The sequence below is a fragment of the Chenopodium album genome, chromosome 11 (genome assembly GCF_948465745.1).
Source record: "Chenopodium album chromosome 11, dcCheAlbu1.1, whole genome shotgun sequence".
NCBI lineage: Eukaryota > Viridiplantae > Streptophyta > Magnoliopsida > Caryophyllales > Amaranthaceae > Chenopodium > Chenopodium album.
In genome coordinates, this window is record NC_137844.1 from 43110624 (window position 1) to 43182712 (window position 72089).

The window sequence follows — 72089 nt, forward strand, 5'->3', positions numbered from 1 at the left end:
ATACTTTAAGAGATTTAAAAATCGTCATAAGTATACTTCTCATTATGGCTATCGGAACCTATTTCCTCGACCATGAGTATTGTGAGTTCTCTTGTTTGAGTACTAGTCCGTTTTGATAGTAGTCAAACATCTGCCGTAAAAGGGGATTATAACGACAACACTCGGGCAGCTAGGTCCTCTTAGTAAGAGAATTTACATTACAAGACTGGGAATGTTCCCCTACTAAAAATAGGGAAGATGTCTTTGTTGTTTACAAGGCCTCTCGAAGAGCGAGACTGTGAAAATGCATGGCCGTGCTCGGATGGATTTTAGAAATCATCTGTTTATTGATAGTCGGACTCGGATATCGAGAAACACTTCAGGACGTAATAAGGATGAAAAATAAATCTTACCTTATAGTTCATGAAGAGACATTAAGTGACATAGGAAAAAGGCTATACACTAAAAGCACACTTGTCTGAAAGGACAAGTGGGAGATTGATAGGAATGGTGTCCTTCGAACAAGTTTATTATTCCAATAGAGGGTTCGAAATTATTAGAAAGCTAATTATTCAGTGAGGTCAAGTGATCAGAATGCCTAGGTGGAGGCCGCTTCCGATCAGTAATATTAATGAGTAATTAATATTACAGCTTAATCTTGACTGAACCCTTCGGGTCACACCCAAGCAACTAACGAACCGACACGACGAATTAATTTGGAAGGAATTAATAAGTCGCTTGAGTAATTAATATTTAGACGTCGGAAATTCGAGCTTGGAGCGTCGGAAGTCGAGTCGAAATAATAAAAGGACGAGACGGTAAAATCACTAATTAATCAACTAAAATACCTCTAGGATCGGAATGCCCCGAGCAAACCAAAGCCTAGGGGCATTTGGTATAGCCAAGGTGGCTAGCAAGCACACCAAGGCTAGCATAGTGCTAGCCGCGCTAGTCGGGCCGAGGCAGCAGCCGCAAGCCAAGGCCAACAGCTAGCTAGGCTGAGGCTGTAGCCGCAAGCCGCGCCAAGGTAGCAGCTAGCTGGGCCGAGGCAGCAGCCCAGCCTGCTGCTTTGGTGCCCAATTTGGGGTGCCACGTGGTAGCCACCCATTGGTGGTTTGGGTGTGTAGGTGGCCAGCTATTAAGGAGGTGCTTGGGGATCAAGTTTGGTCCCCTCCCCTCCTTGTGGTCCTTACCTAACTCTTCTCCTAAATGTGCCACTTATTGATTAATTAGTTGTTTGATATTTAATTTTATTTTGGATTTAAAATAAAGAAAGAATATTGATTTTACCAACTCTTCCACATTGATGGGAGAGAGGATTTCACTCATGATTTTCCCTATAAATACCCAAGTTAGGGTATGGGAAAAATCACTTGAGTAAGGTGTTAGAAAAGGCATCTCCATTGAGAAAACCTTTAAGCACATATAATTACTCGAGTATTTTGGTCGGGCTTAGCTAACCTCTAAGCAATAGACCTAGTCGGGGTCGAGTTGCGGGTGGATACCGTTGGAGGTTTTCGCCCGTGTGAGACTTAAAGCTTTCTCAAGTAAGAGCTCGGGATACGAGCGAAGCACGCGTCAAAGGTAATTAATCTTTCCTTAATTCTTGTTAATTAAGTTAATTATGTCTTTTGATTATATTAATTGTGAGTATGATCTTGGCTGGGGTTTTCTTCCGCGATGAGTTGGACTCATTAAAACCCAACAAATTTTACAGTAAAATCCGCCACATGGCTTGCCCATAATCTTGATTTTGATGATAAATGGGAACATCGTTGGATATGGAAATTAGATATCCCTCCTAAGCTCCAAATTTTCTTGTGGCAAATTCTTCATAACAGTTTAAGCATTCGTGATACCCTTCACAACAGAAACGTAATTCCTTTTAGTGAATGTGGTCTATGTAATGTTCATAGTGAAACAGTGAACTTTCTCTTGCTCTCTTGTATACATTCTAGAGATGTTTGGAACCATACTTAATTAAGAATTGGTTGGATTGCATGGTTCCCTACAGTGATTTAGTTGAAGCACTTTTATGCTTAAATAAACACAAACTAACTATTAGGAAATTTATCTTCCTTATTTGGAGTATTTGGATAGAGCGTAATTCTATAATTTTCCGCCAAGAACTCTTTGATACTCCTAGAATTTACCACCGAGCGCAATTTGCGTTTAATTAGTCGCACTACAAACACTATCATGGTTGCTTGGGAGGCGCCACCAACAAATTTCTACAAACTCAATTTTGACGGTTCAGTACTGTAGACACCCAAATGTGTCTCCCCAAAACCAAAGCCAGTGATGAATAACTTTTGCGTCGAATGATAATCGAATGAGGTGAAAGTGTGAAAGGTCAAGTGTTGCGGTTGGTTTTTATTAAATTCTTTCTTTCTGTTTTCGAAAAACAACTCTATTTTATGAAAACAGCAAATCCAGTTTAGTTTGGTCCACTACAAGGGTCCAATAATAGTGTAGTTGTATGGGGCTTGCAAAGAGCTTTCCAACGATATATTATAAGCCCAATTCCGATGAATAATGAGGAAGTTATGGCCAAAATACTAAACTGGGCCCGGTTTAATCTTTACATGTGGCCCTATGATCTAGGGGAGGGCCCAATATTAATTATTATTCCTAAAGTTATTAGAATTAATTATAGTCTTCTAGAATTCTTTAGAAGGTTCTCTTTAATCCTAATAGAATTAGAATTAATAATTAGATTTTGGTAAAGTTTTACTTGGAATAAAATATTATTTTATGAAAGATACGATTTTAGTTTTCATACGGACTTTGCAAATCGATTTTGATTCATATGTGGACTCCGTGTTGAAAGCGCGTAGAAATCCAGGCTGTCGCCAGACGACAGACCTTGTCGCCAAGCGACAAGGTCGGTTTTGCAGCGACATAGTGGAGTTTTATTCCTTATCAAATTCTACTTATTTCTGGACTGTTTTCTTATAAATAGGGTCCTAAAACCTCCGTTTTCAAATCAACAATCTACAATCGATCATCATCAATTCACAATCATCTATTCTCTCTAAACTCTCTCTAGCTTTTCTCAAAAAAAATTCCGCATTCACGAGATCTAGACACACCTAGCCAAGTTTGAAGTTGTCTTCGCCCTAGATGTGAAAGGTTATAATTTCTGAGGGTTTGGTCCCTAATCTCTATTTCAATTATTTAATTTGATTGTTTGATTTTATATTTTCCTTGAAGTTACTAACGCGTGTATTTTGTTATTAGAAAGAGATACGAGGCATCAAAGTATGTAGTCTTATTGCTTTATTCTTGTAGAAAGCATGTTTAAATTTGTTTAATTCCTAGTATCATGTTAGGATGTTATTATTGCCTTTTAGTATCATGTTTAGGGTGCCTTTTACTCTTTTCTAATATCATGTTAGTATCATGTTATGTTTAAAGCTTTGATCTTTATTGTTTAGTGACATGCTAGGGTTTGTTATTAATCTTGTTAGTATCATGCCTAGGATCTTGCTATTATTATGCTTTAACATTAACATGAACATGGTTATAATTGTTATGATTATAATTATGATTTATGATTATCATGTTGCTTGATGCTTATTTATTGTCATTGCTTGATCACACCTTTTATGCATGTTTAAAGGGAATTTATACTTGTAATCACGCTTAATAAGATAATTAATAATCTTGTTTAGGCTAATATGATTATAATTCAAGTGATCAAGTGATCACTAATAGTATTTTTATTTGTGCATTAAATTCAACCAACATAGATAAACAGGTGTAGGGTTAATCTGTTGATTGCATGTTAGTCAGAAAACGCACATGAATACGAGAAGAATGAAGTAGAGGCCTATTTAGGAGGTTCAATCTCTTTTAGGTTGGATTTGTACCTTCATCCCCGAACCCTATTTGGTTTAAGACCTTTTGGAGTTGACGATCTCCTGGATCGTTAAGGGGTGTAATCTTCGCCTTGTGAACGGTTTACAAGTTCCTAAAACTTGTTGGCGACTCTTTTGCTCTAGCTTCCTTCCCTTTGGACGCCACCATGCTTAAGTGTATGATCACAGTGGGGTTCAAGCTTGGGGTTAATGCTTAAAATATTCCCTACAGTTTTTGGCAACTCCACTGGGGAGGATTTCTATTTTAATTCCTGAAATTTATTTTGGCAATGATTTAGAATGAGCGGATGAGACTCGAAAAGTTCTAAGTATTTCATGTGCGTAATTTTGATTAGCATTATTGTCAAATGCATAAAAAAAGGTCCTCATTGGATAGACCATCCGAAATGAGTCAAAAACATAGGATTTTTACACGTAGGAAACTTGAGAAATATCTTTCACAACTAGAATTGAAATAATACTGCGAAATCTGGAAAACTCTAAGAACGTAGATACCTGCTGAGGCGTGTAGGAACTAGCGTCTAGAAAACAGGGCTTGTCGCCTGTAAAGTGCTTCTGTCGCCTGGCGACAGTTCTGTCACTTGGCGACATGGGTACTTTTACGGCAACAGTCCCTGTAGTCTGGCGCCAAGTTCTTCCAATACCGAGCCAGAACTCTACCTTCTTGTTTTAACCATTTCTAGCACTGTTGGCTCGATTCTACTTCCTGATTGAGTTTTTCTCACTTTTCTGAAACTCATATGTGTTCTACATATGGACATAACCCTCTAGGGGTTTACGCTCCATCTACCCAATCGAACGCTCCTGGCAACGACGGGTACATCCGAGTTTGTGAATCCACCAAACCGTGGAAGCAAGTTTTTAACTTGCGGGGTCCCATCCACTCGCGCCAACCCTTCCAAAGGTAAGGCTTCCGCGCGGTGCATCTGGACTCATAACCATGGACCCTCTTTGACTAACCCATATCCTGAACTTTAGAGAACTAGAGCCATGGTTAGGTTGCAAACTCATTGCATCATATCGTGACTATTTGAACTACTTGTGCATACCTTATATGTGCTAACCGTTTGTTTGACTTGTGTTTAAGTCTAAATAAACCAATTAATGACTAAAAAGGACTTTGTCTAATTAATGAATTAATTAATTAATTTGACTAATTAAAGACTAATAAAGTAATTAATCTGACTTAGTACGACTTTAGGCATGTCCCCTCAAAGTAAGCTTACTGGAAACAGTCCCAGATTAATGTTCCAGCAATGGCTCAGGAGTTTGGGTTGTGGCGCCATAGTTTACTGCCTGTCGCCTGGCGACAGATTTGTCGTCTGGCAACAAGCTTTAAACTGTGGCGACAGTTCTGTTGTTCCGGCGACAGTCCAGATTCTTACTCGAGTCATCACGACGAGTCTAATTAAATAGTTTGCTAATCAGTTCGATTATTTTATTAATAAACACTACCTTTGTTAAGTCCTTAATTGAGTCTAGTCACATAGTCTAGCCGCATGGTCCTACACAAGAGCCTTAACATGTCACATACACTCACTAGCGTTAGCACACACTTTATATAGTCACCATGACCATGTCTTAGGTTCATGCATGAGTCGGTTTTTTCCGTCATTTGAGTTGGGGGTACATTATATTCCCATTTTTTTCATATCTCTCCATCTACGTCATCTCTCCAATCTCTACATGCTTCCCCATGTCACAATATTCATTCTTCCTACCTTCTTCCATCTATTGCATGTTGAATAGAGTCGAGCCAAATAAATAACAATGAATATCCCTTAATTTCCCTTTCCACAGTACTTGGTCAAGGAGAGAAGGACGATTAATCAAAGACAACACCTTTATTCAAGTTCAACTTTTTGATAAGCCAATCGGTCGAAAAAGGAAAGCTAAGAAGATAATGGCAAGTCAGGAAGAAGTCAACGAACTCAAGGGACAAGTGGCTAACATGGCTGAAATGTTGAAGAATTTGACTCTCCAAATCAATGACCCTATGAGACAACAGCAAATGGAGCTCATCTAGGAAAATTTGAGCAAAGTATCCAATGACTATAGATTCTAGGGTATTAGCTCACAAGGGGTCTCGGTGGACAAGGATCTTCTTCCGCAGAAGTTCAATGCCAACGACATCCCGAAATTCAAGGCAATGGATAACCCTTATTTTCATTTAAGAGCCTTTGAAACTGTAATGAATATTAAGGGAATAGATAAGAAAGCTATTCATTCTGTGTTTTCTCTATCATTAGAAACCGTTTGTCAGCAATGGTACTTTTCTCTTGATAAAAAGAAAACCTCTAGTTGGGAGTCAATTGTAAATGCTTTCATTGATAGATATAAATGCAATATTCAAGTTGAAACTGATCATAGGGAACTTGAAATACTCAAGCAGAAAGAGAATGAAGGCTTTACTTCTTTCTTTAATAAATGGAGGGAAACTTCTGCAAAGATGGTTGAAGTCCCTACTGAAAGAGAATCCGTGAGGATGTTCATCAAAAATTTACAAGAAAAGTATTCAAAGCACTTAAAATACCAACACAACTTGAATACTTTCAAGGCTGTGTATAATATAGGCATTGACATTGAAGATGACCTTCTGAAAGATAATAGTGCGAGAGGAAAGAAGAACGACCATCCTTCTTCTTCCTCTCCCATTAATGAAGTACATGCTACGATCACCTCCAAACCACGAATCCAAAGGTCGAAAAGAGTGTTCACTCCACTTGGTATGAGTTATGAAACAACTTTTGAAAAATTACACCACAAAGGACTAGTCATGCCCATAGGGCCTATCAAAGATCCAGTTCTAGAAGCCAGGCCACCCAAGTGGGATCCTAATAAGCACTACAAATATCACCAAGGAAAGAGTCACGACACTGAGGAGTGTTGGAAACTCAAAGAAGCTATTCAAGATCTGATCGATGACAATAAAACTTCTGAGATTCTAGCCATCGCAGAAGATCAAACATCCTTTGATCCTTCACTCCTCATCACACCTGTAGGTAAGCCCATGATCGAGACAGCATATATAACCTCTCTTGATGAAGTGGCCGTGATTGAGGAGGATGAAAGTATTATCTTAGATAATATCAGGGAAGACTTGTCAAGTCTAAAAGAAGACGTTTGAAAACTGCAAGATGTCATTGCCATGCTCTTGAATGTGGTAGAAGGATTAGCAAATCGGATGATAGTTGTTGAACAAAATGAAGAACTCAATGCTCCTAAGCCACGGACAAAACAGACCATTGAAGAATACACACCAATAGGAATGACTTACAATGAAGCTTTTGAATGTCTCCATGATCAAGGTCTCATTCGCCCCATTGGTCCCAGTCAAGACCCTCTGCCTGAAAAACGGTTTCCCAATCGGGACCCAAAATCTTATTGTCGATACCATAGAGGTTGTGGTCACACCACCGAAGTATGTCTCGCTCTCAAAGATCGTATTCAAGACCTCATTGATTCAAGTTTCCTTCATGTTCCTTCGCGCGACAAGAAGGCCAGGATTAGTAACAATAATAACAGTGGCTGGAAAGGAAAGAGGAACGACAATCCTTCTTCTTCCAAAGCTACCCACTCGAACAACGTTAGCATGCTTAACTTGGATGAGGTCCTTGCCTTAAACAAACAAGAGCAAAAGAGAACCTTTACACCTATTGGCATAAGTTATGACACAACATTAGATCGCCTTCATGCAAAAGGTTTTATAACTCCCATAGGACCGTTTGGGGACCCACCTGTCGAGAAGAGAACGACTAGCTGGAACACCAATGCACATTGCAAATATCATCAAGGTAGGGGTCATACTACCGAGAGCTGTTGGAAGCTAAAGGAAGCTATCCAATACTTGATCGATAATAACAAGCTTCCCATACCTCCAGCCAGCAAGAGGAGCGAGTGATGATAAAGCAAACAATACAAGACAAGAGGCGAGCTTTAACGACAAGATTTCGTGACCTCTTTTTCTATTTTATTTATCCCTTCCCCAATAAGTCTAGCATAGACACCTTCTATTTTTCCTTAGATATACTTTGTAGATTTCTTCTTTTTCCCTTTTAATAAAATGAGCATTTATTTTCTTGCATATGATCATTGCATTGCTTTCCATTTCAAAAAAAAAAAAAAAATTCCATGTCGAACTAAGCACAAGGTATACCAATGATTTGAGGCACCCCTTGTAGCCACATCATATCACCTTTCACCCTTTAAAAAATATGCAATCCTTTTTTGATAAACCACTTTGAGCCTCGTCTAACGATAGACCTGTCATTTTTCAACCCATATCTACCTAACCTTGGGATGGGATGGTGTGCAACTTATGCAATTTTCAAAGAACAAAAGCTTGAGTGATTTTACATAAAACTCAAAAAAAAAAAAAAAAAAAAGCAAAAATGATAAAAGTGCACAAAAGGGCAAGTGTTCCAATGTCATTGACATGAAAATGTCTTTGATATGAACACGTCTCATATTGCGTCTCTTATCGAGTGCCCGGTACCGTGCCTGAGAAACATGAATGCCAAGTGAGTGATAGACCGCATGATCGGGATTGCCCACGCTTATAAAAAGAAATTTGAATTTGAAAAAAATGATAAAGCAAAAAGAAAGAACAAAATATAAAGAGTTAAAACACTCAAGCATAAAAATACAAAGATTCAAAAGCAAGGTTGCACACCTTGGGGGCTTATCTAGGGTCTTGATCCTTTATCCCTTTCTTCTATAACCTTTAGCCTAACCACGTTACAACCCTTAAAAGACCTTTTTGAGGTATACACACTTGTGCGAGGTTTGGCTAGAGCTACGTTCGGCCTGATTCCTAATGGATACGTAGGCAACCTCACAAAGGGGTACGGCCGTAATAAAAATGCATTCATATTTACGTTCATAATTGATCATATCAAGGGATTTCCAATGCTCATCCCTAACCATGTAGAGCTAGACTTGGGGGCTTGATCCCTACATTATTAGCCTACCCAGCCTAAGAGTCACCATCATTTGACTCTTTTCAATATATTTTTCCACACACTTAGCCCTTGCGGCCTAACTTTAGTGTCACTATCACACACATCACAGATACATGACCAAATAATCCTACCTTTAGGAACCCTTTGTCATGAAATCTTAACACAACGCTGAAGCATGCCTTGTCATGTCAAAATCAAGATCAATCATCATTGCATCACAAAGTATGAAGTACTTAGCCTCCGCGCCTAAGCTACCTAAATACTTTCATTATCAAGTCAACTAGGATAGTCTAAGATGTTACGATCCTTGTACTATGAGATACAACGTGGGCGCATACATTTGACTAAGCTCATTCAACATGCACCATCAAAAACTTCTTTCTTTTTTGTGTCTTTATTTTTCGGGAGAAAGTCGGTACCCTCCACAAAAATGACGGAAAATTTTTGCTTTTCACAATACAATGCACACACGGGTCATGAGTCACACGTGTCATTTCACTTCGAGTCGAGTCAACCTCGAGTCAATCATAGCGAGTCAAGTTTATACCTTGAGTCGTGTCAAGACAATGAGTCAAGCGACATTAAACCTTAGGTCAACCTTAAAATAATTAAAGAAATTAGCAAAGTCCTATAGTCAAAGATAAATACAGGAGCATCCCAGTGGCAGCAAGAGTAGAATAGGTAAGACCCTACTCCAGTGCCAGACGACAACATCTAGCGTTTGGCAACAGATTTCAGCGCCTGGCGCTAGATTCCAGCGTCTAGCGACAGAGCCAAATCGCGGCGCCAGAGGCATTGCAACGGCGACAGAACGCTCAACCACTCAGAGCAATTATTTCAACCTCTTTCAGCAATTTCGGGTTCCTTGGTACGCCAGTTAGCCCCTATAAGCAATTTGACATGATTAAGCAGTCGGCTTGGTTACAATCGCAATAAGTGATTGACCTGACGAAAGATCGTCTCACTTAGCTTAAAGCGCCTAAACATTGGCTCATCGCAAGACACCGACATACTGGTTCATAAACAACAAAGGCACCGACATAATGGTTCACAAGCAGCAAAAGCGCCGGCGTACTGGCATAGCGGAAGCAAAGTTCAAAGCGAGCTTTAAAGATCGACAAGCGTTGGTCTTCGGAAGTTTTCTTCGAAATATTATCGCAACAAACATTCATTCAAAGCTCTTTTGTTCAGAGACGCGTGGACATTTCATTCAAAGCTCTTTTGTTCAGAGACGCGTGGACATTTCATTCAAAGCTCTATTGTTCAGAGACGCGTGGACATCTCATTCAAAGCTCTTTTATTCAGAGACGCGTGGACATTTCATTCAAAGCTCTTTTGTTCAGAGACGCGTGGACATTTCATTCAAAGCTCTTTTGTTCAGAGACGCGTGGACATTTCATTCAAAGCTCTATTGTTCAGAGACGCGTGGACATCTCATTCAAAGCTCTTTTATTCAGAGACGCGTGGACATTTCATTCAAAGCTCTTTTGTTCAGAGACGCGTGGACATTTCATTCAAAGCTCTTTTGTTCAGAGACGCGTGGACATTTCATTCAAAGCTCTATTGTTCAGAGACGCGTGGACATTTCATTCAAAGCTCTATTGTTCAGAGACGCGTGGACATTTCATTCAAAGCTCTTTTGTTCAGAGACGCGTGGACATTTCATTCAAAGCTCTATTGTTCAGAGACGCGTGGACATTTCATTCAAAGCTCTTTTGTTCAGAGACGCGTGGACATTTCATTCAAAGCTCTTTTGTTCAGAGACGCGTGGACATTTCATTCAAAGCTCTATTATTCAGAGACGCGTGGACATTTCATTCAAAGCTCTTTTATTCAGAGACGCGTGGACATTTCATTCAAAGCTCTTTTGTTCAGAGACGCGTGGACATTTCATTCAAAGTTCTTTTGTTCAGAGACGCGTGGACATTTCATTCAAAGCTCTATTGTTCAGAGACGCGTGGACATTTCATTCAAAGCTCTTTTGTTCAGAGACGCGTGGACATTTCATTCAAAGCTCTATTGTTCAGAGACGCGTGGACATTTCATTCAAAGCTCTTTTGTTTAGAGACGCGTGGACATTTCATTCAAAGCTCTATTGAGACGCGTGGACATCTCATTCAAAGCTCTTTTATTCAGAGACGCGTGGACATTTCATTCAAAGCTCTTTTGTTCAGAGACGCGTGGACATTTCATTCAAAGCTCTATTGTTCAGAGACGCGTGGACATTTCATTCAAAGCTCTTTTGTTCAGAGACGCATGGACATTTCATTCAAAGCTCTTTTGTTCAGAGACGCGTGGACATTTCATTCAAAGCTCTTTTGTTCAGAGACGCGTGGACATTTCATTCAAAGCTCTTTTGTTTAGAGACGCGTGGACATTTATTTTCAAGCTCTTCTGTTCAGAGACGCGTGGACATTCCTATTCAAGCTCTTTTGCTCAGAGACGCGTGGACATTTCATTCAAAGCTCTATTGTTCAGAGACGCGTGGACATTTCATTCAAAGCTCTTTTGTTCAGAGACGCGTGGACATTTCATTCAAAGCTCTATTGTTCAGAGACGCGTGGACATTTCATTCAAAGCTCTTTTGTTCAGAGATGCATGGACATTTCATTCAAAGCTCTTTTGTTCAGAGACGCGTGGACATTTCATTCAAAGCTCTTTTGTTCAGAGACGCGTGGACATTTCATTCAAAGCTCTTTTGTTTAGAGACGCGTGGACATTTATTTTCAAGCTCTTTTGTTCAGAGACGCGTGGACATTCCTATTCAAGCTCTTTTGCTCAGAGACGCGTGGGCATCCTATTCAAGCTCTTTTGCTCAGAGACGCGTGGGCATCCTATTCAAGCTCTTTTGCTCAGAGACGTGTGGGCATCCTATCAAAGCTCTTTTGCTCAGAGATGCGTGGGCATCCTATCAAAGCTCCATTGTTCAGAGACGAGTGAACATCCCACTAAAAGCTCCATTGTTTAGAGACGAGTGAACATTCCTCAAAAAGAAGCTCTTTTGTTCAGAGACGAGTGAACATCAACGGCAACGAAGCACGACCACAACATCAACAACGGCAGGATGACGTTCTCTAGCTTGTGGAAGGTCGTCAAAACAAAATGCAACAAATCGGTTACTTCAGTGACGTGTGCTCGACGGTGCAAGATACGCGTATCTTAACTCTCTTATCTGTTTAACTAACGCTAGTTCGCAGGTATCGGCGTTAGAAGAATGATTTAGGATCGCAGAACGTTCTGAATCATTCTCCTTCCCTATCGCTACTTTGACTTTCGTTTTCGAAACTTGCGTTTCTCCAAACTCAGTCAAAGTGGGGGCTTCTGTAGACACCCAAATGTGTCTCCCCAAAATCAAACCCAGTGATGAATAACTTTTGCGTCGAATGATAATCGAATGAGGTGAAAGTGTGAAAAGTCAAGTGTTGCGGTTGGTTTTTATTAAATTCTTTCTTTCTGTTTTCGAAAAACAACTCTATTTTATAAAAACAGCCAATCCAGTTTAGTTTGGTCCACGACAAGGGTCCAATAATAGTGTAGTTGGATGGGTCCAATAATAGTGTAGTTGTATGATCACAGTGGGGTTCAAGATTGGGGTTAATGCTTGAAATATTCCCTACAAGTAATCAACAAGTCAGTAGCAGTAGGGGTTCTCATCAGAGACATCAGTGGGACAGTTTTAGGAGCTCGCGCTTTCAACCTCGGCACCACCAAGGTTTTCGTAACAGAGGTCATGGCTCTTCATAAAGGCATTCTTCTAGCTCTTGAACGTGGGATAAAAAATATTATAATTGAAGGTGATAATCTCTTAGTAATCAAGTCTATTAAAGGCATCTGATCAACACCATGGCAAATTGATCATATTGTTAAAGACATTTGTTCTCTTCTTAGCAATTTCAATAACTGGAGCATTTGTCATATCTTTCGGGAGGCAAATCAAGTAGCGGACTGGATAGCAAATGTTGGTCATTAAGTTAGTGATAGTATGGATATAGTTCCTTGTAATAATTCTTCTTTATTTCCCATCCTTTCTTCTAACACATTAGGAATTCCCCTCGCGATGAGGTTTTTCTAATGTTTACTTTTTTCTTACCATTGTAAAAAAAAATAAAAAAAAAACTCTAGTTTTGAACGCTTTTTGTAGAAATTGTTTAATTAGAAATTAATTCCCTAATTGCGTTGGTTTAAAAACTTATTCCCGCGGTATTGTCCACGTAGGATTGGTACCAGCTTCGTAATTTTTTTTTATTTTAAATTCAGTAAAAAACGCCTAACGGTGATAGCGGTTCTGTACAATAGAACCGTTTAGAACTGTTAACACTATTAGCGGTTCTTAGATAATAACCGCTAATAACGTCATTAGCGATTCTTTTATAATTTAATAATATTACACCCACTTATAATATTCTTTGTAATTCATTCTGACATATTATACGGAAAAAAAAATAAAAAAGGAGAGCAATAGATGATCACCCAAACTCCATAACAGCGACCACGAGACTTCATAGCGGCGACCACCAAAAACGACCACCACGGCAGCGGTTCACGGCAACGTCTGTACGACCTCCACGGCAGCGGTTCAACGCCCATAATTTGTCCCAATTGTATCTTTCTACCATCAATTGTGAGAGGTTAGCCCTAATTTTCCATTTTAATTTTTTTTTTCATTCATCATGTATATTGTACTTTAATTCCTAAATTAATTTGATACTAGGTTGGCCACCACGACACATCCCTAATTCTCCTACTGATACATCTACTGCTGCCAATCCTACTACTGCTGCTGCTGCCACTCCTACTCAAACTGCTACTGCCACTTCTTCTGCTGCTACTGCCACTCCTCCTTCTGCTACTGCCACTCCTCCTCAATGCATTCCTCTTCTTCGTCCTCCTACCTCACCACTTACTTCTCTCATATCACCACATACTATGCTTAGCCCATCTTCATTCTCTTTGAATTACGAGTCTTCTCCCCCTTAATCTTGTACTCCCCAACTGCCATTAACCTACCTAAGATGATCACGCACCTCGAGTTCTACTATTTCACAATTATCACCCATTACAGAGGTTAATGAATCTGCATTTGGGTCATCGAAACATCATTTAAAGAAGCAGCGTGGATCCTAGGTGCTAGATAGCTAGAAGCAATTTTTGGTCTTAAATTATATGTAAATAACATTTTGTTAATATATTGATGAACATGTGTTTAGTTTGTGTTGGATGAATGCATATTTGTTGGTTTGTCACAGATTCTTTATAGGCATTATGCCTTTTTATTTTTTTTAGGTTCATATTTTTTTGGAGCACATTTAGAGGTTCATAATTTTTTGGAGCACATTTACTGGTTTAAATAGCAGTTTTGCAGTGGTAGGCTCATAGGTTAAAACCGCTAATGTCGTTTGCGGTTTTACAATAAAAACCGCTAACAATATTTGCGGTTTATAGGTTAACTTTGCCAATGGTGATTGCTATTTAATTATTATAACCGCTAACAGTGATAGCGGTTGCGGTTCTACACTGAATTTTTTTTTTTTTTTAAAAAACGAACCTTGTACCAATCCTACGTGGATAGTACCGTGGGAATAAGTTTTCAAACCGACGCAATTAGGGAATTAGCTTATAATGGTTAAGCCATTTCTATGGAAATCTTTCCTCTAGTTTTATTAAATTTAAAGTGAAAAGAAAATTCAGGTAAATTGCACAAACTGTAAGTTATTTTTATAACACTAAGAGCAAGATTAGCCTTGTCTGGTGTTAAGATTTTAATCCATTGCCACATCAGATTTTATATAAAATTTAATTATTTATTTTATTTTTAATTATGTTAAGACTGTTTAAGACTCAATCAGATTTATTTCTTCACTTATTTTAGATTTCTTTAAAATATTTATTAATTTTTTTTGTATTTTAACATATATATTTCAATATTGTACGTTGTTTATATTTTTTTGTAGGCTTTTAAAGAAGACAAATAAATGATAATAAAATCAATAGGATATTTAGTTTCTATAATACATATATAGAGTAATTTTATTATGACTAGGTACATACATGATAAATATTAAAAACCAACAAACAATTACAAAAAAAATAGGATAGTTAAAATACAAGATAATTTAAATTGATAATTATTGTTAAATCATGATTGGTACGTATTTTTATTTTTTTTGAAACAAGTTAGGCACATAATAATTAAGATAAAATAAAACAAACAATATGATTTTTGTATATAAAAAATTAAAAACAACGTACATATCTAAAAAAAAATTGAAACAACGTACATACATTTTTTTTTAAACAACGTACATAGAATATTTTTTTTTTGAAGAAATGTACATAGATTTTAATGTATTTAAGAAATAAAAAAAAAAGTTTTTTTTTATCAAAACACTGTGTTTTGATGTGTATATAGGGAAAACACTGTGTATAGTGTGTAGAGTTGAGTCTTGAGTTTTCAAGACTCCACTTCATATTTTGTTAGGACTCTACTTCTTACAATGACTTAGGGCTAATCTTGCTCTAATTAAAAAAGAGCCGTAAAAGTTTTCCCAACAAAAGGAAAAAGAAAAGCCGCTTCAGCCTTCAGCATCATTGAGCTTCTTGCAGAAGAAGAAAGGAACTACTGAAGCATAAGCGACTACATTTCGAAGCTTCAAACCCTAACATTTTCCCCCAAATTCAACAGATTCAGGTACAAATTCATCAATTTCATTCCAATTTCTTTTATTCAAGAACTTTTCTGATTAATTTTCTGCAATTTCATCCTTCGCAACAGTTGAAATCCGCAATAAAATGACTCAAGATGTGGAAATGAAGGATACTCAACCCCACTCAAATTCTCTCTCCTCAGTCGATCCACCTACTTTGAAGCGTATTTCCTAATTCCTTCACTCCGATTTTGATTTCTGTTTCGTTGAATTTTGCCCAATTTTTAGGGTTTTGAACTTGATTTGTTGTTGCAGATTTGAAGGAGATTGCGTCGCTATTGGAAACGGGTTCTTATACCAAAGAAGCTCGTCGGATTTCTCGTGGAATCCGCCTTACCTTTGCTGTTCGTCATAAGCTCACGGCCCGTGTGCTGCATTTCTTCCTTGATTACGCTCTTTCTCCCGGTTCCGAGGCCCATGGAAAGATCTCCGCATTTCTTCCCAAGGTAACGTTTATTTGATTGTAATGCAGAATTGAAACAAAGAAGACATAGATTCCCTGTTATATGAATGAGTTGAACTGGGAAGTAATCATTTAGTGTAATATTTTTGTTTTTGATTGGAATTTAGAGTAAAGCTTACAAATGAATAAATACAAGAGAAAAAAGAAATTGGTGAATTCTGGTTTGCACCTAAAATCTCACTTACGTTTTTTTTCTTTTTTTTTTTTTTTTTTTTTGGGTGTTCCACCCGGTTCACCCTTTGGGCTAATATGTATTCGGGGCTCAGTTCTGGGTGGTTAAAATCTCACTCATGTGCGTCTGCACAAAAGGCAGCTCCCGTTGGTACCTCTTGTAATGTGCTTGCCCTTACTAGTTCGATGCTATTTTCTCTGTGAATCGATTCACCAAATGCCTAGGCGTGCCCAAGTGGTGATTTTTAGAATCAAGTATAAGATCCGGTTAGTGCCATTAGGTGTGAGATATTCCTTATTAAAATCAATAGTATTGGGGCTATGTAATTAGCAATCTTCCTTGTAGAGCATGAAAAGCTGCTATTCATGAAATATTACTCTAGGAACATGCAAGATCAAGGAAGAAGTATTAATAACACTTAAAATTCTTTATGATGGTGAGTAGTAGTGTAAATCTGTGACGGAAGCACTGAAGTGGCCTTTACCTTCATGTTGTCAAATTTGGCCTAGAACTGAATAAATAAAAATTTTTGTAGTTGCAAGATCAGTTCATCTTTTGCTCTGGACCTGCAAATGAGCATTTTGTTGCTTTAGAATAAGTAAATGTCGTGTTCAAAGAGGTATGTGGGAATCATGTCTAAGCTCTTAGTTGCCTTTTGATCCCAACTATAAGCTATTAGGGGTGTCCATAATTTGGATAAAAACCGAAATCCAATCCAATCCAAACCGAATTATCAATTCGGATCGGATCGGATTGAGGTTTTTTTGAAAATTCGGATTTTCGGATCGGATTGGATTGATCCTAATCGGATCCAATTAAAACTGGAAACTGAAATTTAGATATCAACATGTATAATATGGACTGCAGTGGTTTATAATTGGGCCTTTAATATCAAGATTTGTGCAAAATATCCATTGCTGAGCCTGAAACATTTGAGATTTTAGACGACTAAGCTTCTGCCTTGATTAAAGAATGCTGGTGGCCTGCCTTTTGTGCTGTTTGCTGCTTTCTTCTTAGGTTGCTGCTGCCTGCTCTCTTTATAAGTTGATGTTGCCTACTGTTTTAAGTTGATGCCTCCTACTGCCTTCTATTGGAAGTTGCTGAAGTCTTGAACAAAAAGTTGCTGCTACTTATTTTGAACAAAAATGCTGCTACTTAATTGTTGTAATGAACTCTTAATGTTGCCTTTTAGTTGTACTACATGTTTTGAACAATTTAATTAGACTTGATGTTAAACAATTTATGTTAATCATGACTACCGTTTTATATTATCGTACTAGTTTATTAGATGTTATAAATCAACGTATTTTAATTCGAATTTTCGGATCGGATCCAAAATAACCGAATTTTAATTCGGATTGGATTGGAAGAGTAATTCGGATCGGATCGGATTGGATTGAAAACCAAATTATAATTCGGATCGGATTGGATTTAGCCTAAATCCAAACCCAAAACCGAATGGACACCCCTATATGCTATATGAGGGTTATATAATCATTCAAGTCACATATATTTATAGACAGCTGATGAGGCCTATTAGGCTATTATAGCATCAAGAATAATGGCATAAACTCAACGAAAATAACTGTTGATGAAAACTTGTTATGAGGGCGTTATCTTACCGACAGGGTGACTAAATCATTGGCAATAAGAAAAATCATTAACTCAAAAGAAAATTTCTTTAGTACATGACAAGAATATGCCTCCCATGCAATAAATCTCTTGCCTGTCACACTCTCCTCTCTCTGTGTTGGCCCTAATGTCTGTGTATAGTCTTGGATTTCTAGGTTATGGTCTCTGGATGATGTAACTCACCCTTTGTTCAGTGATGGTATTAAGGAATTGGGGTGGTGGGAATCTAATATATATTATTTATTTTTACAAAGCAATCCTCTCTTCCTCTTGATAGTGCCTTCCTGCCAAGTACATGTAGACCTGCAAGGTTGGCTAGTACTTGGGTGCTGACAAAGCCTCTCTCCATATTGTTCCTTGCTGAAAATTAAAGCCTTTAATTTTTTCTTCTTCCTCTTCATCAATTGAAGTTCTGTTGTATGAATTGAGGTTGTCTATCCAACTTTATGAGTGGCTGATTTGAAAATCATAAAAGTGAATTTGAAGGCTGTTCATAGATAAGAGAGGTATCCCATGTCTGAAGGCCGAGGCTCAGAGTGGATTCAGTATCCTAAGTTGTATCTCGAGTCTCTTTTGGTCTGCATAATTATGGTTTAGATTGCTGTAGTGGAGGTAGCAGAGCCTTGTTTGATAGGCTGTAATTATCCCACTCCTTTGTCACTTAGTGATAGGGCGGGGGGTAGTAAGCCTTTTAAAGGAGAAGTCTTATCATGCTCTGTAGAAAGCTACAGAAGTACGTGTAATCCAACTTTCTTCATTGAGTACTCTCTTTCAAAGCTCTTTTATTGTGAGGGATCGGATAATAAAGGCATTTGTTTTCATATCGGAGTTGGGTGTGGAGTTTATAGATGTGTAATAAACTTGTTTGGAACAACATTAGTAGTTACTCCTTCCGTCCCCTAATTACATGTATAAGAGAATCTTTCTATTATAGGATTGTGATTTTTGAAAATAATACCCTCATTTCACTTATTAAACTCCTCAATTGTCCTCAAATAATAGTGATGGTGTTTCTTGGTTTATGTACTGGTCATCCCTTTTGGCATTAATTGGTAACAATCACTCTCTCTCTCTCTCTCTCTCTCTCTCTCTCCCCCCCCCCCCCTCCTCTCAAACTTCATCTTCAACCTCTGGTTTTAACTTTTTCTCTCTCTTCGTATCTTGCCTTTCGAATTGGGTTTTTCATAAATAAATCTATTTCTTTGCTTGATTTTGTTCCCTCTATAAAAGTCCTCAAGTAATTTTACCATTTGTTGGTTGTATGAGCTAAGATCTGGCGGAACCCCCATATTGTTCATTTTCTATCTCCTCAAAAAATTCTAGATCTGGTTGTTTATATAGACAACATAGAGTTATCTTCAATTTCGCCACTTTTCTTCAACCTACCATCATCACAAACTCCATGTTCAGACCAAAATCAAAGAAATTTCATCAAAAAATTCCTAAATATACAGATTAAAGAGATAAAATGATTAAATTTCGTTTCTTCTTGCCAAAATCCTTGTTAGGAATCGAAGCATTGATGGTTGAATTAGACACCATGATTGAAGATAAAACTCGAATCTGATTAAAATAAACAAAACCTTACTTTTGAATTTTATTTTTCCTACGAAAAAGAAAATGAAAACATCTGGAAAAATATAGAGTTTTGCCGTTGTTATTTAGAGAAAGAAAGCTTGAGAAATTTAAAGAAAGAAAATGAGGGAAGAGGTTGATTTTGTGGGTTTTGCCATTATATTCTAGGTCTGTGTTTTCAATTGTAAGGGAAAGGAGAGAGAGAAAGACAGAGGGGTTTTTATTTATTATTTTGGTTTTTAATTTTTGCAATAAAGTTGTACCCACATGGACTATTGTACTTTCCAATGATTATGTTATAAGAAATCTCCCATTTTCCTTAGTAACCGTGAAAATTGAGAAATAGGCATGTAAATAGGGGATGGAGGGAGTACTAGGAAAGTGTGACTTCAGGTTCTCTTTTAACCATGCATATTATAGTTCCAATGTTGCTTACAGCTATGTTCCAACATGGAAATCCTAACTTATTTTCATAACATTGGTTATAGGGAGGTGAACAGGAGATGGAAGTTGATACTGCAACATCTGCTGTGCAACCTTCAGGGAAAAGCACTTTACCGGAGCTGGAAATCTTCTGTTACTTGATTGTCTTGTTGTTTCTAATTGATCAGAAAATGCACAATGAGGTGTGCTCTGTTCCAATGAACTATTTTTGTACCTTCATTGTCGTATGTGTTTCAAGCTAACTCTGAAAATGTTCAGGCTAAATCTTGTGCTTCTGCAAGCATTGCTCGTTTGAAATCATTGAAAAGAAGGGTTGCTGATGTGCTGGCATCCAAATTGTATTCTTTCTATTCATTGAGCTATGAGCTCACTGGTGATCTTGCTGAAATCCGTGGGTAGGCTCAGATTTGCTATTTGCCTTAATTTCTTGTATTGAAATTAGATTGATAACCCTAATGTACATAGGCAAACTATAAATATGTTTCATAAAGTTATTGATTTTGTTGTGATTCTGCTTTAGCTCTTTAATCTAATTCTTTTCTTTTCCAGTGAACTCCTCACCTTGCATCGGCTGGCTACATTGCACCATGATGAGCTTGGTCAGGTTTGTGTGCAGTCAATGAGAAGCATAAATATATATAATTATATATACATAATTTGATTTATATGCTGAGAGTTTGAATTACATGTGATTTATCTATGCTGCAGGAAACACTTCTGAACCTGCTGCTTCGCAATTACCTCCATTACAACTTGTATGATCAGGCTGAAAAGCTGAGATCCAAGGCACCTAGTTTTGGGGCTCATTCCAATCAGCAGGTATTCTCTGTTACCTGTAATGCTAGTACTGTCTTCCTATGATTTATTATGCACTAGTGTAGTAAAGCAGTATTTACGCTAAGAAATCTGTAATCCTTGGTTGTTGTTTCACATTTTGTACCTGCTCTTCTAATGCTATGAGAGGTTGATTGGATAATCTCATCTCAAACTGGTAAAAGTGATGTTGGCTGGTGTAAAAGTTATAGAATTTAATTCTCTATTAACATTGTCATTTTCTATCTAATAACTCCAAATGAAGCTGTATTTCTGTTTGAGACTTCCAGAAATTGAAGGCAAAATTGATTGTTTAGAATAAGGAGGGTAGTTTCATGAAGTTGCTTTGAACTCTCTCTGTAAAAGTTGCTTGTAGTTTTGTTACTTTCTAGCATTACTTTTGCTTGGAAAGTTCTTTATATTGTTGGGAGTATCATGCACCTGTCTCTTATGTTTAACACCTGTCAAGTTTTCTTTGAGGACCGCATCTATATTGGGGTTGTACTGTAATATGTTTTACCAATTTTTATTTGGCTCTCTGGTTTTGCTTGTATGCATGGAATGTTTTTACAATGTTATACCTTATTATGTGGTGTAAGCCACTTACTCTTGGTCATTTTGTGGTTCAATTATGGGGGTAATAGGAACTTATAGTTGGAGTAGCTTAAATCCTATTTATGGAGTATTTCTGGTCAAGTATGCACCATTATCTTCTGTTGTTGTCTCCTTTTTCACCGACTACTGCATTTTTCTCTTGTAAGTGCTTATTGTCTAATGATGATTCTGGTCTAAGTTATCAACTTAAATTTTTTGCTGCAGCATTGCCGACATCTCTTCTATGTTGGAAAGATCCAGACAATTCAGTTGGAATATACTGATGCAAAAGAGAGCCTTCTTCAGGCTGCTAGGAAAGCACCTATTGCAGCCCGTGGTTTCAGGATTCAGTGCAACAAATGGGCTGTGATAGTGCGATTACTACTAGGAGAAATACCTGAGAGAACAATGTTTATGCAGAAAGGGATGGAGAAGGCCTTGCGTCCGTACTTTGAGCTTACAAATGTATGTTTAATGAATGTGATCTCATTTGCAGCATGTATTCTCATTGTCTTAAACCTGCAAAGTTCATTTTTAGGCAACTTTATATTTTGTCAATTCTAATTTATTGCTGATGAACTAGTGTTGGTGGTGGCTTTGTAGGCTGTTCGTATTGGTGACTTGGAGCTGTTCAGAGGAGTTACTGAAAAGTTCTCTTCTACTTTTGACAAGGATCGAACTCACAATTTGATTGTCCGTCTGCGCCACAACGTCATTAGGACTGGGTTGAGAAACATTAGCATCTCCTATTCCCGCATCTCTCTTGCAGATGTTGCTAAAAAGCTGAGATTAGATTCTCCCAACCCTGTTGCTGATGCTGAGAGCATTGTGGCCAAGGCTATTCGTGATGGTGCAATAGATGCCACTTTAGATCATGCAAACGGTTGGATGTTATCAAAGGAGACTGGTGATATCTACTCAACAACTGAGCCACAGTCTGCCTTTGATTCTAGAATTGCTTTCTGTCTGAACATGCACAACGAAGCAGTACGGGCTCTACGATACCCACCTAACTCGCACAAGGAAAAGGAAAGTGCCGAGAAGAGAAGGGAAAGGCAGCAGCAGGAACAAGAACTTGCTAAGCACATTGCCGAGGAAGAGGATGATGATTTCTGATGATGCTCACAATCTGTGGTGGCCTTTAGCTTTTCCATATTCTTGTTTATCTCTCAGGGAAAGCCCTTTTAGCTCACCCTTTACTTTGCTGAGATTATCATGATTGAAGTCTAGATGTTATGATTTTCTTGCACTTTAAAAATTTTCAAATATGCTTTTAGTTGCTGCTGCAGCATACTCATGTTTCCAACATTTTTTCAGTTTAGTTTGATAGTTTCTCCATTCATCAGCAATTCTGGATCTGTTATCGCCAAGATTCTTGTGCCTGATCGATCATGTTTAACTGGTATATTACAGTTTTCTTTGCTATTATCATTAGGAAGGCAGTTCCTGTATTTATTACTTGTTCCACTTTTCTTTTGTGGCCGTATTTTATTACTTGCACCATTTCTTTATTTGGAAACCTTTCACAATATTTTACTAATTTCTTCTCTTCTAGTGGATCCTCCAACTATTATACTTTAATATTTCCATATTCTTTTTCCACTTGAATTCCTTCATATTTTATTACTTTTTTATTATTTCTCTTAAAATTTCGCGTATTAAAAAATGGAGCAAGTAATAAAATACAAAAGAAGTATTACTTTTCCTAGTTTTTTCATAGCGGCAAATGTTGAAAAGTGGAAAGTAAAATAGAAGTGTCAACCACTCAACACCCAAAATATCAGTGGGCTAGCAACACAAACATAGATTTGGAGTAAAAAATGTGAGGTCTAACATTCAAAATCGGGTTTTTTGATGCCCATGAGGCTTATTGCATTTTCTTTATTTACTCCCTTTATGTTTAAATAAAGAAAACGTTTTGACTTTTTACACGATTCATCTAATTTGCTTTGACTTTTGTTTGTAATTTATACATAAGAATAAATAAAGTCATGTGAATACTTGTTAGAATCGTCTCAATGAATAATTTATTAATATTCAATTGTTATAACTTTTACTCACTGATAGTTAAAGGTAATTTCAGTTAAAGTTTTGCATTGGCATATAAGCATATAAGAAATGTTTCATTTATTTAAAAATGGAGGGAGTATTAGATATGTATCCCTATTACATGAGTTAAGTCTGAAGTTTGACATACATCTTAATCATCTAAATATCTAATATACTTACTTGTGTCCAACGATTAGTCAGCTAAAAACCTAACGAGATGATTGGAACCCTTTCGATTTTTAATGGAGTATTAATTCCAAATTTGTGGTTTCTTCCCCTTGATAGTTTTTCCTACTGGTTATATTTGTAAGGAAATTTTGTCAGATTACACCTTTTAAGTGTTCTTTGTTGTGAGAAAACACCTTATATATATATATATATATATATATATATATATATATATATATATATATATATATATATATATATATATATATATATATATATATATATATATTTGTGAAAATACACCTAATACTAGAAATTATTTGTAAAATAATACCTGAGGCCCTTTTTCAACCTGTTGACTTGGTTTAACGGCATTGACTACCACGTGGGGGTCACGTGCGCCGGTTTATCCCTCTCCCTTCTAATTTTTTACCCTTTTTTCCCTCCAACTTTTTTTCTCTCTCCTCTCAATTTCTTCCCCAATTAAACCTTGTTCTTTCCTCTGTTCTTCCACCCAAAGTCCATTGCTCCCCTTTGAAGAAGGTGAACTCCAATTTTGAGCTCCAATTTCTGAAAATATACTCAATTGGCATAATTATGAGGCAGGTAAGTAATATTAATTAAGGACTTATTCCATTAATTTTGTTGATTTTGCGAATTATCGTAAGTTAGGGTTTTAAATTGGAATTAGGGTTTTTTTTATTTGGGGATTAATTAATCTTAGCAATGTTCTGTAGGATAGAGGTAGCAGTAATGCCGAGGGGTTAGAAGTGCTTTTGTGGTCTTCCAGTTGCTGTTAGGACTTTGTGGACCCATGAGAATCCAGGGAGGAGGTTCAAAGCTTGCAAATTCTACAACTTTGAGACAACAGAGGTTGCAACTGCTTTGAATGGGTAGATGAAGAAATCTTGGATTGGCAGAGGGATGTTACTAATGTGCTCATTGCTGAAAAGCACAGACTTGCCACTGATTTGAGGTTGGTGCAAGCTAAATTGAATTGTATTGAAAGTTTGAAGAGAAGACTTTCTCAGCAACTTGACAACATTGAGAAGAAGAAGTGGAAGCAGAATGAGGTCATAGCAAGACAGCAAAATGAACAAATTGGTGTAGTTGTTGCTGCTTGTATTGTTGTTTCTGTTGTAGTTAATGTTGTTGTTGTTAAGTTGATTGGTTAGAAGTGGTGTTCTTCAACCACATTATGCAATGTAATGGAATTAAAGCCCTTAAATTGGCTATGTGTACTGGTTTGACCTTTTAATGGTCTATTAATGAAAAGATGCTATTTTGCATAAGTTTGCAAATTTCATTAAGTGTTATCCTAACTGTTATAACCAGAACAATTGAGCAACATTTACAAAAACAAACTAACATCCATACATTAAAGGGTACAATGTCATAAACAACAAATAATAGTTATTGCTATTCACAATAGCATATGTTTCAAAAACACACAAAATAGCATTTTATAAGTTCTTAAAAACAGATGAAAACAGATGCATAAGTAAAGCAGACCCTGTTTATGCTCTTTTTGTCTTCTTGGCAGAGGTGACAACAATAGTTGAAGCTTGTGAAGAGTTCACAACAGCCAAGGAAGATGTTTTCTTTGTCTGTCTTGTTGTTGAAGTTGTTGTAGCTGCCTTAATTTCTTGCCTTTATGCCCTTGTTGAAACACCAGAAATAGATGATGTTGTTGCTGTTGAAGTTGTGCCTGCCTTTCTTTTTCCTGTCTGAGCTCTAGAAGTGGTAGTAGTCGTAGTTGCTACAGATGGACCTGATGCAGGTGCAGAAGTGCTTGCTGGTACTAATGCTGATGTAGGGGCTGCAGGTGTTGCTCTAGGTCTTTTAGGCATCTTCTCATGAGGTGATTGACTTACATTTTGGCACTTGGACTTGTTGTGCCCTAGACCACCATAGTTGGAGCACTTCTTCTGCTTCTTTATTCTTTGCACCAACTGACTCTCCTGATCTTCTCTTGGCTTGATTTTTGACCCTCTTCTTTTTACTTGGCCTACCAGGCATCTTTCTATAAGGAGGGGGTAATGGCTTTGGGTGAGGTTGAGTGTCCCACTGTTTGTAGCCTGGCTTGGCTTTGAAAATAGGGGCATATGTGGCTGCATGTGTGCTTACATGGTAAGCATGGTGTACAAACTCCTCATATTGCAACCTTCTCTTTGCAATACATGCTAGAGCATGGTAATATGGAATCCCTAACAGAGTCCACCTATAACACCCACATACTTTATCTTGCAGATTAACAACAAAAGTATCACCATCATCATCAACTTCAAATTCAAACAAATTAGCCTGGTTCACTCTCATGTTTGACACATTTTTCATTCCATTCTCAATCACTTTGACTACAGAAGGCATAATCATTCCTTCAAAGTTTTTCAAACCCTCCCTCTTTGCACAACATCTTTTCATTACATATCTCCTAATCCACTCCATAAGGGAAATGATGGGTTCGGTTCTAGCTTCTTTCAAAACATTATTAAAGCTTTCACAACAGTTGTTCATAATCATACAAGACTTAGACCTTGTAGTGAAAGCATGCTTTGACCAATTACATACTGGTATTGCCTCCGGATACTTGAAAGCTTCAACATTTATTCTCTTAATTGCAGCCATATGTTGGTCAAAATGATGCTGAAATTTGTAGGAAACCATTCATAAATGCCATATTCAATAAAACCTTTGACATCTTATTACAATGTAAACTTAACAAATTAACTTACTACCTTAGTTAAAGATCTTGCTGCGTTCCAAAAGTGCTCCCTATAAATCTCACCAGGGAACTTAGTTTTGAAGTTAGACCAGGTATGTCTACAACAAAACCTAATGTCTGCATTTGACATAACAGTTTTGAAAGCATCCAACATACCCTTCATGCATTTCAGAACAAAGCACAACATTTAATCATGTGCTAACAATATGCAATAAAAGAACAGAACACAAAAATGAAAGTAAGGGAATAAGCAACCACACCTTCTGCTTATCAGACATGTATGTCACATCCTCTTCCCTTTCATGCACCCAAGTCACAGAAGTAGCCACATAAGCTATGTCCTTCACTAACAACTCGATGAACCATTTCCAAGTCTTAGATTTTTCTGTTTTAACAACAGCCTAAGCAACCGGGAATATGTTGTTGTTCCCATCTTTGCCAATTGTAGTTAGAAAAATGCCAGGAAATGGGCCTTTAGGTGAGCTCCATCCACTCCAAGTACAGGCCTACATCCAGCCATAAAGCCTTCCTTGCATGGCTGTAAGCACACATACATTCTTTAGAAGAGAGGGGGTGGATTTTCAATACCAACCACCTAAACTATAGATGTACTTCCTGGGTTATACTTATATATTGCAGTAGCATAGTCCCACACTCTATTGTACTCTTCAACAACATCACCAAACAACATTTTCAAGGCCAGTTTCTTTGCAAAATAAGACTTGTAATGCCCAATTTCAGCTTGCACTTCTCTTGTAGCCCTACTAATGAATGGACTTAATTTCATATTAGGATCATCTCTAAAATCTTCTAAATACCTTTCTGCAAGGTATTGTGAGGTCACCTTAATGTTTTGATGTTAATGACCACACACATGGACCTCTTTGATACTTTTGATCTAGAAAGTTTCCTCACCCTTAAGCTTACTGCAATGGACTTTCCACCTGCATTTCCTCTTTTGGTTGCACTTACACGTATACAACCTCCTCCCCTTTTTCCATGTACAAGCACATCTCTTAGCACAGTAAGCTGAGACCCTCAATGGTGTATTATGCAGGAAATAGTAATCATAGCCATTATCTATGGCATGGTACCTTAAAGCTTTCCTGAAAACCCAACTAGAAGGGAATTTAAGCCCAAATTTCAATGTTATCTTTTGCTTAAAATCAACAGCTGGGTTAAAGATGGGATAATCTGATCCTTCTTCATCTGACCCTGGTTTGTTCACATCATCCCCATCACTGTCCTACACCTCATCATCCTCAAGTCCTTGACCTAGTTCTAATTCCTCTTCCACACCCTCATCTTCAACATGACCAGCATCAAGCACACAAATCTCACCAGAACCCCCTCCTAAACTCCGAAGAACTGTTTCTGTAATACCACCATCTACATTATCACCAAATATGTCATCATCATCTTGATCTTCATAGTCATCTTCACTGAGAATCACTTCATTATCTTAAGGGTCAGATTTCATAAGCTCATCACCCCTTTCCTGCTCCTCCTCCTCCTCCACAGTAACTTTGTCAAGCTCAATAGTGTTTGGTTCAGGCTCATTGATGGGTTCACTCTCAATGTTTGGTTGGACCTCTATATCTGATTGTAGTTGAGTTTTTAATAGGGAGAAGGTAGATAGTTTACTTCTTCTGGGTTTCAAAGGAAATGAGTGGTTTTCTAAGGAAATAAAGTTGGATAAGGGGCTAGGTTTGGACGGCAAAGTGGGTGGGTTATCTACAAATATAGGGTTTTGAAGGGAATCTTGTTCAGGCCCTACTTTGGTTTTGTTTGACTCACCACTCTTTTTGTTGACTCGCCACTCAATAACTGCCCCACCTGTCCTGCTGCCTTCCTCAAAGCTGATGACTCACCCATCCCTAATGCTGACTCACCCATCCTTCCAATTGATTCTTCCTTGTCTGAAGATGTACTAAACAACTCAGAATCTGAGTAAAAAGTAACCCTAGGTCCATATCTAAGTGTGGGAGGATCTATAGGTTTCTTAGGAAGATGTACTAAGTACAACTCATACCAACCATCCTTTTCCTTGGCCTCTAAATATTTTGGAATGTCAGCATCACTCAATAATTGTTTTCTGCCATAATATAAAGTACATCCCTTCTTCCTAAACCAAATCTCCCCAACCTCATCATAACCCAATTCACTTTTAATCTAATGTACAAATTCAAAATAACATACTTCATCTACATTTGGATGCAAAAACACTCTATAATACTCAGAATCACCCTTCACATATGTTGTTTTGCGATTTTTAGTTAAAAATTCACCACCATACAATAACCTTATGTTAATTGGTTCATCCATGAATTTATACCAAGGATAAAACACATTCATCCTACCATTAAACCTGATACAATGAAATACATGCACACGAATTTCAGCAGCAACATCCATGTATCCAAAAGCCAATTACACTAAGCACACTTAAGTAACGAAACAACACAGACAACAACACAAATATAAAACAATTATTTTATATGTCCACTGCCATTAAAAACCCATTAGTTTAGTGAATTAAGGTCATGCATGCCTTCCCAATTCCTAACATTACCAACCATTTCCAACAATTAAACAATTAAGGAATCTAAACCCTAAGTGCATAAAAAAATTCGAAATCAAACCTGGGTTTCTGTATTATAGTGTAATTGGTCCCCCTTCCACGCGTTCTCTTTGCAGCAAGCTTCCCTTTTTTTTACCCATGGCAAACACAAAGAAAAGGACAAAGAAATTTAGGCAAGTACAAAAATAGAAACTGAGTAACAAATGAGAGGAGAGAGAAATTTTTTCACTTACCCAATTCCTTGGCCGAATTTAAACCACGAATTGAAGCATTCAATTCGTCACTACCATGGTTGAGCAACTTCCCAGAGCTTTTAATGGTGATGTGAGCAACACAGAGAGAAGTAATTGAGAGGAGAGAGAAAGAAATTGAGAGGAGAGAGAAAATAGATTTGGAGGGAAAGAAAGGGTAAAAAATTAGAAGGGAGGGGGTAAATCGGCGCACGTGACTCACACGTGGTAGTCAACACCGTTAAACGAAGTCAACACGCCTGAAACCACCCTTAGGTGTTATCATACAATTAAAAAGTGGTATTAGGTGTGTTTTCACAAAAAAAAAATTTATAAGGTGTTTTCTCATAACAAATCACACTTAAAAGGTGTTATATGATAAAATTTCCTATTTGTAAATACTACAAGTTTTAAGGAGAAAATGCAAGTTTATCATTATGTTAAACAAAATTTGTTCACCAAATGACAAAATTGTAAACAAGTCAACAACTTTTTATTAAATACATATCCCACGGTTATTGATATATTTACGTACATGTCATGCTATTGGGTTTATCAAATTGAAAAACTAGGGCTTCCTTAGTTTTAAGTGGTGACTTCTAAGATGTTTTATCATAGGTTTCATTCACTAAAGTTAATCAATTGTTTGGATACAATCAAATGAATCAGATAAAAATCATCCTCAAGGCTACAATAGATCGTTAGATTGTCTCTCTAAAAAAGTTGTAGATCCATACGATGTAAGCGGGAGATATTCCACAATGCAAGATTTACTTAAAGATCATAATTTTTTTATATTTCCTTATTTAATTTAATATGTTATGTATTTGTTAATTCGAATATATTTTGTAGATGTCGTTGTAAATACAAATTTTAAATATGCAAAATATAGATTCAAAACAAATGCAACAAAGTGTTAATTTTTTTAATTTGATAATTTATGAGTACAATCTCTAATTTGGTCCTTTGATTGAACTTTGTGTATCACCCGACCCCAAACAAATTAGGGAGGGGCCTATTGTCACGAATTGCGCATCAAGGTCCAACAACTATCTCCACAGATTAACACAAGTCTTCTCGGCGCATTTTGTCCTCACTCATGCGCACCATGAGAAAACTTCCTAGGAGGTCACCCATCCCAAGATTACTCCCAACTAAGCACACTTAACTGAGAAGTATCTTAACATATGAGCTCTCTAAAAGTAAGATGCATCTTGATGATATGAGTAGTATATTAAGTCCCTGTAAAGCAATCATGAGGGGTATCACTTTGACATGTTGTTGATATAAAACTTTGACTTGAATTCTTGATTGAGGGCCGATGAGGCTTAACCTCGATCAATGACTATTTGATGTAGAGGTTGAACTGCACAGACTTGTGATGCGCTTGATGTTTTGATGTTCTTCCTCGTCAAGGCTTAATCTCTTCCACAGATGATATTCAAGAGTAGAACGACACGTCAATTGCTTATTATTCTTCTAGGTTTGAGAGGTTTTCTTTGGATAGAGATTTAGAGTTTTGAGAGGTTTTCTCTATTTTTTGATGTAGTCTCCTTGTTTCCTCGATCTTCCCCAAATGATCATAGAGAGAGCTATGCCTCTATTTATAGAGTGGGGTATTCGTAGGGTTAGCGTTATATTTGTATTGGGCTTTTGATTTGGTAATCGTGACCCATCTATTATAGCTTAACCCAATTATTGAATTCTAACCCTCAAATGAACATATTAAATTAAATGGGCTAATTTAATTTAATGTATTTCACCCAAATTAAATAATTTAATTGAACAGTCAAATAACCATTAAGTCAACAATTTGACTTTTGACCTATATAAAATCTGATGTGACACTTATATAAATTTTATGTGCCTACAGTCGTACAATAATTTATTAGCGGATTGATTTTACTATTAAAAAAAAAGTAAAAATAGTAATAGATTTTCTATTCAAAAAAATAAATACATGTGATAGATTTTATCGCATTGAATTTTAGTTAATACAAAGTAAGTCCTTATAGCATCTAAAAACAATCATACTTATCATTGTCGTATTTTTTTTACTAGAAAACATTTATCACCATCATCATCCTAATTATTTTTTCAACTTTGACTTTTTCCTCGCATAGACTTTTTATTAATAAATTTCATAGTTTGAAGATAATAGAAGGTCCTATTACAAAAAAAAAATTGTATGTCTTGCGCTTCTTAGGTTGAAGTATTTGAATAGATTTTAAACATGAAGAACCTAAAGAAACAAACAACTTTTTTTTTTTTTTTTTTTTTTTTTTTTTTTTTTTTTTTTTTGAAAGAAAGAAAGAAACAACTATTCAACTAAAGGGAGACTTCTAAAATATAGAGAGAGAAAAAAAATCCATAAATTACATAGGGTTCCATCTAATTTAATTCATTTGCTGTATAAGAAAGATTATTGCATATACTCGGGTGCACCTAGAATTTAACGTAACTTTTTTTTTTTTTTGGCTCAATTACTAAATTTCTACATTAAAAAAATCATAGCATGAGGAAAAATCTCAAAAAAAAAAATAAAATAAAATAAAATAAAAATCAAATGAGCACAAAATTTGTTAATGTGCACTTGCCTTTTTACTAGCATGGTTTGAGAGGGCGACATTCCAATGGAATATTAGCAAAAATAACGGAAGGACAGCAACAGCTAATAAATTAAGCTGTCATTGCGCCAATTTCTCAAAATCAGGATATTGGTTTGCTAAAAAGCAGGGGAAATTAAAAGTACCATTTTTTAACATTTTTAATCATCAGTTTAATTAAGCTTTTTGGTCTCACAGCCTACCTTTTTTCTTTTGATTTATTGGGATTTAGATCTGTAATTTGCGCATTTTTCCACCTTCAAACTAGTCAGTCAAGTTCCCACATTTTTCCCACTTCTTCTTTTCTCTTCTTGTTTACTATCAACATTTCCCAAAGTTGTTTGATCATCATCTTCTACATATTCAACTACATGTAAGTAAACCCACCTACTTTTTACTTATTTGTGCCAATTTTTTGATGAATTTTGGACCTTTTTTGAGTTCTGAGTACTGGGAATTGATTGAATTGCTGTAAATCGAACTGGGTTTTGCTTAAATTTTTCTGGGTTTGTAGTTTTATACAGATTTGAGCTTGTTTGTTTGAACATTTGTTGAGATGAGTAATGATGGGGTAAAAGTTGGTATTCAAATCAGGAAATTTGTGATCATAACAATAAAATTGTGTTATAGATCAGTTTGTAATCATCCATTTGTTGTGGGTTTATTGTTGTTCTTGTTATTTCTGTATAGATCATTCCCATTTTTGTTTTCTATATTGGTGTCTACCTCTCCTGTACTTGTTGGTACTGCTGTTTTACTTGGAACCCTTTTGAGTTTTGGTGAACCAAATGTTGTCCCTGAGTGTGAGGAAGAAGAGAAACCGGCTCACGAAGTTGTGCAGTCGAAAATGGGTGGGTTTGAGAGCACAACAGTTGTTGAGGAAGATGAGTGTTTTGGTAAAGATAGTAGGTACACCGAATTGAGCAGAGAGTTTGTAAAGACAACTGATGAAGAACCTTTGCTAGATAATACTGATAGAATAGATAAATCGGATATAGATCGTGATGATGATGATGTTGCTTATAGTACAATATCTACTGATCATAATTCGAGGGAGGTCAGATTTGAGAAAGGATGGATTCATGAATCAAAGAGTGAGCAAGAGAATGCTGAGATTGAGCAGACTGTGGACTTGGGTGATCAAATGTTTAAGATGGGAATTGTAGTCGGTTTTAGTGATGGCAAAATCCTGGAAACCAGGTTTTCTTCAGTTGAGAAGGTACAGGGTGAGCACTTTGAGGATTATATTTCAGCAGAAGGATCAATTGATGCTCAGATGGGGGATTATTTAGTGTCTTCCTTGGAATTGCAGAAACAATCGAATGAAGTTCTAGCTGATAGTATATTATCAGCTAAGGAAGTTCTACATGAGAATTTTGAAGATTATAAGTCTGCAGAAGGATCACTTGATGTTCAGGTAGGGGATCAATTAGAACCTTCACTGGCATCATGGAAACAGTTTGATGCTCTTGATGATCGGTTATCCACTGCTCAAGAAGTTGAAGAGAGGATATTTGAGGGTTATAATATAGCGGAAGGATCATCAGAGGCTCAAATGAGGGATTACTTAGAATCATCTATGAGATCATGGAGACAAATGGGTTCTGATCATGATGAACATGGTGAGTCTGATTCCGGGTCTGATGGAGCTGAGAGTTCCTCTCCAGATGCTTCAATGGCGGACATTATCCCTATGCTTGATGAACTAGATCCACTTCTAGACGATGAAATATTACAGGCTAGTAACCTATCCCGTCAAAGCTCTGCTGCAACGATGGAAGAGTCTGTGATTTCGCCAGATAGCAGCATTCATTCTGAAGATGAAAGTGATCATAAGGATCACGAAGCTGATGAATGTAAAAGTGATAATGATGATGACAACGAAGAGGAAACTCAAGTTGGTAAAGAAGATTCTGCGAAGTCTGCAATCACGTGGACAGAAGATGACCAGAAGAATCTTATGGATCTCGGGACATCTGAATTAGAAAGGAACCAGCGCCTGGAGAGCCTTATTGCTAGGAGAAGAGCAAGGAAGATAACAGGAGATAGGAATTTGATTGACTTGGATGGGATGGACCTACCTTTTCCAGTTGCGCCTATTTCAACGAGAAGAAACAATCCTTTTGATCTACCTCAGGACAACTCTTATGCTCACTTGGGGCTACCACCAATACCTGGCTCTGCACCATCTATTATGCTGTCTAGGAGAAATCCTTTTGATCTTCCTTATGACTCTAGTGAAGAAAAGCCTGATCTTTCAGAAGATACTTTCCAGCAGGAATTTACTGAAGTTACTCATAGGGAGGCATTATTTCGAAGAAATGAGACATTCAATATGGGATCCACTGGTTTTGATTTAGGAAGACCTAGTCGATTTAGACCTTATTTTGTGCCAGAAAGGACAGATTCTGATATGATGAGCTGTTCTTCTCTTTCAAGACAGGTAAGTGAGCTTAGTGAGTCCAAGGCAAGTTCTGTTTCTGAAACTGAGTCAACTTCTGCAGGAGCAGACCAGGAAGAAAAGAAGCTAATAGAAGATGACTCTGTTCAAGAAGTTGAACCCAATTCTGAGATTGATTATGCTTCTGTCCTTGTTGAACATGGAAGTCAGTCTTCTGCAGATTTGGATTCATTGTCAGGTGAAGAACAAGAGAATAAAGATTTTGTTCCTCGTGAGCTTGAAGTTGAGCTCGGTAGGGAAAGGTCTTCTCCTACTGTTGATTCTGATGTGATGGGATATCCTTCTCTTCAAAGACAACTAAGTGAACATAGTGAGTCCAAAGAAAGTACTGTTGCTGAAAAAGAATCAACTTCTGCAGGAGCAGATCTTGAAGAAAAGATGATGGAATACAACTCTGCTCAAGAAGTTGAAGCCCGTTTTGAGATTGATCATGCTTCTGCTCGTTTGGAGCATGGAAGCCAATCTTCTGAAGACTTGGATTCATTGTCAGATGATGAAATAGATCGGAAAGATTTTGTTCTCAGTGTGCTTGAAGTTGAGTTGGGTAGGGCTAAGTCTTCTTCTGCTGCAGCTTCCTACACATCTGAAACTATTGAATCAACTGATAATAGAATTGATTACAGGGAAATTAATCCTGCAGTAGATCCAATGCTGTCTCATAGCAAAGTTAGCCATAGTGACATCCAACCAATGACAGAATTAATCGAAGTAAATCACAATATCACCTCTAGCCCATTATCTGTATCAAAAGTTTTTAATGATAAGACAATGGAAGATGTTGACAGTGGTTTGGCAAACAAGGAGAAACGCCAAGTCAACAATCTTTTTAATGTTCACATTCCAGAGAAGTGTTCACTGGAGCCCTCATCGTCAGGTGTAACACCTGGGTTGTCACTAGAGACATCAGAATACAGTCATGCAGATGAGGTGGATGATAATCATCCAAAGGAACCTATTTATGACTTCAGCCCACTCAAGAAGAACCATTCCTTGTCCTCCTCTTCTTCTGATATGCAGAGAGAGACATCAGGGATTGATTTATACCATTTATCAAGTGATTTATTTGTGGTTGATGAAACGAATGTTCACAATCAAGATGTAGAGTTCATTTCCCAGCAAACTAAAAACGATGCAGATGGAGATGACTTGACGATGAACGATATTGGTGAACAAAGTGAAGTTTACAGCACTGACTTCTCAGAGTTTAATAAACTCCCTAGTAATTCACCAACATCTGTAGTGGCAGAAGATGAGGTTCATTTGGCGAAGGACAAAATATTAGATGATGAAGTTGCTCCTCATGAAGTAGAGAATTTTTTTGCACAGAAAGACGGTTCTGAAATTCATATTGAAAACAAGCTAGATGATATGCCTTCTGCTGATAGACACAAGTTTGCAGAAGATTCTATTTTAGCTCAAGAGAAAAACGAAGTTACTGCATTGGCAGGCAGTTATTCGCCTGTCCACTCCACATTGTCTTCTTCACAGGTCGAGTCAAAGGACGAAAATCAGGAGGAAGTGAATATAAACCAGCAGTTTCAGGTGTTCAATTCCAGTTTGAAGAGTCGTGAAAATGATGGGAATGAAACGCCGGAATTTTCACTGGATGAAAATCATTTCTTTCCACATAATTCTGACATCAGCGACCCCTGGGCTGATTCCGTAGATCAGGTAAATCATGTTGCTTGTTAGATCATATGCCTTCGAATTTCTAATGACATTATACCGAGGATTTTGTGATCTTATTGACTGAATTATTGATAATTCTATTTGAGCTTATTGTTCTAGTATGCTCATAACTAAGCGCAATTTAATTTAACCAACTAAGCACAGGTTGATGTATAAAATGATTCTACTTCCTTCCTTCTACCTATGTGGGACAAAAGTTCCCACAAGAACTTCACCATCGAAGGCTATGACATGAGTGTATACTTTGAATAGAGTCAAACATCTTCAAATTTTAGCAACATCAAACATGGATGTGAAAACAATTAGTGGGACTTTCATTAAGCATTATTTTTTCCTGTTTCCATGGCCAGGTTGCTATAAATTCCCCATGACAGTATCATTAATGTGGAAATATTCACTTTTATGCTGTGTTTATGTTGAACTTATTTTTTTGGCTGTCACTGACATATGATTGTCTAATTGAATGAGTTGAACACTAAATGGCCTGGAGCCCTGGACTGCTAATTATATAATACTGATACTACTAGATATGTACACAGGAACGATCCGTCATTCTTAGAAAGCTTGAGGTTGATCAGGCAAACAAAGTTGATGAACCTGATAATGTTCTCATGGCTCAAGAGCCTCAACACGAGATATCTTCTGATTCAAGTCATAGCAATGTATCTTCTTCCCAGCCTGAGGATTCTGAAACAACAGTTGCAGAATTATCATTTAAGAAGCATGTTCAAGATGTACCTGGCACTGGACTGGTAGAGGAAAATCACAAGGTCTTTGAAGGATTTGAAGAACCAATAGCTGATGAACATATCACGTATGCAGAGAAAAATGATGTCAATGAGATGGATGAAGAGTTGCTGTCTGAGCTGGATGCAGTTGGTGACTTCAGAGTGTCAAATACTGTACCAATCTTGGAGAATAGTATGATAGATCTCAATGCTGCAATTGACTCGAATATACCTGTAGAAGCTTTTGGTAAAGTATATACAAGTACTGAAATGCCAATCAGCCATGAAACATTGCTTGGAGATAGCACTCATGTAGAAACCAATCCTTCCAGGATTAAGGAATCAAACTTAGATTCACAGACAGTTAATTTCAATACTGATTTGCTAAACCTAGAAGCTCACTCTTTTGAAAATGTCGATGCTGTATTTGCGAGTGAAGAAGCTCACAAATCTGTGGTTGCTGAGTCTGTCCAGGCTGAATTTATGAGAGAGGTGGAAGGTCTTTCTCCAGAAACTGATCTATTGTTAGGAGATACAGAACCACGGGGCAGTACCTCTGAAGTAGTAACAAACACTGCTGATGCTGCCTTCAATAGTAGGGAATCAGTTCCAGAAAGAATTGAATCCGACCTTGCTTTTCTGGAGGGTCATGATCTGGATCCTCACTGGAATGAAACTGTTTCAGAAATGCCAATCGTGGATGCTAAGATTATCAGACAGTCTGCTGCAGATGTTGAGAGAGTTGAAGAAGAAATCATTGATAAATCTAATTCTGTTGAAGCTTTACCAAAAGTAAGTGAAACAGGAGTTGATTCTCCGGAATCCATGCCATTGCAAATACATAGAGACATTAAAGAGATAGATGTCTCATCTTTCATTGAGACAAGTACTGCACCAGATCTTGAGCCCATAGATCAAACAGAAAGTGTTGGTTCTATGGAATCCGAGTCATCATTAATAGATGGGGACATCAAAGAGATACTAGAACCATTAGTACTTGATGAAAGTGATTCACTTGTTCATGAGTTTAAGGATAAGGCACCAGAGATGCATGTTCTTGGAAAAACACATGAGCCATTGCTACTGGGGAAAGAAGATAAAGAGTTAAAAGAATCACTTCTTGTTGGAGTTAGTGTCGGATCTGCTCTTGACACTGAAGATCAAATGGAAAAGTTTGATACCACAAGATCTGAGTCATTGCATATAGATGAAGAGGTTAAAGAGACAGAGGAATTGCTGGCTCATGAAGAAAGTATCACTCCTGCATCTGAGTCTGACGATCAGAGAGATAAAGCTGGTTCATCTGAGCCATTGCAGCTGGATAGGGACATTGTACCAGAATCTCCTGCTGTTGAAGCAAATATTCCATCTGCTCTTCAGCCAGAAGAGAGGGAAGTGGTTGGTTCGGAGGAATCCGAGCCATTGCAGTTGGATAGAGATATTCATGAGGTACAAGAATCTCCTGCTGTTGAAGCAAGTATTCCATCTGCTCTTAAACCTGAAGAGAGGGAAGTGGTTGAGGAATCCGAGCCATTGCAGTTGGATAGAGACATTCATGAGGTACAAGAATCTCCTGCTGTTGAAGCAAGTATTCCATCTGCTCTTCTACCTGAAGAAAGGGAAGTGGTTGGTTCCGAGGAATCTGAGCCATTGCAGTTGGATAGAGACATTCAGGAGGTACAAGAATCTCCTGCTATTGAAGCAAGTATTCCATCTGCTCTCCAGCCCGAAGAAAGGGAAGTGGTTGGTTCTGAGAATTATGAGCCATTGCAAAGCAACAATATTGTGGAAGAATTACGCGATTGGCATGTTGTTGAAGAAATAGCTCCTATAGAATCCAAGCCAATGCAAACAGAAACAGATATTAAAGACGTGCCAGTATCTCCTACTGCACAAGCCAGTGTTTCTGTTCCCGAGTCTTCTGATCAAATACTGACAGCTGATTCTGGGGAATCAGATAGAAACATTGGGGAGTTGCAAGAATTGCCTGCTGTTGAAAATAATGCGCTTGAAAATGAGTCAGGTCAACTAGAAAAGGTCAGCTTTGTGGAATATGAATCATTGCAAATGGATGGTGATTTTGAAGAGATTCAAGAGCCTCCTATTCTACACAACAATTATGCATCTTCTGTTCAGTTCAAAAATCAAATGGAAATCAATTCACCGATGGAAGTTGTAGAGGTTCAGGCTTTGCAGGAACATCACCCAGTTTCTCAGCAGGAACCTGAATTTGATTTTTCAAATATGGATGATTCAAGAGGGCTCATTGTTGACTCATCAACCACTGACATTCAATCAATCAAAAATAAAGTCGGTGATCAAGGACATGACAAGAATGCTGCTGAAAACTTTTCTTCGCAAGTTGAGGAGGAAAAATCCAGCTAGACTCATAATTCAAGCTCCTCCAGCTCTAGTTCAAGTGTATCTGTTGAAGATTATTATTGTACGAGATACGTTGTTGGGTGAGTGTGGCTATCACCAACATTTTGGTTCCAAATATAATTTTGAATGCCTACAGCTTTCTAAGAGCCTGGTTGGCTGGTTATTAGTGTCTGTTTAAGTTAATTTGGGATGCTTCGTTTTTGGTGAGTAGCAGGTTCATTGTTATCCCCGCTTTGTTGTAGCTGGGTTTTTTGTGATTTTTTTTCGTATGTGGAAAGATTGAGGTTTTCTTTGATGCTTGGAGTCATAGTTCCTTTACTGTAACTGAGGCATCAAACCTTGTGTTGTGTTTTAGATGTTGTAAATTTTATACATGCATGTCACTAGTCTGTGACCATTGCGTTGTTCGGGATTTGGGAGGGGTATTTTCAGTATAGAGCTGAAAACTGTACTTTGACTTCGTGTATAGAGAGTTCCTGTTGAGAGGCTAAATTTGTAAGCCTCCTGTTTTGTAACGTACATTGTTTTTTTTGAATGAGTACTAGTTTTGATGTGTACCATGAAAATTATTACTGACATCTGACATTTTTATCTTTATCTTAGTTTAATTGTTTACCAGACTACTGACATACTGAAATTTGTTCCTGTTTGTAGTTTTTGTACCAAAAACCAAAATGATCCTTTTTTCAGTATAATTTTCCTTATTGAATAAGAAAGATTGGAGTTCACCAAATAGGTAATGAAACAAATTGCTCTTTAATATTCACTTTCGCTGATTTTAAGATTGGTACTTAAATCATACGGATGTAGAGGTTCAAAAAGGGACTGCATGACGGAACTGTGAAATTGTATGAACTGGAGACCGGTCCAGATAAATTCTGGTCCACGTCAGACTGGACCCTTTTTCATGGTAGTAGTTTGGGTTCAATTTATTGTCAAGTCAAGTTAAACTGTTGTCAGTTAATTTTCGGGCTGCTGAGGCTCAAGTTTAAGTCACTGAATAACAGGTCTAACCAGTTGTCGATTAATTTTGGGTTTTGTTTGGGTTATGGGTTACTAGTACCACCCATAGTTTGGGTGCAAGTCGCGTTTGGGACATTGCCAGTTCATGTCAGTTTTTGGGTCTATAGCTCTACTTGCAAATGATGTTACAGCAAATAGAGACAGTTAAAAAAAGTATAGATTATATGGATTTGTGCATTTCAATAGAAACTGCAACGATTTCTGATCTGCTAACAACTCAAAAAAAAAAAATAAAAAAATAAAAAAAAATAAAAAAAAATGATATTCATAAATAGAAATGATGAATGACAAGTATACAATTAGTTAATTCAATAGATCTATCTCACAGACTGTTGAATAGTGTGATCATGCCAGTTGTAGAAAAACAAGTAGTGCGTGGTTCTTACAGGCTCCTGTACGGTGCATCGTACAGACGTTTCTCGTAGAAGAACATATTATACAAATGTAAAGAACATACAACTGTAGTAATAAGAGCATACTATTAAAATGTAATGAACGTATACCTAAAGTAAAAAAAAAACATATTTGCACCAAAAAAAAAGAGTAAAAAGAACATATGTCCATGTTCTTTGATAATTAGTGTAATGTACTTTTATTTGTGATATAATATTCATTGCTTATTGTGAAATGTTCTTTGAATTTTGTCTTTAAATTATATTCATTACATATTATTATCATGTTCTTCATTATTATTACAGATGTTCTTTAGATTAAAAAAAAAAACACATAAAAATGGATGTTCTTTACAAAACAGTTGTATGTTCTTTACAAAACAGTTATATGTTCTTTCCACGATTTTTGTCTGTACCAAATAAAGTACAACCGCCTGTACCTTAAAATTTTCATTTATCAGATGGTGTATCAGATATACCTCAACAATTGGTTATGTATAGGGATGCCTGTAGTTGCTTCGAGTGCAACAGATTTCTAATGTACTGAAAATATATCTGCAAGTGTTTAGCTGTTTGCTCTCCACATTTTGTAAGCGTGCCGTATGAATAAGTTTGACTACAGAAACAATGAAACCTTAAGAGATATTATGCAAAGTTGAATATTAAAATGTACATTAGCGAACCAGCGTTCAATACATATTTCACCCAACATATTTCACCCATAACCCTTATTGAGAGCCTAATGTAACAAGCTGACAATTTCCCCGATGCCATCCATCCTATGCAGATGCTGATGCATGTGTCTTGGTGCAAGCTGGTGTCATTACGTGTTGTTTAATCTATTTTAGACATTCATAATGCTTTTTGCGCTTATGGGTATGGCTGGCCTAAATTAAGCCTAGGAATTTAGTTGATACAAGGACAATCTGCGCTCGTCTTGTGACATTAAGTTCAACAAGCTAAGAGACACAGACAATGCGTACGTGTGCAACATAAGTAATCTATTAAGCTCCGTTCTTTTTTTTTTTTTTTTTTCCCACAATATTATCTCTTTAATTATTTTAATAAAAATTAGCAGGTTTATTATTTGTTGATAAAAAATAAAAATAAAATTATATTGATGATGTCATGTAGGATAAATAATAAAATTTGATTTCTCTAAAAAAATTAAAAAAAAAAAGAAAAGATGGAAGCTTTTTTTTTTTTTTTTTATTTTTTTTATTTTTTTTTATATCTAAGATGGTAGTTTTTTTAGATGGTAGTTATATTTTTTTAAAAAATAAAAGATGAGAGGGATATTTTGGGAAAAGTAAAATTTATCACCCAAAACCCTCTTTCACTTTATATACTACAAGCTAAGAGTCACTCGCTACGCGTGTAGTGTATAAGAAATTAATTATTTTCATTTACTCATAATTTTATAATTTTGTCTCTTTAAATTATAGTGCCTATGTACAAAGAAATTAATAATTTTTTTGATGATTAAAATCATTAATAAAAAGTCATATAACAATTATAAAAGAAATTCGAATTTAATGAGTACATGATCAAATAAAATTTTTTTCCATAAAATTAACAATCATTGAATAGATCCTTTGAGAGAGAATTAAACATAATAATAGATTGTTGTGATATTATTTTGTTGGAATAAAGGAATTCATGTAAAAAAAAAAGCAAATATTATTAGAGTACATCAGGGGTTCTAATGTAACCTTGAGGACCATAATTTTCACAAACATACACCATCACCAAAACTCAATAAAATTTTTTTAAAGAAAAACTAAAAACCTTGGGGAGACATAGTGAGAGACAAAGGGTAGCAAAAAACTATTCTTAATTAATCAAGTGAACAATTAAACTACTCTGTTGTATTATGAATTACACGTTAATACTCAAATCTTCAACAATTCATGCTCGCCGATTATTTATAAATGTCATATTGACACGGCGTACGGAAGTTATGCAACCATGGATGACAACAAATCTAAAAACCTTTAAATAGATAGAATTTAAAAAAAGGAAGAAGATGAAGTGATAGATGAACTGAAACTATAAAAGTAATTAGAATATATATCCAACACAAAAGATAATAGTAACAGTATATTTTCAAATGTATACTAAGTAATAATGATTAAATTTATTTAATTACTAATTCAACTCAGTTACCATCACAATATAATTTAATAAAAAGTAATTAAAGTACCTTAATTAGCAAGTATGCATCATTGATGATGAAATTTACATTCTTGCATTTGCATTACATCCTTCATTTGAAGAGTACTTGCATGCAGTTGTTTATTGATTTGGGAGGGTTTGGTTAATGATTGACATTTAAAAAAAGTGTGCAATTAGGAAAAAAAAAAAAAAAAAAAATTAAAATATATATATATATATATATATATATATATATATATATATATATATATATATATATATATATATATATATATATATATATATATATATATATATATATATATATATATATATATATATATATATATATATATATATATATATATATATATATATATATATATATATATATATATATATATATAAATATATATATATATATATATATATATATATATAGCAGTTGTGGTAATTAGAGTGTAAGGAGGGTGTTCCCATCGTAATAGATCTTTCTCCTTAGATGCCCATGACCCTTTAAAAACCTAGGATTTTACACTTGTTAGGGTGTATTAGGATTTGAATTCCTGACTGTTTGGGGGGCCTTGAATTAGAACTGATTCTAACATTACGCTTTTTTGTAAGAAACAAGTAGGAGTCGCCAATGAGTTTTAGAAAAACTCATAAACCTCGTTCATGCCTTTCTCCCAAGTAGAGTTCAAGGGATATTTGGCATAAATCGTAAGTGTACCCATGCCCAAATTGGTCTACGTGTACTAGAAATGAGTTCGGAAGCGAGGGTACTAAAATAACGTTCCCTTTAGGGGGAATCGCTGTTCTAGCCCTAGTATGGCCTCTATTAGCTCTTCCTTTTTCACAATTTCATTACCAAATAATATATGCAACGTGGCTCCTAAAAACTAAGTTAGTTGATTTTATTTACAAGCGTCAATCACGTAGGAATTACATTGCAAAAGTCGCTATTCTTATTTAATCAATATTCGTGAAAAGAACAAAATAAACAATATTCGAACAACACTATTTATTAAACAACAATTAATTATCAAATTCTAGTCTTGATTAACGAAAGAATACTATGTGAATTAATTAATTAAAAATTTGTTTAAACTGATCAAACAACACTATTTATTCAATTAAAATTATTTAAACAATAAAAGAAAAGTGATTTATCTAAGTGCTTAGGAAACTAACCGTTCTTCTTTTATGTTAAATCTCCGTTTAATGCGTTTATGGACTTTCTTTCTTCTTCGTACCTCCAAGAAATTCAATGGATTCAATTAGGGTTGGAAAGTATTTAAGAAGAGAGAATAAAAGTAGTATGATAGTAAGAGAACTTGAGAGATTAGGGTTTTGAGAATGCTAGGGTTAGAATTCTGATTTTTCCGGTCCTCTTTCGGATTGAACGAAGATCCCTATTTATAGGCGTAAGGATCTAGGTTTAGGGTTTTAGAGTCGCGCCATCAGGTGGCGCGCACAACTCTCTGAGTCGCGCGCGCCAGGCGCGCGCAACTTACTAAGTTGCGCTGGGTGCGGTTTGCCTTATACGAAAACGCGTTTTTAAAACTTCCATAACTTTTAATTGCAAAGTCGGATTAAGGCGTGTGAGATATCATTCGAAAGCTCTGAATGTCTAATTTCCAATTCCTTGTAATTAGGTTAAAATATGTTATGGATCAAAAGATATGGCCGTTGGAGTGAAAGGGTGTCGGTTTTAGGGCCCGGTTTAGTGTTTTAATCATAACTTCTTCGTTTTAGCTCGGAATTGGGCTTATAATATACCGTTGGAAAGCTCTTTGAAAGGGCTATCCATATGTATAGGCCATTCACGAAAATATGATGTTTGGTTTATCGAGTCATTGCATTTTCCGCATTTGGGTCCGTTATTAATCAAGTTTAAGCATGTATGAGCACGTTTTAGGCCTAATTAGTAATCGGAAAAGGCTCTAAGATAACTTGGTCTCAAATATGAGTTTTTAACTTACTTCATAATGCATTTCGTAGTCCATAAACACTTCAACTTTGATCTAGCATGAAGAACGGGTTTTTGTAACATCATCGCACTTCCTTTCGGGACAAGAGGCCAAAAGTAGGTGTCTACAGTTAGCCCCCACTTTAATCGAGTCTAGAATAGACGATGATCAAAGTAGTCAAGGAAATAAATCCGAGACTCATTCTGCGAAGTTCCCTAAGAATAAAGAATCTTTCAGTAATATTTATGGACGTCGAAACGATCCTTGATTTGCTAAGTGTTCGAGACAAGTAGCTATTAAGGTAAGAAAAAGTATTTTCTAGTCTTAGTGCGCTAAAGAATCTAGATTGATCCTTTGCAAATGTAGAACGCTTTTACAAGTAAAGGCTGTTCTGGGTGATGTCAAGTCATGAGAAGAAATCGGTTTAAAAAGGAGTAAAGGGGATGATATCCTCTCAATTATGTCATCGTTGGTCTAAAGTCCCTCGATATGTCATTGAAACTTGAGCCTGATTTTAACAAGTTATAAAGATGATAAAAGGGGTGTTTCGGCATTCGTAGCCTAACATGTGAATAAAGTTCTTGACAATTCGCTTGTCAAAACGCAGCATTCGGTGTCCACAAGATAGAAATACATGTCTCGAGACTGGAGGCATATATCCAAATCCAGTGAAAGAGAAGAAAATCGGCAACTTTCTCAGTAGTTTTGTCCACAAGATGAAAACACGTGTCTTAGGATTGGGGGCACATGCCTTCATAGATACGACATCGTACATCGCTCTTTATACAGGGGGTGGACGACACCCTAACTGTCCGGCAAGTCAGTAAGTTCACCAACTATTGTATTTGCTTTCTTTATACAGGGGATGGACGACACCCTAACTGTCCGGTAAGCCAGTAAGCTCACTAACTACCATATTTGCTTCCAATCGAGAATGTGCCTTGTCCTCGATGGTTTGGCGCGCCAATCGACTCGTTTAGCTAACGCCTAAGTAAAGAAATTCTACCTTTTAGGTACGAGAGGTAGATCGCGTAGAGCTGGGAAGAGGTGAAATTTTATGCAACACCTACGCCATACATTTTTACGCCGCATGAACGCCATCCTTTTTGCTGTGAACGCCAAAATGAAAGAAAAGAACGGGACATTTATAAAGTCAGTACAGTAAAATGACAAACCTGTCTATGGGAGCTTTTACGTAAAGCACCACTACGAAACGTCTTAAGACACGCTTACGAAAAACATCCAAAACGTATGCTTAGGGCAGGCACAAAGCACAGTGTGCATGTAGGATGATGCAAAAAATTATCAAAGAAGAAAATAAACTACTGGATGCAAAGCAATTTTAAAGATTTCGATAATTCACACGTTATTACGTCTAACAACGTACAAAACCATTGGGAAAAAAGGGATCGAAATCTAAGTACTGGTCTTTTAAGTGATCAGTGTCCGCGCGCAACTTTGTAGATCGTGCTGGCCAGGCGCGTGCAAGAAACTAGGTTGCGCTGGGATGCCACGCGCAACTTAATGCGTTGCACGCAACATTTGAATTAGTAAAAGAGTTACAGAAGCGCGATTTGCAGCTCACTTTCTTCTTCTCCTCTTTCTCCAATTTTGATCTCTTTCCATAATTTGGTTGTCGTTTAAAGCTAAGGAAAGTAAATCTTGCTCCTTTTATTTTACCAGACTTTGTTCTTGGTCAATAAAATGGAGAAATCGAATGAAGAATCCTAACTTGAAGTTGGGGTTTTCGATTCGCCTTGTTTTCATGAATTTGTTTGTTTGTTGTTGTGATATGTTTAAGCAATATATTACAACAAATTTCATGTGAAGTGGTAAAGTATTGATCCTGTATGAGCATGTACAAGCATATATGTGTTTTTTAATTTTGAATTTGTGCTTGAACTTTATTTCTTATTTTTTGCTCACATAGACTATACTTGTTAATTTTAATGTAAATTGAAGTGTTTAGAACAACAATTATGCATTAAAATTATAAATGAAATTTTGAACTTTGATAATAGCATGAAATTGTTCTTGCGACTCATGTTTATTTATTTTATTTTTCACGCGTAAATTGCAAAATTGGTTTTATTAATGATAAAAATAACCGAAGGTTATTATTATTCATTTATAAAACTGTGATTTCAAGATTTGCACAAAACTAGTTAGTTTAGGAAATTCTTGAAGACATCATCGAACTAGAGTATTTTGGCTATACTACGGGCTTTTGAGCCCACATTTTATGTTTTCAAATATTGTAGCCCCCATTTTATGTTTTTGTAATGACTTGTTTGTTTTTAATAATTAAACCCTTTCATGTTACTTGAAATGGGTCTAGAAATCCTGTGTTTCGTCTTTTTATGATAACAACTAGGATCTTAGAAACGATTAAACTAGTTTGTTTAAATCGTTTTTTGACCATTAGTAGTATTGGTCATTCATTAGAACAAGTAAGAGGGAAAATGAAATATTGTTCAAATTTTTCCTCTATTCTTGCTACTTTCGAATTCTTTCTTTTGAGTTCAAATTTTGTTACTGTTTTGAAGCTCAAGAAAGTAGATGTTATCCTCCTTGCGAAATTCCAATGTGTGCAACAATGGAGGAATAATTTAAAATGAAGACTCCTTAATTTAGAATTTAGGAGTCTTTTGTTTACATTCTTACTCATGAAATTGTTTGTCTTATGTTAATAAAGTGTCTTGATACAATTTTCATGATATTGAGTACTAAACTTTCGTATGAACAAGTATGTTTTATGCATCATGATTTTGTTTCTTTTGCTCTATACTAGTCATACTCTCTAAACTCTAGAGTAAATTTGAAGTATTGAAACAACAATTATGCACTAAGATTAGTTTTTGAAGTTGAACTTGAAAATAGCTCGAGTGTTTAATGGCCAAATTCATTTGCAAACTTAGTTTTCAAAGGAACAACATGATTATTAAATCATTGTGATACATTTGAAAATTGTAAAGCTCGAGATCTACGTAAACCATTTGTAGTTTAGGCGATTCTCGAAAGTAGCTCGAATGGCATGAATATCTCATTTTGTTTTTTTGTGGATATTGGAGCCCCAATGTGTCGGGTTATGCGCATTCTTGCTATTTCACAAGTCTTGGAGCCCCCAATTTGGGGTAGTTCTAATGACTTGCTATTGTTTAGGCCATTCATATAATCATGATATTGAGATGGACCTATGTATATATCCTATTTTTGTTTTAAGATATTTAGGACAATGACATGGCTTTCGCATTTTAATTAAAGTCATGTTCAAGAAAGCAAGTTAGTTCTTTGCTTGTTTACAAACCAAAAACAATTGTGTTTAAGGTTTAGTAATCTTACCTAATGTATAAACGTTTGTAAAGATCATTGCGGTGATTTTATTCTCAAAGTTGATTTAGAACATCAAATATTTTCTTTGTTCTTATCAATCTATGATTTTGGTCTTGTAGGTAGTTCGTTTACCATCCCTAACCAATGAGAACAAGTTCAAGTCAAGAAGAAGTCGAATCTTAGTTCATTCCTTTTGGAAATAGTTATGTATATACATGTATTATATATCCAAATGGTTATTGAAATCTGAAAATTTATTTATTTGAGAAAATAAAACAAAAATTCAGAAAGGAAATTTTGAATACTATTTTTTGTTAGAAACATATTATTTCGAACTAGAATTCAAAATTTGAAAAAGGTCCAATAATTTAAATGAAAATTTGTTTTGAAAAGCAACTTTTTCTAGTAGGAAAAATACATAATCATATTATTTTCAAACTGGACCCAAAATGGAAAGAAAAGTCTAGCTCGTAATTGAGTGTGACTTTTTTTGTCCAAGATTGATGAAGGTAAGTTGTAATTTGCAACTTATTTCAACAAGGATATGAAAATGTGAGCAAAATTTCGTATATCTAATTTTGTTTATGTTCTTCTTTTTAGTGTTTGTCATCATTATCATATTTTGCTAATTGAAAGTGAAGTTATTTCAATTAAATAAGCACCGTAGTTTGAAAATGAATGTTTATCAAACTTAGGTTTGGTGGAGTGTTAGAATAATTTATAAAATTGTTCTAATCACTTTCCAAAATATGGTCTTATTTCAAAACGAAAGTTGAGGTGAGACCTATATTTTTGTAGCCCCTAAGTGTAACCTTAGGTGGCTTTTGCAATTCATGTATACACATGCTAGGGAATATTTCTCATGTTTATTTGAAGCCCCAAGATTTGTATTTTTAATTTGTGGAATATTGTATATGTTTATCATGAATTGTTTGATCAAGTAATATAATTAATTATCTTGGTCTAATAATAGGAAGTGGTATTCTTCCCTTTGTCATTTAAAGTTATTAAGATGGTTCGTAATAAGCTTTGCATGACATTGATTTCGCAGCATAAATGGCGTGTTCAAATTTGTAAATAGAGAGAAGTGGGGATGTCCAGGCTTTTTTAGCCCCCGGTTTAGTTGCCAAATGGGAGGGATCATCCCGACTTACCCCCTACAAAAGAAATGAACAAAAAAGACGAATTTGTATAAAAAGGAAGGGGAATTCAACTTTCCCATAGAAGAATAAAGAAAGAAAATTAGACATGTTTTCGAAAATCAAGGATCATTGACTTAATATTTGAATCACCATGATGACTTGACAGTGAGGTATACGTGTGATAGCGATAACGATCATTATTTCATGTAGCGATCATGTTCAATCAATATTCTTCGCTTGGAGAAGATGGAGATATCCCACGCAGGCGGATATATTAGTCGCTCATGATAAGTGAGAAGACCAATGCTCAAGAGTTGTAAAAGACATCTAAAGTTGACGTCGAGGCTGTTGATATATCAAATCAATTTATTGTATTAACTCTTTTTCTTTCAGGCAATGTATATAAAACTTGAATTACCTTGGTAATAAATAGCCCTATTATTAAAAGAAAATAAGATGAGTGTTTTTTTTAAAGTGATTAGTCATCTCATTTTTCTTGGCAAAAAATATGGAAAACATCGAATTTAGTTTGATTCGATTGCTTTACTAAAATGGTGTCATCAAGCCAATGGCTATCAAATCATCCAAATCATTTGATTTTTTTTTATATAATTTTGTAATCATAACTCAACACTTCATACATTTTATATATGTGCATGACTACTCAATAGTAGGTCCATATGTGCAAAGGCCTAAGATTGGCCATATTTTCATGGAATGATGATTTTGGTATATGGTTATGGTCTACCTCAAGGAGGGCCTTTCCAAGGTTGTAACGTGGCTAGACTTGGGGTTATGAAGAATGGACAGGCTCAAGTATACTCCTATAATCCCTTACTTTTGGTGCTTATCAAATTAAAACCTTTCTGCTTTGTGTGACAACTTCCTAAATTTGGTGCCTTTTCCTTGTCCTCTCTCTCTCTTTTTTCTTTCTCTCTTTTTTTTTGACAAGTTTTGTTTTGGGTTTAGAACGATTTTTTCTTTCTTTTACATTGGGTCTTTGGGTTTAGACTAACTTTGTGTCCCCCTCTTATGTTTCATTCTCCCAATTTCCTATTTGTATCTCTTTGCACTATTCCCATCCCAAGGTATGGAATAATGTAGGTTGAATAACTAAGGCTCAACTGATGAGTCTCAAAAGGGCTGCCAAAAAGATGGATTTTCTCTAAGGTTAAGAACATGGGATTATCTTTGTGGGGTTTCAAGTTGCCTCCTGTGTTGGTGAAATCATCATATCCTTTCATTATGGGCCAAAGATGGGCCTCTTTTCATTCAATACATCTTGTAAGCCAAAGCTCATCAAGATTCATAAAGTGTTGAGTATGTATGCCTTTTGATATTGCTTGTATATGTTTCATTAAATTTGAGCTAATAACAATAAAGAGATTGAAAAGAGAACAAGATAGACGTACTTGAAAATATAATATTTTTTTTTATTCATGAGAGTACAAAATAAGTAGATTTGACAGCATGAATATCTTAGTCCATCATAGAAAGAAAGAAACAAAACAAGACCTAGGGTGCTACATCTTGAATTGTTGACAACTTCTTGAGATTGTGTCTTCGAGCTTTGTCCGTTTCTGTCGTAGGTGAAATCCTCTCTAAAAATCAAGTCCATCTATATGATTCATGGTTTCTTTTATCAAGTCCCTTTCAATTGATGTTCCCACGGTATAGACTTTTGAAATGTGTCTAAACCAAGGCTTTGTAAATGGCACTTGTATGGTGGAGACATATTGTCTATGAACTTTGGGACAAGTTCATGATTCGGAGGTCTTTGTGAAATAAGAGCAACCGTTGATCGCCACCTGGAAAAGAAGTTAATGAAGCCTTTCTTTTCCCCTTGCTTAAGCAATTCAAGATCGTGCAAGGTAGTTGTGAGCTCGATGTTATCTCCATATTGGGTTAAAAACGCTTTTACAACGTCACTTCAAGTGGAAGTTTGTTTTGCATCGAGGTTATAAAACCACGATCTAGCAGTTCGGTCCAATGAAAGAGGAAAAGCACATGCATATAGACTTTTCTCAACCCCTTTCAATGCTATAATTCCAATAAAGCTCATTAAGTGAGTCCTAGGATTGACTGTAACCTTAAAGGTTGGTAAATCCGTAGTCAAGAACTTTTCTGATAGAGTCTTGCTACTAGGTTGTGGTGCAAGCTCATAATTGAAGTACTTAGTCCTTGAGCTAGCTCGAAGGACAAGTTTCTCCAAGGCCTCTAGTCTTTTGGCTCTTGCTTTTTCTTGCAGAATGTTTTTTTTTTCTTTCTCTGCTTTTATTTTAGCCTTTTTTGCTTTTTGTTAGCCTTTAATTGGGCTTCTTCTTCTTGTAGGGCCTTTAGGTTTTGGAGTTCTTGTCTAAGTTTCTCCAATGCTGCTTTGTCACCCATGATTGGACTAGTATGCGAATGTGGAATATGACCTAGCAATGTGTATCACGAGAAATCGAGCGCGTTCACTTAAACCTTTTATGCCAAGTATTCAAACAATGAATCAAAGTCAAAATGATTGTTTTTTTTAATCCTTATAATACGAATTCACTTTAAGCAAGTTTGTTGATGAAGAATGTCAAAAAATTCACGAACACTCATTAATGGAATGTCATGATTTGTGTTGACTTCAACAAGGTAATCATCTAAGGATTTTACTTTAAATGAATTGTTTTCGAAAAAGGTAGAAGAGAAAGAAAAGAAAGTTGGATTGAAAATGCTCATCAAATTTTTAGGAATATTAATCAACGCGAACATACTCCTTAAAATGATTAAATATACTATGGTATTTGTTGATCATTTAGATTACAATAGAGATCTATATCGTTTTTTTTTTTTAAATTATGATTCTCATATTGCTCATCTTTAAAGGATAATATATTACTATTTGCTTAAAAATAATGATGGCCTCCGAATGTAAAATCCAAGAAATAATTAAATCATTTTCTCGGTTTTATCATTCATTATCTTCTCTCTTTTTTTTTTTTTTTTTTTTTTTGAGAATAATAATTTTTTTGTATCATTTCTTTTTTTGTAAGAACGATTTTCTTCTTCTTCTTCTTCTTTTTTTTTCTTTTGTTCTATTTCTATCTTTTTTTTTTTTTTTTTTGTGTGAGGCAAACATCCCAAATAAGGTTCTCGGATTTTCTTTTTAAACCATAGAAGAGGTAAATAAATTATACTCTTAAGTCAAGGTTGATCAATTACAACTAAAACATGATGAACACGAAAATAGGCACGTTTAAGAATAAACATATTGATGATGTCCTATTAAGGGATGCGAACTTCTAATGACGAGCCTCATAAGAAGTAATGTTATTAGTTCGATTATAAAGTACGTAAACGAATCATCATAATCAAAAATAGTATCGCGCGCAATTTTCCGTCTTGTGCTAAGGTGGAAAATGCAACTTCAAGAGTAGCATCTGCCGCATGCGTTTTTTTTTTTTGGCGAAAACGCAAAAAGAACGATAAAAAACATTTTTTTGATTTTTTTGAAAAAAAGAAAAAACAGAAAAGACGATCAAAGTAAAGGTAACTAAGTTAGACAACGTTGTTAGCCAAAGAGATATTTTTAGCACCTACTTAACGATTAACCTTGAAGCGGTAATATCGTTTTTTCCGTATGATATTGCTCGTAACGAGTCAAAATCAACGTTGAACAGTGGGCGCGCGTAGGTCAGAGAGTTACGCGGAAGGGCCGTGCGCAACTTCTGAACTTGTGCTTGGAGGGCGTGCACAACTTTGACAGTTGCGCGTGCCACCTGGTACGTTCGACAATTTTTTTTTTTTGTCGAACCAAATTTTTTGCGAACTTTTGTTAATATCTCTAGGTAACAAGTTGAAATTAATTAGATTAGACACAAGGCACATATTCATGTAGTCACATAAGCACATAAAAAGAACCGTCAAAACATACAATGCTATTCTAAGGTTAAGGTTTGGGTGTCCAAAGGTACTATATCTTAAGGGACGATGCACAAATCAATCACTCAACGTGTTGACCCATGACATAGCCCTCCCAAAATTTTGTTGGCGATATGGGTGGGATGATTGTTATTGATTTCGGAATAGAGGCCTAGTGTTGGCAACCCCTAGTCAATGAGCCAATCCCCAATGGTTAAAGTATGCTATGATTATGCATGATACAATGTTGCTTGTTTGGCTTTTACTTTTGTGAAAAAGGAAGATATTAAGCGTTCAAGTCTCGCTCTCAAACTAGAGATTATCCTAGTTAGTTCTCGTTACAACCCATTAGTAACCTAGTGTTGGAAACCTTGAACCATAATTAAGAACTAATCTTGTAACCTCTAAGTCCCCAGTGGAGTCGCCACTGTAAGGAGGGTGTTCCCATCGTAGGGGATCTTTCTCCTTAGATGTCCCTGGCCCTTTAAAAGCCTAAGACTTTACACTTGTTAGGGTGAATTAGGATTTTAATTCCTGAGTGTTTGGGGGGCCTTGAATTAGAACTGATTCTATCATTACGCTTTTTTGTAAGAAACAAGTAGGAGTCGCCAATGAGTTTTAGGAAAACTCATAAACCTCGTTCATGTCTTCTCCCAATTAGAGTTCAAGGGATATTTGGCACGAATCGTAAGTTTACCCATGCCCAAATTGGTCTACGTGTACCAGAAATGAGTTCAGGAGCGAGGGTACTAAAATAACGTTCCCTTTAGGGGGGAAATCGCTATTGTAGCCCTAGTACGGCCTCTACTAGCTCTTCCTTTTTCATAATTTCATTGCCAAACAATATATGCAACGTGGCTCCTAAAAATTAAGTTAGTTGATTTTATTTACAAGCGTCAATCACGTAGGAATTACATTGCAAAAGTCATTATTCTTATTTAATCAATATTCGTGAAAAGAACAAAATAAACAATATTTGCCTTGTCTTAAGTGATAAAACAACAATTAATTATCAAATTCTAGTCTTGATTAACGAAAGAATACTATGTGAATTAATTAATTAAAATTTTATTTAAAGTGATCAAACAACACTATTTATTTTATTAAAGTTATTTAAACAATAAAAGAAAATTGATTTATCTAAGTGCTCAGGAAACTAAATGTTCTTCTTTTATGTTAAATCTCCGTTTAATGCGTTTATGGACTTTCTTTCTTCTTCGTACCTCCAAGGACTTTAATGGATTCAATTAAGGTTGGAAAGTATTTGGGAAGAGAGAAGAAAAGTAGTATAATAGTAAGAGAACTTGAGAGATTAGGGTTTTGAGAATGCTAGGGTTAGAATTCTGATTTTTACGGTCCTCTTTCGGGTTGAACGAGACCCCTATTTATAGGCGTAGGGATCTAGGTTTAGGTTTTTAGAGCCGCGCCGTCAGGTGGCGTGCGCATCTCTCTGAGTCGCGCTGGGTGCTGCGCGCATCTCAATGAGTCACTGAGTTGTGCTGGGTGCGGTTTGCCTTATACAAAAACGCGTTTTTAAAATTTCCATAACTTTTGATTTCAAAGTCAAAATAAGGCGTGTGAGATATCATTGGAAAGCTCTGAATGTCTACTTTCCAATTCCATTAGAATTAGGTTAAAATCTGTTATTTATAAAAATATATGGCCGTTGAAGTGCAAGGGTGTCGGTTTTAGGGCCCGGTTTAGTGTTTTGATCATAACTTCTTCGTTTTAGCTCGGAATTGGGCTTATAATATACCGTTGGAAAGATCTTTGAAAGGGATATCCATCTGTATAGGACATGCACGGAAATATGATGGTTGGTTTATCTGTTTGGCTCGGTTTTCAACAATGTAAGATCCATTGGATCGAATCATTGCATTTACCGCATTTGGGTCCGTTATTAATCAAGTTTAAACATGTATGAGCACGTTTTAGGCCTAATTAGTAATTGGACAAGGCTCTAAGATAACTTGATCTCAAATATGAGTTTTTAACTTACTTCATAATGCATTTTGTAGTCCATAAACACTTCAACTTTGATCTAGCATGATGAACGGGTTTTTGTAACATCATCGCACTTCCTTTTGGGACAAGAGGCCAAAAGTAGGTGTCTACATAGAGCAGTTATATTTTTTTTTTTGGATAATGGTAATTGGGCAGTTATGGTAAATGATAAGTGAAAAAGAGCCCTTTCCCTAAATAATGTTGGGAAAACAAACCGGTTTGTTTTTTCTTAGTCCAGCAACAAACCGCTACTTGAAGTAGCGGTGTTAAGAGAATAAACTGCTAATTGAAGTAGCGGTTTTAATTTCATACACCGCTACTTGAAGTGGCGGTTTTCCTTAAAACACTGCTACTTGAAGTAGCGGTTTATAAAATGGACATCGCTACTTGAAGTAGCGGTTTATAAAATAGACACCGCTACTTCAAGTAGCGGTTTTTACTGTAAATTTTTTTAAAAAACAAAATATCAATAAATCAGCCAAAAAAAATAAACCTGCAAGTGTACTTGTAACCTTAAAACCTACTATTTTTAGCCTACGAAGTCCATATACCATATCTTCTACACAACCACCACAAATTAACATTCTAATCCATGGAAGTCCAAATTGTATTAAGGTAATCTAAGAGCAATGTCAAATACTTATCAAATAATAAAATATAAACAAAGTCTCAAATACTAATCATTTGCAAAATAGCATATGTCAATGGTACCAAAATATACACCTAGCTCGTACGTTGCTTCTTCCCATGAAGTGATGATGAAGGTGATGTAGCTGTCTCGTCCTCTGGAATATCATGCTGGCCAACTCCAACTCCAAGCTGAGACTTACTATTTACACGCCATCGAACTCTTTGATACTGGTGTTGCACTAGTGGAGGAGATGTGACGATGGTATGTTGAGGAGAAACAAGTAGAGTTTGAGGAGGAGGAGCAGGGGGTGGGAGAGGTGGAAAAAGTGGAGCAGAAGTAACAACTGGATGTCGAACTGTAGGAGAGGGAGAAGGAGCATGTAAGGGAAAGGGGGAAGGAGCATGCAAGGGAGAGCGAGTAGGAGCATTTCAAAGAGAGCGAATGGGAATCGGTGGATGAAAGGCACGTGATGAATGACCACCACGATGGGGTGATGGTCTAATCGGCCGAGTGTGTACAATAGAAGCAGAAGAAGATAGCGAGGTGGACACTCGAGGCTGCTCAATAAGGTGTGAATGCCCCAACCTAGACAAGGTCTGCCCACAAAATGATGTAAGACTCTGTATCATCTGTATGGAAAATGGTAGAGCCTTGTCTAGTGGCAAATCAGAGATGGTCTCAGTAGCTCCCGATAGCTTCGCGTGCAAATCAGCAACTGCATGTGCCTGTATTGAAGTTAGTTTTAATGTTAGTACAATGAATTCAAAAACGAAATAACTACTTTATAATTGAAATGAAATGAAGTTCATACAAGTACTTGGTCAGAGCTAGATGGCTGGTAATGGCTTGGGGGGGGGGTCGTGGCTGCGAAGGTGGAGTAATGATCAACCTCGTGATGCGATGGTACCAAGCCATGTACTCTGTCATGACTAGTGAAGAAGTCCTAGTGAATGGGTTACCCTGGACTACTAATGCCTCTCGTTGACCCCAGTCACGTACATGCTCCGAATGTCGAATCTCCCAGTTACGTTGTCCCCTTCGATCCTTCTTGTGTAGAGCAACGTCCGTGTCAACTGCCTCTGGGATCGGCTGCTCTAACCCGAACTGATGCATGACTCGGTCTGGGAGGTGGAACTCAACGACGTCAAAGAAAATAAGAGGGCCACGTGTACGCCAAATGTGAATGTCAGAGCGATAAATCTCTGGAAGTCGCTCCATCACCACCTCGGTATATGGCTGCCAAATCATCTAATTCCCAAAATAGGTATGTTATTTGTATAAGTTCATATAAATATTATAATGAACGAATACCAATTCATAAAACACCGATTATTATACCCGGTCCTCATGTTGATGGTCAAACTCATCTCGATTATACCTGGTACCGTACTCTGTAACAACCTCCACTCAATAACAGTTCCAGTATTTGATTCCTTCAACGCTTGCATGTACTTAGGCAACTCTTGAAATGAACCCTCCCAATCCCCATAAATGAGTTTTATTGCCTTTTGTTTTGCTTGCCATGCTCTCTTGTAGGTTATTGAGAACTCAAACTTCTCTTTCACAAGTTGCACTATTGTCATGATTTTCAATGAAGGGTCAACGCGAAGGACATCTAAAAGAGCATTGCGAACAAACTCGGAAGTGAGTAGCTTATGATCCACGGAGTCAATGTCATCAACACAATTACTTGCATGAGGGTCGTTGTACCGAACAATTTTAAAAGTAGAAAGTGTTGGATCTTTCACTCCTCTAAGCCTCCACGAACAACTACATTGTTCTTTCCTCTTGCACTCAACAACATATTTCTCTGGCTCTGCCTCCACAACTCGAATTGTTTGATTTCTAACTATGAAGTAAGACTTCACAGCATCTTTCAATTGTTGCAATGAGTCAAACTGCTATCCAACCTCAAATTCCCCACCCGTGTTATATGTCTCATTTCCTAACCAAGTCATCCATGAGTTATTCAAACGTGGATCAACTTGCGGCACTTCATTGAAGTCTGTAGTGGGAGCGCTATCTTTAATTGCCTTATCACGAGCTTCAATTACATCTTCATCATCATCTTCATCAGTATCATTCATCTCAACATCCCCAAAAACATCAACATTGTTTGGGCCTAGAGAATCGAGAATGGCTTGTGGTTGTGTGCTTGTTGAGGTTTCAACATTAGGCGATGATGTCGAAGACCTAATCTCTGAAGATGTTCATTGACATATTCGGGATCGACTAGCATTCTTGTGAATGAGCCTATCCACACACTTTGATTAGTAAGGGGAATCAGTTGCTCCATACTACAAAAATAATCCATTTCCGGAAAGGAACCGGTATTAGTTTGCACAATCGGCTCTTTGGAACATGTTCAATGCACAATTGCATTGCGAAAGAAGAAGTCTGAGTCACAGCAATCCACAGAGCCCTAAGAGCATTGTCGTCATTCAACGGAATTGCGACATATGCCCCAGTCATAGGATACCGCATAACCACCTTCAACTCCACAAATCTAGGATCAATACTCAATTCTTTATATAGCTTGTTTAGAACGTGTGAATATGTCATCCCAGGATTACAAAAACAAATTTTTGATTTCTACCCCTATACGTTACATCACCATCTTTGTGGATAATTTCCCACCCCAATAGAAATATAGAGGGTAGTTTGGTACCTCCATGTTTCATTCTAGAAAACACCGTGATTAAATTTAAGAAATTAGTTTTGCAAAATTTTATTAAGACGAGCATGAATATAAATTTATTTAGAAACCCCCTTGCACACATGTAATGGCTGTTAATCATCAGAAAACTAAAGCCACAAAAATCAAACAACTTAATAACAAGACCAATAATTAAACTAGTAATAGCCAAAGTTTGATTGTTATCCAAAAGTCCCTCCACAAGCCAACCAACTAGGCTGCCAACATTATATACTTTCGGTAATGTCATCCTCATACGTTTGATTGTAATAAGTTCTTCATAGTTTAGAAAGGCGTAATCCTAAAGTTCCATTATGGAACCATTGGTATTCCATATTTTATACTATATGAAGCATGTAAACACCTCTATATAATTAAAACAAATAAGCTGTTAATGGGTCCTAGCAAAAAAATACGAGTATGATATAATCAAAGCCAATGGTCCCAGCAAAATGATATGATAATAAGAAAGAGACAACTAACAATTTAATAATCTGTAATGATATGGTCCCTTGTAATTGCTTAATGTTGGTGGTATACTCTGACATCACTAATCTATAAAAAAGAATATCAACACCAACACTAATACAAATAGCTATTCTTCATTTTTTTTTTTTTTTTGGAAACCAACAGCTATTCTTCATTGTCACAAAATATATTGGTTGAACTCTACAAGTCTACAACAAGCATACTACAAAAATATTCAATTATTCTAACAACACTGAAACTACACAATTAAGCACAAATTGTCAAACACATACTATGAATTTAGCATAGACTTACACTAAAATAACAAATTAATTTGATTTTTTTATTTTTATTCAAATGAAGATGCTTACGGGATCAACAAAGAAAAAGCAACAGACGAACCGGCAAACAAAAAGCAACGAAAGCTACAACCAAACAAAAACAAACTAAGAAAGCTACTAATTCAGCAAAAACAAATTAATTTGATAATTTAATAAAAAAAATAATTAGAGCACAATCAACTTACCACTAATGCAGCAAACAACAATTTCACAAATTCTCTGCCATCAGTGTCGGCAAACAACCGTGAGGAAGTCGGTGATGGCGACGAATACGGCTTCCGGCACGGAGATAGATGCTTTGGCAAGCTATTTGAGGAGTGTCGATATTATTGTTTTTTTTTTTGGGATGATTCTGTTGAAAAATTTTACAAGGGAAAAGGAAAAAGTGATTTTGTTAAAAAAAATAATTAGTAAATACAAACCGCGGTTTTTAGTAGTACACCGCTACTTGAAGTAGCGGTTTTTTAATAAACCCGTTGTTAAAAAAATTCCCACTGAACCGGTGACGTGGACGGTACGGTGGGAATTAAAAAAAGATTAGCTGTAATTTGGAAATTAGATAATTTCCCAACATTATTTAGGGAAAGAGCTCAGTGAGAAAATGTCAATAATAGAATTTTTCTGTAAAAAAAATAAAAATTAATAGAAAATAATTATGCAATTTAAGAGGAGTAATTTTGAAAATTGAAATTTATTATCCAAACCCCCTTTCTCTTTATATATTACTATAGATAGATAGATATTTAATTTGGCGGTGTTTAAACTAATCTGTGTGGTATTCCTACTCTGCAGGAAGGACCATATATCACCTTTGTTGGTGCTCCTTGGTTGAGCTCACATGATTATAAAGAATGGGGTTATATGCCACACTTGTTGGTCAAACTACTAAAGGACAATCATAATCAAATAGAAATTGACCATCACATTGTTCCATATCTGATTCATGAATAAGATCGTTCCACTTCTTTATCTAGTTATACTTCAAAAAGACTTATTCTTCTGTAGGGGATACTCTGACTCGTATAAGAGAAATCAGCTGCCAATTTAACAGAGTATCAACGGTCCATAAAAAGAAACCATTTGTGAAAACAAAAAAAATGGCTAGAAGAGAATAAAACAGGACCATGAATCATATTTTGAAAGATTTATAATTGCTAAATTGTTCTCAACTGAACCAAAAGAAATACTGTTTGTGACTTTGGTCTTCAGCAAGGCGAGGGAGCAGCTGCCACGTTTTCATCGACAACAAAAGGTATCGGTTTTGTTGGGGCAGGTAAACGCCCAATACTGTCAACTTTATCTGCAAGTTTTGGTGGAGGCCGTGCTGCTTTTGGGAGCAGCCTTCCTTTCTTGGCAAACCACTCAGGCTTAAGCAATGCTTTCAAGCCCAACTTATTGTAATGCACTTTCCTCACAGATCCTCCAGCAGCCTCCACAGCAGCTTTTGCTCTTACTGTCACCCTAGACACCTGCAGCAGCATATTCAACCAAAGTGTTTACTTAAGAGTGAGATCTTAAACAGTGTTAACAAGCTTGAGTTAGTTTGATTGTGAATTACTAGTTTCGGCACATCCAAAAGGGATTGCTCAATATCTGATTATTATATAGATTATCTTGAAATGTTGATATTCAAGAATAATCTCTCTGTCGTTTTTTTTCATTTGTTCTGTATTGGCTTTCACACTTGCAAATTTAGGAAATATTCTTAGAACATTAGCATATCTAACCATTTTTAAGTGCTTAAATATACACATTTAGACAAATACAAAATAAATTTAAACTAGTTGATGGACCGGATCATTGCCCCAAGTTGTTACATGAACAATTATGACCTTTTGGAAAAGAAAGTGAAATTGCATAATTAATTATACCATCCTCTTTTTGTAACATATTTTCAATTCGGCCTATATGTTATACTAACAGTGAAAACTGATCATTATAATTATTGATCCAATGTTAAGGTAATTCTTAAACGAACCTACTGGTATAAAAAGCTAAAAATTACTTGAGCATTTCTAACTATGCCACCAAATATTGGTTACATTGATTTTCATTTTGATATTTGAATCAAAATGGTCAAAGTTCGACTCACTTAGTGTAGATTCTTGTATCTGGGAAAGTTTTAAAAAAATAAGTGGATGTAAGAGAAAGGCGAGTAAACTAGAAAGAGTAAGTGGAAAGGTAAAAATAGTGTAGGGTAAGCTGAGTAAGGTGGTAAAGGGGTTAGCCAAAAATGAATATATATACAAGTAAATCGAACTTTATAAAACACCCCAAATCAAAAAGTGAGTTGAGCAAACGGATGGAGTATTATCAATTTTGTAACAGCTAGAATTTTATTTTGGAAAAAAATAAAAATAAATTACCTATACTAAAGTTAGATACTTATAACAGGAATTCACAAAAGCACATTTGAAACCATTCCATTAACCTTTGAGTTATGTGGTTAACAGTCAAACTATTGACTTTTGTGATTATTCAGATAAGGAGGGAAAAATAGCAAAATATGATCAAGAAAAAAGAGATGTGTAATTGGGGGAGTATAATAACAAAAATGTGGGTAAAATAATTTCAAGGGAGTTACATTTATTGTTATATTCAAAATTGGTTAAGTTTATGTAGAATAATACTAAGTCGATTATTACCACTTAAAACTCTATTAGGTTAGTTTTTTAGGAATAAACAAACTCTAATGTCAAATTAACTAATTATTAATCATATTTAATTTGATTTCACTGGTAACAATTTATCATTACACAAACTATGTTGTATTAATAGTATATAAATACACAACTCTAATATCTTATTAATCTAAAATTGTTTGGTATTGATTTTAAGTAAACAATACCTAAAGTAACATTAAATTACAATGTTATAAATGGATCTAGTTGTAAAATACGGAGTACTTTTCAGTTTTCAATATTAATCGAATGATTATAGAAGTTGTAGCTGATTATGGGTACTATCACTACTATGAAACGCCATATTTAAAATCTTTTATCATAATAATGATATTAAAATTATCTATGCATTTTTTTTTCCTTAAATGAAAGCTTAGGTGGCACGATTTAACACTTAGAAATAACCTTGGTATAAGTATATTAGATTAGATAACATTTGGTCTTATATATTAGAATGTCCTCCCAATATAGTTTAATAAACATGTAAATCTATATAGCTGACACAAATTGGACTTGCAAATTTCTCAATACAGGTGAAGAATGATGCAGAAAGGGTAGGCAGATAGGAGTACTGCAGAAACAGCCTTCTTTAGTTAATATCATCTGATGGAAATTTACCTCAAGATGGATCGGCCATATTATTTGTTCTGAACCACGTCCCATCAGTCTCACTCCATCCTCTATCTGCTTCCCAATAGCTCCAGCCTCCTATTGGAAGCAAATGCTTGAAATGTAAAGCCAATGAGAATCAACAGTAGGGATAAGAATAGAGCATACGAACCTTGAGAGTTTTCATTGTGATCAACTCAGATGAATCAATTTTTCCCATATTTATAAGCTTCGCAATCTTGCCCAACCCTACTGGCTGCCACAAAGACACCAGAAATATTTTAAAAGAAGTTAACATTAAGAATCTACAGCTTCATATAGTTAATGTGGAATTCTAGGTCCATAATACCATCTTATAGAAATTAAGCAATTCAAAATAGTCAAGGTTTAAACAATCAAGCAGACAAATAAGTGATATCCACATGATATACCAAGCCATATAATCATATATATACAAATTTCATCAAGACATTAAACTTGGTTCATAACATGATTGCTCTATTATTATACAAGTTGTATCTAGCAACCTATAGAGGCACATTTCATGGGAATAAGCAAATTCCAGTTCACAACTTTCTCATAACATGATACACAGTATGCCAGGCAAACCACCAACTCTCCATATTTCCCAATTTTTTATCCTCCTTATACACGGTCTTTGCTTCACCAATCTCAATTTTGAGAGCAACTAGAAGTAATACGCATCTCATCTCAACCACAAAAATAAACCACCCTACATCAACTTTCATCACACCTGATGTGGCAAGAGGTCAGAAATTGGAATGGCAACAGGTGAGTTGATAATACAAAGGGATGGAAGCAGCTGCTAGTCTGCTGCAAGCCTGCAATCCACTCCTCTGTCCCTCTGTTTTTCCCACTTTGCTTATAAGTATTATTATATTAAAAAGAAATATGAAATTTCCCTTTTATTTTGAATTACACATTAATTGATATTATAACAACATACTAAAAATCTTTAAAAATTCAACAAGTGTATTCATTGTTTTTTTTAGCCAGCTTGTCTGCTGTCCCGTTTTGTAAATGTTTAATTTGGAGATAGTGGCTAAACATGGATACTTTTATTGGGGCCGGCCGCATATGGCAATGAATAGAACTAAAACTCTCCTCATTATTTTTTACGCATTCAAGTAAACTCATCTTCATAAGCACATCAAGGGCCATTCCTGATATATTATAGGCCCGGGGCAAAACTTATATAGGGGCACCCATAGGTGAAACAATAATGTTATGTATTTAATATACTCTATTAGGTGAGTTGGAACTGACTCAATAAAAATAAGTTTTAATACTTTGTTGTAAAAGTAATTTGAGTTTAGCAACACCCAAATAAAGAGAACATAACCTTCAAGTAGAAATTTAAAGTTCTTAAGTTATAAAAAATAAAAATAAAAAAAGAGGAAAAAAATTAAATCTATTTTGGAATTATATTAGACGAAATTATTAATTTGTTCAAGCAAATAATAGTAATATGGGAATATGAGTAAAACGTCAAAGTTTTCAAGCAAAAATAATTTTTTATAAAACAAGATAGCTGAAGAAATTTTCCACAATAAGATGCAAACCCTTGCAAAATTTACAGTTTTGGGCCTATATCCAAGTAACCAACTGAGCTGTTGTAGGCATTGATTATAAAGTAGCATAATTTGTATATGAAGTAAGTACATGATATTGAGTTTTGGGACCCCTTCCTCTTGGGGCTCTGGCCGGTTGCCCCTCAATTCACCCCTCAGGCACATCTCCATTTGAGAAAATAATGGTGTGCCTAAGATATGTCTGTCTCAAAAGTTTGTTTCACATAAATAATTTCTAAAAAAAAATATATATCTTTAAAAATTTAAAAGTCATAGCTATAATTAGTAAGAAAGGTAGTCTTCTAGAAACACACTTGAAAGCTATGTCTTTCTGTATATTCAAGAACAATACTAAATCTACATTCTCAGCATTGGTGTCATTCACAAAACAGGAAAAAATCAACATCAATTATTGTCCTTCTCCATTATCCTACAAACCGTAATCCCCATGCAATTGCAAACTGCTAGTTCTAATTTATAAGAAGTGTTTCATATCAATCTTCAGCAAAGATCGATGAACTTAGCAATGCTAAACTATGTAATCATGTTACATGATCGATTCAAAAGATTATACCAACATTACAACCACTTAACTGACAGAAAATGACTGTGATGGTGTCCATTACCAGCAATTTTTGCCCTGTTTTCATACTATTGATCTATATTTTGTAGATTCAAAATGGCTAGGCGTCAAGGTCAAGTGTACTCCAAAAGATTGTTAATGTCTAAAAATATGAACAGTGATGAAAACTACCAAACTCCATAGACTCAATTATTTTGATCATACTCTCAAATGTTCTTCAATGTTCTCCAAAAGCCAATCGATGTAGAGTAAAAACAATTCCACAAAGATCGCATCTTTATAGAAAATCATAGTTCTACTAATTTAGCATTTGCACCACCTTAGTTTTTATTATAATAATATAAACATTTATCAAACCTTTGTTTACTATTGATTGAATTGTTCTATTCTATAACCAAAGACTTAACAAAACCATTACTTGATTATGAACCCCTCCCTCCAACTTCTAATGGGTTCAATCCCTATCCTGAACATTCGCAAGTCGACAAAGAAAACTTCAACATTAACAGGTTCCAAGAAATTACAAAAATGACAATTCAGCCATACAAATCATATTACATTGTTACTTGCCAATATATGGCTTTCACATGAAAACAGTAACAAAAACTCAAATTAATTGGATGAACATTCAGCTCTGGGATAGTCCTACTCAAAATTGGAATTTAATGAGTCACAACAGAGAAACCCACTGACATTTTTAGTTGCACACACAAGGTGTCCTAGCTACATTCTACTTTGCGAGCACATGATAAAACCGAATGCAATGATAATGGCAATAGATAAAAACAAAGATTGCCACTCCAATCAAAGGCATATGATATATAGCTTCCAAGCCATCACAATTTATCAGCTTACAAACATTTTGACATGCTTAAGCGGCAATCACATTCGAACTCGAATATCATTCAAACCTCGCAAATGCTTAATCTCTAACTAAAATTTTTACATTCCAAAATTCCCTCTCATTTCTCAAACCAAACAAAAGTCATACAGTAAGATTCAACAATAATTTAAAAGAAAGCAAAACCCAGATCCAGCATAACCAAATAAACCCAATTAGAACACAATTTTAAAGAAATGGTTGAAACTCACATCACCTGAAAAGTGAGGCTAAAGGGGTTCTTAAACCCTCGTTTGGGAAGGCGACGGCGCAACGGGGTTTGACCTCCTTCGAACCCAAACTTCATCGTCCCACGAGCCTTCTGACCCTTATGACCACGCCCAGCAGTCTTCCCCAAACCAGACCCAATACCACGACCTTTCCTCTTCTTCTGCTTTGTTGCACCTGGGTTATCTCTCAGATCATTCAAGCTTAATAAACTACTAAATGACCTCGTAGTTGAATACCCATTTCCCCAAAACGCTCCATTTGAGCAAATATTCGAAGAATTTGAGCTTTTCAAGAGAAAATTTGAGATGGGTATTGCGGATTTAGCAGGAAAAGAGGGGATGTTGGGGTTGGAGAAAGAGCGGATTGAAGTGGAAAAGAATGATTGAAGTCGTTTTCTTAGCATTTTTGAGATTGATTGGAGTTTTGGAAATGGGAGATTGTACGAAGAATGCAAGTGAGAAATTTGAGTAAGAAATGAAAGTGTAGAGAGATTATTAGTTTGATTTCATGGTTGAATCGATCAATGAGTTTTTGGAGAGAGAGTGAACAGGAGGAATAGGGTTTAAGAAAGGAGATTTTTTATATTTCTTCAGTTTTTCTTTTATTGCACGAAAAATTTGCAAATTGCAGCTATTTAAAGTTTATATTTTGTAAATTGCAGCCTAAAAGTTCGTATAAATTGAAAATTGCAACCCAATTCAACTTTTTCATCGATTTACATGTCAAAAAAATTTCGGTTAAGCTTGGAATTAGCAAAAAAATAACGTAAGTGTCTCATTTTTACAGTTTCTCACAAATCGATACATTTTAATTACGCAAAACGAGGCACTTGCGTCATTTTATTGCTAATTCTGAGCTCGATTCGGTCCCCTAAGAACTAAAATGACCCCTAAAACCTTAACCAAAGATTTTTCGACATGTAAACCGATGAAAAAGTTGAATTATGCTGCAATTTACAATTTATACGAACTTTTGGGCTGCAATTTGCAATTTTTTTTTAAATGCTGCAATTTGCAAAATACGAAATTTTCCTCATTGCACCAAGGACTTTCACACTATTCACTTAATCTTCTTTGATCATCTTTTGTAATTTATCCATTATGAAAAACATAGTCATATGAGATCTAGTTAAAGTCGTCTCAAAATCTACTTTTCAAATATCCAATTTTTATATTTTTTACAAAAGTATAATTAAAGATATTAATAACCAAAGTATTGTATTGGCAAGCGTAAAACCCCTTATGGTGCAATAAAAAAATAATGGTGGAAGTATTTTTGTTTACATATATATATATATATATATATATATATATATATATATATATATATATATATATATATATATATATATATATATATATATATATATATATATATTTAGAGTAGTATTAAAGGAAACGACATCGTTTTACCCCTAGAAAACATGTTAACAAAAGCAATCCTTCCTTTTATTTTCAGGAAATTCTCTTTGATAATAGTTATTCATAGCTACACCCTGCAGCAGCTACTACTCCCTACACCCCCCACTAAAACGACACGCTTAGATTAATATTCACACCCCCACTAAACCATACTCCTAGTAACTATGCACTATATAAACTAGAGTCAGAAACAAAAAATGAAAAATAGACACGTCACTTTCTCTCTACTAATATCATAAATCTCTATTTATTTTCTCTGTCATCAAAATTTGCTAAAAAAAAAAAAGAAAAGAAAACTGGAACTCTCTACAATAATCAAGAATAACGTTTAATATAAGAGAAAATTAGCATAGACAGAGGGTGGTTAAGGTCTTCGGTTGTCAAAGAACATCCCCTTGTTTCTCATTTTTACTTTTAGTGTTTTTTTTAGTTTATTTTAATTAGATTTTGGTGTTTGTTTTTTGCTATTTATTATCTCTTTAATCATACTTACATTTCAAGCCGCAATACTTAAAGGAGAGAAAAAATGGAGGGTTGTTGTCAAATTCTTTTGGAGGGAGAGAAGCTAAAATGTTATGGTACGGTTATATTATTTAATAAATGGATTCCATTAAGTTTTTTTATATATATATTTTTAAGCATAACATATGGTTTTTTAAAAAATATTTTTCTTCATTCTATACAATTTTTACGTAATTCTTCAACTTGAATTTAAATCGTATAAATATGATGTTCATTCAGAGATTAGCTAATGCTTTTTTGAGGTAATTCGATGTGCAAATTTATTGAAGTTTATCTAAACACAATGACAACTTTTTAAAAAAAATTTGATGTTCATATCAAAGTCTTGCTCATCCACTAGTAGATGCCTATTCAAGATATTATTAAGAGACTAGACAAGCTTATATAGATTGAATGTTTTTTATGATAATAAATTTTCATTTTGAAATAAGAATTTATTATGTTAGAATACTGGATAGCTGGAAATGAAAAATCAATTCTCAATTTAAAATTATGTATTTGTGAATTAAACTAGTATTCGGTGAATTTCGGCTAATAAATTAAATCTATAGTAAATGTTCATTTTAGATGAACTTCATGTTCATTTCCGGAAGGATTAATGTTCAAATTATATTACGAGTACTAATTTTAAAGACGCATTATCATGTTTCATTATGAAATTGAAGCATCAATTATCAATTAATATTACTTATTAATTAAAACTATAATTTGGTGAATTTTGGCAAGTAAATTTTAACTATTGTAAATGTACAATTCAAATAGAATTCATGCTCAAAAGTAGAAGAAATATCATTTAAATAATAATTATGAAGTTATAGATAAATTATCAATTTAATTTATGGAATTCAAACATCGATTATCAATTAATATTATTATTTTTCTAATTAAAATGTTCTTTAGTGAATATTGGTTTGTAATTTAATTCATTATAAATGTTCATTTTAGTTTGATTTCATGTTCATTTTTAGAAGGATAAATATTCAAATTAGAATTACTAAATTTTAAGACAAAATAATATTTTTTTTTTATATATAGCTCTAGTAATTTGTAATCATGACCTTTTAATATTATTGCATTCACATTTCATATAAATATATGCTCACTTAAATTTGTTACATGTTCATTATTCTCTTTACGTTAAATAACATATATGTTCATTTGAAATTTAATACTTGTTCATTCTCCTATATATTGAAAGATGTTCATTAATTTTATATAATACTTGTAGGGAATATTTCAAGCATCATGACCCCAAACTTGAACCCCACTGTGATCATACACTAAAGTACGGTGGCGTTCCAAAGGGAAGAAAAAGAGAGCAAAAGAATCGCCAACAAGTTTTAGGAACTTGTAAACCCAAAAGACAATCCAAAAGGACCATCAACTACTCCATAAGGTCTTGAACCAAACAGGGTCCGGGGATAAGGGTACGAATCCAATCTACAAAAGAAAGGACCCGCCCTATAAAATAGGCCTCTACTTTGTTCTGCTCGTATTCATGTGCGCTTTTCGAATAACATACAAACATTATATTAAACCTAACATGTTTAATCTATGTTGGTTGAATATTAATGCACAAATAATACTATTATTGGCGATCACTTGAGTTAAAATCACATTAGCCTAAACCAAATTAATAATTATCTTATTAAGCGTGATTTCAAGTACAAATTCCCTTTAACAATCATAAAAGGTGTGATCAAGCAATAACGATAAAATATAAAATAAATATCAAGCAACATAATAATAATAATTATCAAGAGCATGTTAATAATAAAGCTTAAATATAATAGCAAGATCCTAGGCATGATACTAACAAGGTTGATAACAAATCCTAGCATGTCACTAAACAATAAAGATCAAAGCTTCAAACCTAACATGGTACTAACATGATAACATAATATTAGAAATAATAAGAGGCAACCTAAACATGATACTAGAAAGCATTAAAAACATCCTAACATGATACTAGGAATTAAACATTAATAAACATGCTTTCTACATTGAAAGAGAGTAATAAGATTACATACTTTGAAGCCTCGTACCTCTTTCTAATAACAAAATACACAAGTTAGTAAACTTCGATGAAAATCAATAAAGAATAATTAAAGAATTAAATTGAAATCAAATTAAATAAAACTTTGACTAGTTTTGGACCAAACCCTCAGAAATTATCAACCTTGCACGTTTAGGGCGAAGGCAACTTCGAACTTGGCTAAGAGACTCTAAGTCTTGTGAATGCGGAATATTGTGTTTTGTAAAAAGCTAGTTTAGAAAGAGAGAGAGAAATAAGAATTAAGTAATTCTTGATGAGAGTTGATAGAGAGAATTGATTGGGAGAATAGATGAGAGTTGATGAATGAAAACAGAAGTTCGGACCCTATTTATAGGAAAATAGTCCGGAAAATCATAGAATTTGATAAGGAATAAAACTCCACTCTGTCGCTAACAAACCGACCTTGTCGCCAGGCGACAGAGACAGTTTTTGCGGATTTTGTTTTTATCATATCTTTTGATCTAGAAGTCCAAATAAGTCATATAATATGTCGTTGGAAAGCTCTTGAAGTCTACTTTCAAATGCAATTATAATCAGATTAAAATCTTTTTTAGATAAAAAGATATGGACGAAATAGTGAAAGGGTGTCAGCTTTGGATAGAGTTTCGTATATCTTTAATATCTTTTTCGTTATAGCTCGGATTTAATATTATAATATATCATCGGAAAGATAATTTCAAGATATATCCAACCATATAAAATTTGGATAAAAAATATGAGGCACGAAAATAATATCTGACTATCTTTGAACATCTTTAAATCCGAATAGAATTAGGAAAGTTTTAAAAAAGGAAAGTTTATATTCAAATCAAATTCTATGATCTTATCTTTTCAAAAAAAGGATAATTAAGATTTTTTAGAAACTTATAGAAGATTCTAATCAATCCTAATTATTTTAGGAATAGGATTAAACCTTTGGACCCTCCTCATGATCATTCGGTCGTAGGTAAAATCCGGTTTGGGCCCAGTTTAGTATATTGGCCATAACTTCCTCATTATTCATCGGAATTGGGCTTATAATATATCGTTGGAAAGGTCTTTTCAATCCCCATCCAACTACACCATTATTGGACCCTTATCATGGACAAAAATAAACTTAATTGAACGTTTTTATAAAATAGAGTGGGTTTTCGAAAACAGAAAAAAGAGATTTTTAATAAAAACTAACCGCATCACTTGACTTTTCACACTTTCACCTCATTCGATTATGGTTTGACGTGACAGGTATTCATCACTGGGTTTGGTTTCGGGGAGACACAAATGGGTGTCTACAGAAGCCCCCACTTTGACTGAGTTTGAAGAAACTTATGTTTCGAAAAACGAAAGTCAAAGTATCGATAGGGACGGAGAATGATTCAAAACGTTCTGCGATTCCAAATCATTCTTATAATGCCGATACCTGTAAAACAATCAATAGTTAAACAGATAAAAGAGTTAAGAAACGCGTATCTTGCACCGTCGAGCACACGTCTCTGAGCGTAACTGTTTTGCTGTTGCTTCATTTGTTGTTTGTCTCAACCTCCACAGTGCCTCGTGAACGCCATCGTTGAAGATAACCATATGTCGTCGTCTTCAATATTCTTGGTGACAATCCTCCACAATATTTCGGGAACATCGTCGAAAATAACTGTATGTCGTCATCTCCAGGGTTGTGGCCGTACGTCGCCACGGCAGTGTATCGCCGCTATAGACAATCTCTTCTTTACCTTGAGGGACCGTCAAAGGTGACCTTGCTTCGCCATCTTCAAATTTTGTGACAACTCTCCACATCCTAGGGAACGCTGTCTATCATTGCTGCTACATCTCGAGCTTTTCCTTGAATCATGGTGACAACCTTCCCAATCATAGCGAATGTCGTCGAAGACCGCCTCATCACGAACCGCTTTTCTTAAATATAGGTGACAACTTCCACAATCTTAGTGAATGCCGTCGAAGACCGCCTCATCACGAACCGCTCTTCTCAAATCTAGGTGACAACTTCCACAATCTTAGCGGACATTGTCGAAGATCGCCCATCTTGTGCTATCTTCTCAAATCTTGGTGACAACTTCCACAATCTTAGCGGGCGTTGTCGAAGATTGCTCATCTCATGCTATCTTCTCAAATCTTGATGACAACTTCCACAATCTTAGCGAACGTCGTCGAAGATCGCCCATCTCGTGCTATCTTCTCAAATCTTGATGACAACTTCCATAATCTTAGCGAAGGTTGTCGAAGATTGCTCATCTCGTGCTATCTTCTCAAATCAAGTGATAACCTTCACAATCTTAGCGAAAGCTATCAAAGACCGCTTCATCTTGAATCGTTCTTCTCAAATCTAATAATAACCTCCCCAATCATAGTGAAAGCTATTGAAGGTCGCTTCATCTCAAACCGTCCTTCTTAAATCCAAGTAATAGACTCTTTTTAATCTTAAAGCCCCCTGTTGAAGGCTTCGTCATCTCGAATCTTCAAATCTTCTTCCATCCTAGGAAATCGTTGTGAACCATTACTTTGGTGCTTGCGATGAGCCAATACTTAGGCACTTTAAGCTAAGTGAGACGATCTTTTGTCAGGTCGATCACTCATTGTGATTGTAATCGAGCTGATCACTAAATCATGTCAAATTGCTTAGAGGGGCTAACTGGCGT

General features: G+C 35.6%; 3 protein-coding genes across 3 annotated transcripts; 2 read left to right on the top strand and 1 right to left on the bottom strand.

Annotated features, from left to right (window-relative positions):
- The first annotated feature begins 15353 nt into the window (after positions 1-15353).
- LOC145568911 (putative 26S proteasome non-ATPase regulatory subunit 3) lies at positions 15354-22567 on the top strand. The gene is made up of 9 exons (XM_081628295.1): positions 15354-15509; positions 15594-15689; positions 15781-15971; positions 19856-19993; positions 20070-20206; positions 20361-20415; positions 20520-20630; positions 21444-21683; positions 21822-22567. Exons 2-9 carry the CDS (start codon positions 15611-15613, stop codon positions 22332-22334), a joined length of 1464 nt encoding a protein of 487 aa, XP_081484421.1. The 5' UTR covers positions 15354-15509; positions 15594-15610; the 3' UTR covers positions 22335-22567.
- Positions 22568-31720: 9153 nt separating this feature from the next.
- LOC145567586 (uncharacterized) lies at positions 31721-39401 on the top strand. The gene is made up of 2 exons (XM_081626896.1): positions 31721-35709; positions 36267-39401. The coding sequence occupies exons 1-2, from the start codon at positions 32134-32136 to the stop codon at positions 38838-38840; spliced, it is 6150 nt and encodes a 2049-aa protein (XP_081483022.1). The 5' UTR covers positions 31721-32133; the 3' UTR covers positions 38841-39401.
- Positions 39402-59786: 20385 nt separating this feature from the next.
- On the bottom strand, positions 59787-65991 carry LOC145567587 (uncharacterized). Its single transcript, XM_081626897.1, has 4 exons — positions 65447-65991; positions 62347-62430; positions 62184-62273; positions 59787-60353 (listed from the first exon to the last, which is right to left on the bottom strand). The coding sequence occupies exons 1-4, from the start codon at positions 65861-65863 to the stop codon at positions 60090-60092; spliced, it is 855 nt and encodes a 284-aa protein (XP_081483023.1). The 5' UTR covers positions 65864-65991; the 3' UTR covers positions 59787-60089.
- Between the last annotated feature and the right edge of the window lie 6098 nt (positions 65992-72089).

Excerpts from the sequence above, each read along its gene's own strand:
- LOC145568911 (XM_081628295.1), top strand. The coding sequence starts at position 15,611 with ATGACTCAAGATGTGGAAATGAAGGATACTCAACCCCACTCAAATTCT. Across the intron at positions 20,207-20,360 it reads GATCTTGCTGAAATCCGTGG|TGAACTCCTCACCTTGCATC; the intron begins GTAGGCTCAGAT and ends TTTCTTTTCCAG. Across the intron at positions 20,416-20,519 it reads ACCATGATGAGCTTGGTCAG|GAAACACTTCTGAACCTGCT; the intron begins GTTTGTGTGCAG and ends TCTATGCTGCAG.
- LOC145567586 (XM_081626896.1), top strand. The coding sequence starts at position 32,134 with ATGAGTAATGATGGGGTAAAAGTTGGTATTCAAATCAGGAAATTTGTG. Across the intron at positions 35,710-36,266 it reads GGGCTGATTCCGTAGATCAG|GAACGATCCGTCATTCTTAG; the intron begins GTAAATCATGTT and ends ATATGTACACAG.
- LOC145567587 (XM_081626897.1), bottom strand. The coding sequence starts at position 65,863 with ATGCTAAGAAAACGACTTCAATCATTCTTTTCCACTTCAATCCGCTCT. Across the intron at positions 62,431-65,446 it reads CCTTTAGCCTCACTTTTCAG|CCAGTAGGGTTGGGCAAGAT; the intron begins GTGATGTGAGTT and ends TCTTTGTGGCAG. Across the intron at positions 62,274-62,346 it reads TCACAATGAAAACTCTCAAG|GAGGCTGGAGCTATTGGGAA; the intron begins GTTCGTATGCTC and ends TGCTTCCAATAG.